The 60,948-nt window shown below is 39.9% G+C and overlaps 1 protein-coding gene across 5 annotated transcripts; it reads left to right on the top strand.

The window, feature by feature from the left end:
* Positions 1-229: 229 nt before the first annotated feature.
* Positions 230-32,251, top strand: HDAC11 (histone deacetylase 11). Of its 5 annotated transcripts, none has more exons than XM_064454308.1 (10): positions 234-432; positions 2,063-2,211; positions 5,299-5,399; positions 12,994-13,110; positions 18,170-18,212; positions 19,627-19,703; positions 21,416-21,478; positions 23,598-23,694; positions 26,737-26,915; positions 30,253-32,251. In XM_064454308.1, coding segments are annotated over exons 1-10 (1,071 nt in total). In that variant the 5' UTR covers positions 234-430; the 3' UTR covers positions 30,496-32,251. The 5 variants fall into 5 exon arrangements, with proteins under 5 accessions (XP_064310374.1, XP_064310377.1, XP_064310378.1 ...); XM_064454305.1 differs by lacking the exon at positions 234-432 and adding an exon at positions 497-640; XM_064454306.1 differs by lacking the exon at positions 234-432 and adding an exon at positions 837-1,003.
* Positions 32,252-60,948: the final 28,697 nt, after the last annotated feature.

Below are 60,948 nucleotides of genomic sequence, written 5' to 3'. Positions count from 1 at the left end.
ATGTAAAAATCTGAATACTGGGGCTGAGTTTTTCTAAATCCCGCAACATCAGACCAGCTGCTTTTTCTGTGACCTTTATCAAACGCCTTCTACATTTGATCTCCTACCACCCTGTCGCGTCAGGAGGCTCAGGTGGATTCCCACACTTAAGATGGCGTTAAGAACATCTTCCCTGAAGCCGTGACGGCGTTACCCTGATTCTTTTACCCGTCACGTGTCGCCTGCCTTGGAGCACCACGGCCCGGCCAGCCCCAGGCGCGGCCGCACCGACCCCGCTGGCCCACAGCTGGCAGCGGCTCTCCCCAGGCTGGGCCCGTCCGGCCCTTCCGTCTCTCCGCCCCGCGGCGAGGCGGGGCTGTCGGTGCCGGGCCCGGGTACGCCCCGGACCCTGCCTGGCCTGGCCTGCCCGGCGCGCCGGGGAGGAAGGGGGATGTGAGTACCGGGGCGGGAGGGGGGCTTTGGGGGCGGTGGGAGGGCCCGCCCGGCGCCTGGGGCCCTTCCGGCTTCGGGGGGCCGCGGGCCGTCCCTGCCCGGGATGCAGCGAGGGGCGGCAGCCCGGGGTTGCGGCAGCCTCGTTCGCCTCCCCAGGCCCACCGGCCCCTCTGCCCGTCCCCACCACCTGAAACGGGGGCCTAGAGCCGTAAGCAGGGCGCTGGGTGGCGGGGAGGCCCCGGCCAAACGCCCCCTTCTCTCAACCCCCGCGGTAGCGAGGCCGGGGGGGTGGCCAGGAATGGATCGGCGGCCGGGGATGGCACGTTCCCTTTCACAAAAGCTGTCTTTTATTGCGGGGTGGGACGAGGGGAGGATCCAGGGAGCCTTGGCTCTGTTCGTGGGTGGTGTGGGGGGATCGGCACTGCAGGCTGGTGAAAAACCGCCATTGTCTTAGTTTTTGTTTTCTTTTTAGCTTGATTTTAAAAGGGTATTTTTGAGCATATTTAGGCTGCAAATAAGGGGCTTTCTGTTTGTATTGTTCACCTGACAAAAGACCCTTCTGTCTTGCTCAGTAAGTTGCGAAGCCTTCTGCAAACTTCAGCTACATTTCGGGGGACCAAGAGAGGTCTCGGTAACTCGGTAACACAGGGTTTGGGGCAGAGAAGGGAGGCCGCAGCTGGTGGAATAGAGTGAATGCTAGTTCGTGAATAGTGCGAAGGAGGAATAGCTGAGCGTGAACACAGGATCACCTCTCGGGTTTGGCCTGCCTGTCGACCCGTATGTGCATGCAAGTGTCCTCCGAATACTCAGTGTGTGCGTTTGTAAATGCAGAGCACGGCATTGCTCGCCCGTTCTGGGAACGGGTTATGAAGGAGGGCTCAGAGCTGGCTGTGCTTTCTCTCCTTCTGTTTAGAGAATACAAGAATTTGGGGAGGGTGGATAAGGGAAACTGTTGGTTAAGGGTTACTGGCATGAGGTCTAGAGTTGAGACTTTGTCCTGTTGTTATAGGCTATGCAGATATAAAACCAAACCTCTTTACTTTTGCTGAGCTGGTCACAAAATAATCTGTTGCTCTTAGGAAAGGATCCTAGAAACCTTGTCAACTTTGTGTTGTTAGAAGCATCCTGCGCAGGAGCAGTGTGGTTTATTTTTTTCAATTGTGTTTTGATACAGACTCTAAAATGTGAGTCTAGTCATGTATTTTTTGAAGGGTATGTCGTCTGTAAAACCAGATGCACCTTCTAAGATAGAGGTGCTTCTTAATGAATTTGGAGGGATGAGGGGAGAGAAGCAAATGTTTCCAGTAATTAATGTCTGCAATGATCTTCATATGCATAATTCATTAACATACATTCAGTCTTAAGTTCTTTCTTTCCCCGGTACTGGTTGGTTCAAGAGTTTAACTGTACTGGTTGGAAGTGAGGGATGTTACTCTCCCATACCATATGCTGACGAACAACCAGGTGTTTCCTTCAGCAGCCATGGGAAATAGTATCTTCAGGAATCATGCCTAATGTAAAGTTGTTATTAACAGAGACTCTAATCTGTAATTTGGAAATTTAGTGAAAAACTTTTAACTTTGTAAATAGTTGCTAAAAATAATGACTAGTTTGTGTTTTGCTTTTCAAGGCCTCACAGAACTGAGTTGTATGAGGATGCTCCATCAGCATGCTGGCCTATCATATATTCTCCAGACTACAACATCACATTCATGGGACTTGAGAAACTGCATCCATTTGATGCAGGGAAATGGGGAAAAGTAATAAATTTCTTGAAAGGTAAAATAACAGAAGGTACTTCTTAGACCAACAACTGCACAAAAGCTACTAGAAATTAGGTAGTTAGGTAGGTAGATTTATGTTGCTAATTGCCAATATAATAGTGACTGTACATCATCATTGCTCATTGTGTAGATTTAAGCTATGCTCTTTAATCATATTTGGAGTACTTTAATATTCTTTTATATTTGCAGACTTAAATCTTAGCAAGTTAAATTGATTGTAGGATTTCTGAGGTGAGTTGGATGTCACATGTTAAACGTTGTTGAAGATCTTGCCTATGAAATATTTCAAAGATGAAATTGTAATGTTAGAGCAAGCCTTCTACACTAAGGCTGGCTTTTTAATACAAAGGTTCGTTTCACAGTCCTTGGAAAATGTATGTTCTAGCCTGCTCCACTAAATAAACCCACAGTTTTGGTTTTGGCTTGGTCATGGTGTCTGTACAGAGTGAGACTCGTGAAATGTGGTTGAAAATTCAAGCTGATTCAAGATTATTTCCTCTTCCCAGAGACATAAATAATACTAGTCGGAGTAACTAGTTTGGTTCATTTCAGCCTGGCCCAGAGCATTACAAGACTGTGAGTAAAAAGGAGTAAGGAGAAACATGAGCATAAGCAATGTCTTAGACCATCTTAAATTATTTCTGGTCTTTGGAATTTGGATGAAAACATGAAGTGAGCAGCATTTTGTTGCTTGGTCTTTACAACAAACGTTCATGTGGGGTATTTGAGAACTTTCTACCACTGAAGTGAGCACCAGAATCTTGACTTTCAGCCTAGCCCTAGTTAGTTGCAGAATGCTGGAGCTGTGTGGGCGTAGCTCAGCGTGACGTGTTTTGATACTCAACAGATTTTTAATGGTTCAAACACTTTCTTTCAGTTTTAGATTAATATATGAAAACCAGATTTCCTTTAAGTTTCCCCTTGATAGGTGCTGTTTGTAGTTCCAGTTTCTTCTTTCTTTTGAGGACCAAGCCTGGATCTAAAACAGAACACTGACTTCAGTTTTGTAGCAATGAGTGGGAAATCCTTCTTTTGTTAACTGCAAGCTTGCAGACAGTTTGGCTTGCAAGACCTGAATTGCAGTTTGGGAGTAATGTGCACCTAACTTCCTATACCCTTGTGCTTCCATTGCTTTACACCTGGTCTAACAAGAATGGGACATTCCTTGTGCCTTGTGAAACTATGGGTGTTAATGACCAGCTTGCTGCCGGGTGTAACTTAGTTATTCAACTTAGATTGCGGACAGTCTACTGGCAAATGGCACTTCTCAGGGTGAAAAATAAGTGCAACTTGTATAAATCCATTCTTTATCAACCTCACGATATTCTGATAATGTTTGGGAGGAGCTTTGAGTTGCCTGTGGTGACAGGCAGAACTTTTTATGATGGTACTCATTGCTTTTAAACAAATTGGAAGAAATACATTAAGGAAAAACAAATGTAAGAACCAAGGTTAGGATCAGGGCCTATAAAATCTTGGCATCTTTTCATCTAAAGTTTAAGCTCGCTCATCAAGTTGGTGGTTTTTTTGTTGTTTTTTTTTTTTAAAAGGCTCTTTCCCTTGCCAAGACAAAGGTTGTCTGAGAGCCAGGCCTCTTCCATTTATGTGGTCCTAATGACCCCTTCAACTGATGATCTTTTACATCTTTAGGCTGCCTTGTATTCATTTAACTGAGGTTAAATTCTAACACTCCATTTAGTAGCTGAGTCTTGGATCTTACCCCTAACAACCTTAAAAAATAAAGTCTTGGGTTCCACGACTGTTTTCTTGACTTAATTCTGTTCCTTCTCTAAAGTGTAAAGTCTTTTCCTTAGCTCTTTGCTGTGTTAGTGTCCACTCTTTACTCTGTCTTCCACAGAAAATTAGTTTTCCTGATCATTTTACTCTCCTCGCTTTGTAAAGCAGAAAGAAGCCACAGGATACTCCAGGGCTCTGTAGCAACTCCTAGCACAGCTGATCTACACTGTTCCCTATTGTCTTCTAGAAAATCACCGGTGAACATCTTTCTACATTCACCTTCTCCTTCCTCAAGAATGAAACTAACTGTTAGCAGTTTGGCTTTCTGTCTGACCCAATGAATGAATGAAATGATTCTCAAGCCTCAGTCAGGAGAAATGTAAGCTCGCCAAAACAAGTATTCTTGCAGGTGCTGTTCCTGTATTACACTTCAGAACAAAATGTCTCACATTCATGAGTTGTTTTTTTCCTCCTCCGAGCATAAAATTGGAGAAAAGGTACGGTCTTAGAAGACTGCAGTCTTAGAAGACTCAGAAGTCTGAGAAGATTGGCAGGGTGCCTGATACTTGTTGTTTGTAGTGATCATATGCAAAGCAACATTTGTTTTAGTCCACCCTAACTTGAACTTTCTGGCAAGTATATCCAGATGTATACGTTCAAACATATAATCTTTGATCACATTCTTAAATCTTGGAGTGATATTTTATAACTTGCTCTTATAAAACTAGGTTTTAAAATAAACTATATTTTGGTCTCTAAGGGGAGGAATTAATAGGTGGTCATTGGTATTTTTGAAATTTAGTGGAGTAGGGATGTGACAGAAATATCCTAATTAAGTGTAAGCATTCGCTTACATGAACATCCAAGCAATTATTTAGTTTAGAATTTTGGGTTTTTTTCTTTTAATTCTCTGATTTAGGGTATTAAGTACTAGTATCAAGTATGGAATTTCTTAAAGCATGTTAAAGAGTAGTGAATGTTTGATGGTATGAGCACCAAGACTTCCCCAGTGTACCAAGCCCTAGACTGTAAGAATTCTTTTCTGTCTGTCCATCCTTTGTCACTATATGTGTTTTCTTTGAGTTAAACAAGAATTTACCATGATTACACACTGAAAACTTTCTGTAAACAATATTTATAATACACACACTAACATAACAGCTTACACACATAGGGGGTATGTATTTGGAAAATCTGTAAACACTGAGTAAATAAAAGTTGTTTCAAAGATTTACATTACAGATGAAGTTATTACATCAAGGTCAAAGTAGCTTCTTTGCAGGGTGGAATATGGGAAGTTAAATGATGGTATACAATGCCAATTGTTATTTCTCTCCTGTTTCAGAAGAAAAGCTAATTGCAGATGACTTGATTGTACAGGCACGGGAAGCTACTGATGAAGATCTCTTGGTTGTTCACACAAGGCGCTACCTTAATAAATTAAAGGTGCTGTACTTAATGCCTTTTTCAAGCAAACTGTCTACAATTAGTGTCAAGGGCAACAGATATCCTACTAGATCTGTTATAGAGTAAAATTTTACAGATTATAGAACGGTATATCTTTTCTCAATTACAATGTTGAATTATACTGAAGGAAAAACATAGAAATAGTAGGCAATTCACACTAGAGGGGTGGAGTGGAAAGAGGGTCTACTATGTTGTATAGGTGACCTGAAATGATGTTTCAGTAAAGTTCAATGAATATAAGGAAGATTTTAATGTTTGAGATACAAATTATATTCTCTCTAGTACCAGGGTTTGAGTCTTCAAAAGTTTAAGTTTTGATTTACTCTAGTAAAATATTGTTCTGAAATTGAAAATACATTGGAGGACACTAAAATAGAGTACGTTATTGGATGTTTTTTAATGCAAGGATTGCTTTATGAGCGCAGGTGACATTGCTTTTATTTTGCAACTCTACTAGAAGGGCAGAGAAGGGATTTGTGTTAGAATAAGTCTTCCATTTCATAATTCAAAAGAAGTTATTTTGAGTCATCTTTGCCCTTCCACAGTGGAAGAGTCCTTGTATTGCTATTTCTGGAATGTTTTATTTTCCTTTGTAAGGGATCTGTTATTTGTGTGAACTTTTTTCACTCTTACTCCTTTTTTCTGAGTTCTCTTACACATCTTCATTCTGTGCTATAAAGTTACATGCAATTTCTTACATCTTTAGATTTGATCTTATTGCAGCTATTCTAGATATTGAACTTCTAATTCCATAGAACCACCCACCTCTTTTTACTGAATCACTTCTTTGAAGCAGGGTTTAATGTGCATATCTCAGTTTGGAATACCATAATAATATTTTTAGTACCTACAGGATGGCTTCACAGGGAATTATCTGTAACTTGTGTCTTGGTGTTCAAAACCAGTAATGTCATGTTAATTCAGATCTAATTAACTCTGTATCTCTCATTCCCCTTTTCTTGAGAGAATATTTCCTGCAAGTGTAGAAACTGGAAGATGTTGTATCGGTCATGCCAGCAAATCCTGCCAAGCAGTGAAGATAGAAGTGCTTAGTTGCAAATGAAAAATAATGTGGCTGGACTTGAAAAGGCCCTGGGTATCCACTGTATTGCCTTATCCAAAGTCTGTTGTGCTGTGTTTTTGTGGTGTGGTTTTTTTTTTTTTTTTTAATCCGGACAATTTAAATCCAGATCTACCGATAAATGGCACAGATATTAAATCAGCTCTGAAGACTACAAAGGTGCTTGCATTTCTGGGAATGCCTAGGTCTCTTAAAATAATGGATCACTTGAATATTGTTAATTTACAATTCAGGCATGAATTTTGTAGGAAATTCCATACACTTTCAAGAAGAGTTGGTGGTTGGTATCTTAGCAGCAGCTGAAGAAGCTGGCTGGAGTTTGGTTGAAAAGAAACAAAATGTTATGCACAAAGTAGATCGGAAGTACTGGAAAGCAGTTCTGTTTTGGAAGGAAGTGTCTCCCTGTTTCCCTGCTTTAGGTCCTTACAACAAAATTTGGCCTTTAGAATTGAGGTGAGTGCCCTGTTATTCCTTTGAAGAATTTAGGTCTCTAAGGTAATGACTGGACTTTGGATAATTTGCTTGCAGTACTTTTCCACGTACTGTCTTTTTCTAGTGTTAGGTAAAATAATGAATTACCTGCATATCAGCATTCTGAAATTTTGGAAGGAGATGGGCAATGAGGGTAGAGCTAGTTTCAGGCTGTGTAAGTCTTTCACTTGAACCATTTTTATCTAGGAGAGGTTCTATGATAACGTGAGTGAATACTGAAATGCAAATGATGAGGATAATGCTTCTTGCATTAGTGGAATGCAAGATTTGCTTTTCTGAAAGTGATCTGAAACAGGTGGTCTATCAATTGAACTTATAAATTTTAATCTGTTTTATATATTTGCAAATGATGTAGGTTTAAAAAGAAAAAGTTAATTATTTTATTAGAAATGTAAATTTTTATGCCTAGTGAAAAGTGGATTGATTTGATTATAGGGAGTGTTTTCAGGCGCTCAGGTGCTTCTGTTCTTTGACTCTTGCCCCGCCATGTGAGTGCATCTGACAAGAGACCAGAGGTACCCGTCTCCTTGTTGCATGGTGGTATTGGCATTGTGCCAGGGGAATGAGGTAGGGCTCTCGAGTGAAAGCAGCAGAAACAGGCTCATAAAATAATTGGTTCAGCCTGTGATAGTTCTGGCTGTTTGCAATGAACAGCACAGAGTACATCCTGGGCTGTGTGCATTGTGTTAGTGATCATTCAGCTTGGCAGCTGAAAATGTCTGGGATTGGTCTGTATAAAACTGGCACCTTCAGAAGTGCTTAAAATTCCCTGGTCTCTCTTTGCTTTGGCTGGTTGGTGTTCCTGGCAGTAGCATCTGGTTATCACTGGTTTCTCCCAGTGCAGTATCTTATTCCTAATGATAAGTGTGTTTATGCCTTGACCTAGAAACTTCTGTGAAAATTACAAGCTTTACTCTCCTTTATGATTTTTGTCTTATGTTAATTCAAGCTAAAAACATACTTTCTGTATCTAGACCCAAATAGCTTTGTCCCAGGCAAGCTTCCAAATATAAAATCATGTTAGTTGCTTGGTGTTGGATTTTTAAGTCTGTGAATTTTCCCCTGAAGCTGGGACTAGCTCCAGGAACATATCAAAGATTTAAACACACCTCAATTTTAGATATTAAAGAACAAAATAGCTTTTTTTTTTCAAATTTGACGTGTTGTTGGCTATTTTAAAATGCTGAAATGTGATGAATCTATAACTTAAAAGGAGGTACAGCAGAAGTTGGTTTTGATCATTGCTGTCCTGTTTGTATTAATCTAGGATGTATCAGCATAAAAGCAACTACTTTAGCTTTATCTTCCTAATACTAGTTTTTCAGTTCAACTTTTAGTCCTTGAACACTAATAATTTGAAATAATTTGTAAAGTCATTTAACCTTACTAAGAAGAGTTTTTATAGTTAAGGAATTAAAGTTAATAGTAATAATATTTTAAAAGTAAAGTCCTGCAAGAATATAGTCATTAAATGTATATGGTATTATAGAGTTTGGGCTTAAGCATGAAAATTTAAGACCTCTTTAAGTTGTTTTTGTTGGGGTTTTTTTTGTTTGTGGCATTTTGGTTTTGGGGTTGCTTTAGATGTAACATTCTGGTATAGTGTTACACTTAGCCACGTTTAATGATATTGCCTAGGAGTAAATTTGGTAGGAGGCAAGGAAAATGTACATGGTTAAGGGTTAACCTGACTTGACTCCTTTTAAGAGAACAGGGAGTGAAATTTTTTAAAAATTAAAACTTTCATACATTGAATTATTTATCCAAAACACAGGAAGGTAAATAATTTTTAAATGATACTAGCAATAGAAATAAAGGAAGAGCTAAATGGAGTTGGTAACTAAAAAAAATAAGTGAAGGCACGTTGTTGAATAGTGTTTATACATGATTCTTACTCTTCCCTGAATCCAGACCAAGTTTTACTTTCTGTTAAGTTGCATAATTACATATCTACAAGACTTTACTAGAGAATCAGTAATTTGGTGATGGCTGAGTGAGAGCAAGTATCTACCAAAAGAAACTGATATATGCAATTTGAATGCAAAAAATAGTGATTAAAAAACAAACAAAAAAACCCAAACAACAAAACCCAAAAACTCCACAAACCACCCCCCACCCCCCTTCAAAATTTGAAGGGTTTGTCCTCTATCAAAGGAAAAGATTAGGAAGGCAAAGGCCCAGCTGGAACTTAAACTGGCCGCCACCGTTAAAGATAACAGAAAATGTTTTTAGAAATACATCAGTGACAACAGGAGGGCCAGGGAGAATCTCCCTCCTTTGTTGGATGCAGAAGGTAACCTTGCCAGGAAAGATGAGGAGAAGGCTGAGGTACTTAATGCTTTCTTTGCCTCAGTCTTTAATAGTCAGACTGGTCATCCTCGGGGTTGTTGGGCCCCTGTGCTGGGAAATGGAGCTGGTATGCAGAATGAAGTCCCGGTTGTTGAAGAGATGGCAGTCACCGACCTGCTCCTTCACCTGGATGTGCACAAGTCCATGGGGCTGGATGGGATCTATCCAAGGATACTGAGGGAGCTGGCAGAGGAGCTCGCCAAGTCACTCTCCATCATTTATCAGCAGTCCTCGTCAACCGGGGAGGTCCCATATGACTGCAAACTAGTGAATGTGACGCCCCTCTACAAGAAGTGTCAGAAGGAGAATCTGGGGAACTACAGGCCTGTCAGCCTGACCTTGGTGCCGGGAAAGGTCATGGAGCAGATCATCTTGAATGCCATTATGCAGCACATGCTGGACAACCAGGGGATCAAGCTCAGCCAGCATGGTTTTATGAAAGGGAGGTCGTGCCTCACTAACCTGGTCTCCTATGATAAGATGACCCGCTTAGTGGATGAGGGGAAGGCTGTGGACGTTGTCTACTTGGACTATAGTAAGGCCTTTGACACTGTCCCCCGCAGCATTCTCCTGGAGAAGCTGGTTGCTCACGGCTTGGACAAGTGCATTCTGCGCTGGGTTAAAAACTGGCTGGACGGCCAAGCCCAGAGAGTGGTTGTGAATGGAGTCAAATCCAGTTGGTGGCCAGTCATGAGTGGTGTTCCTCAGAGCTCAGTGTTGGGGCTGGTCCTGTTCAATATCTTAACTGATGATCTGGATGAGGGGATTGAGTGCACCCTCAGTAAGTTTGCAGATGACATCAAGCTGGGTGGAAGTGTCGCTCTGCTGGAGGGCAGGAAGGCTCAACCTACAGAGGGACCTGGACAGGCTGGATCGATGGGCCGGAGCCAATGGTATGAGATTCAACAAGGCTAAGTGCCGGGTCCTGCACTTGAGTCACAACAATCCCATGCAATGCTACAGGCTCAGGGAGGAGTGGCTGGAGAGCTGCCTGGAGGAAAAGGACCCTGGGGGTGTTGGTTGACAGACAGCTGAACATGAGCCAGCAGTGTGCTCAGGTGGCCAAGAAGGCCAACAGCATCCTGGCTTGTATCAGGAATAGCGTGGTGAGCAGGAGCAGGGAGGTGATAGTGCCCCTGTACTCGGCACTGGTGAGGCTGCGCCTCAAGTACTGTGTTCAGTTTTGGGCCCCTCACTACAAGAAGGACATTGAGGTGCTGAGGTGTGTCCAGAGAAGGGCAACAAAGTTGGTGAAGGATCTAGAGAACAAGTCTTATGAGGAGCAGCTGAGGGAACTGGGGTTGTTTAGTCTGGAGAAGAGGAGGCTGAGGGGGGACCTTATGGCCCTCTACAACTACCTGAAAGGAGGTTGTAGCGAGGCGGGCGTCGGTCTCTTCCCCCTAGTAAAAAGTGATAGGATAAGAGGAAATGGCCTCAAGCTGCGCTAGGGGAAGTTTAGGTTGGATATTAGGAAAAATGTCTTCACCGAAGGGGTTGTCAAACATTGGAACAGGCTGCGCAGGGAGGTGGTTGAGTCTCCATCCCTGGAGGTATTTAAAAGAAGGGTAGATGTGGTGCTTGAGGATATGGTTTAGTGGTGGACTTGGCAGTGATAGGTTAGCGATTGGACTCGATGATCTTAAGGGACTATTCCAACCTTAATGATTCTATGGTTCTATGAAACTAATATGTGTGGAGACTTGGGTTATGGAAGCCAACCGACAGCCTAGAAAATGTAATCAATGTAGTCTTCATCCATTCAAAATATTTTTTTGATTTTGCAACATGGAAAGTTATACAATTGTTTAAAACCAGTTCCTTTTTTGAGTATTTGATTGATTGATTTTTGAGTGTTTGCATACCTGTTCTGAGAATTTATTGCAGGAAATTTTGCAAAACAAAATTACAACATTGAAGAAAAAAAGCACAAAACTGTCCACAGTTTGAGGCAATGTATTTATTATTGTAGTGGTGGTTTTTGAGAAGCATTTTCATTAGTCTGTAGCTGCATTCTTGAACCGCAAGACTTTCCTCACAGTCAAATGACATTTCCCCTGTATGTTAGGAATTACATAACCGCAGTGAACGACTGAGTCTGAAGCAGTGGATATCTTTGGGCTTGGCACTGTTCTGTGAATGTCCTCAGCTGCAAATAGGAAGCTTTGCTTACTCTTTACTTGTACTATGTCTGGATTACTTGCATTCACTTAAAAACTTGCAGCAGCGTCTGTGTTGATTTGCATCTTTATTGCTCCCATTTTTTCCTGTTGAGATGAAAATTTTTTTTAAACTGTGTGAAAACTTTCTGAATTTTTGATCATCATTCCCACCTGAGATAAAAACTTATTTTATCCAAATGTGACCTCTTCAATTCCGTTTTAGAACAAGATTGAATCTAGTTTTTTATATTATGCTTGTTTAACAGCTAAAATAGCTTGCAGAAGGACTTTATCAAGATTGACTGCATTACAAAAACAATTAAAGCACTTTAATGATGGAGAGCGGATAGTATGGTAACAAAATAATGTCTTACAAGACTAAAAGTAGTATGAGCTTAAAATGAGCTGTTGACAAAATACAGTTAGTACTTAAGAACTTTATGAGTAATGCCACCCCTCCACCCCATGCTATAGTACTTCGTAGGCGAAACATTGATCACTGGGAAGCCAAAGTAACTTAAGTTTTATTTGAGTATCAGAGGACCCTGAAGTTGGCATAGGATTATCTTTGATTGAAATTGACCACTTGTACATCCTATCATTTGTAAACAGACAGCTAACAGTACTGAATCTAATTAAACTTTGTAATGCTGAAGAAAATAGGATCTATTCAGAATCTTTGTACACGGTGTCAAATTCGTAATTCTTGGTACCTGAATGTTTCAGCATTGGATGAAGGGGTATATTATTGCTTGTGACTTACACTTTGAAATGTATTTAGAAGTCGTATCACTGGTAGCAATGTTAGTAGAATTTCTTCTATATATGTTTGCAAAAAACGTATGTGTGTTTGCAAAAAAAGCATTTACATATTGCAAATATATTGTGTTCTAACCTTCAAGTCAATATTCTTGATGATACGACTTTTTAACAAAATGTTTCCTTGAAACATTTTCCAGAAGTGTTTAATATGCTAAATATATTTTAATCAGTTATCCACGCTGAAATTTGCACTCTGTGTTCACTTAAGTATTTGAACTTCTTAGTTGAGTTGTCTGTTTTTCCTTTCTGCTTGATATATTCTTTTGACTTGACATGGGAAAAGATATTTTAGGTTTGAACAACGTATCAAGCATAGCTTGCTGTTAATACTGCTGAGGGACATTTTACAATTCTTCCTCCCAATCCCAGGGATATTAAATTTTCTGAAATACTAGCTTGCTGAAAAACAGCTGATTTATTACAATTTGATATTAAAATCTGAAAAACCTAGGGATGGTGATTGAAAGTGATGATTCTCATAGTTAACAACTTAAGGACAAGCCTATTTGGAGGTTACTAATGAGGACTGTGTGGTCACCTCCATCTAAAAATATTAAAATTGTGCTAAGGACCTGTGAGCTCCTTTTCAGTAAATAGCAACTGATGAGAGATCTAAATGTCATCATTAAGACAGGCTACATTAATTGGAACCTTTTCCCCCCCCTTCTAGTGGTCATTTGTTGTGGCTACAATCACAGAAATTCCACCAGTTGCCTTTCTTCCTAACTTTGTTGTTCAGAGAAAAGTTTTGAAACCTCTACGAACCCAGACAGGAGGAACAATAATGGTAAGGTGCTCTTGATTCACTTTTATCATATTTAAACTTGTTGATCATAACACTATAAACCTGTCATCTGTGATTTTTGTATAACTTAAAGGCTTGGGCCCTGGAGGCCTGTAGAGGGAAGTGATTTAGTGTACAGTCCTAAACATGAGCTAAGTTTGCTGCTTGTTAGCAGTTACTGAGGTGAAGGACCTACCTGATTTTATGGTCTGTAATTTGCAGAAGCAGAAAAGGCTTACCAGGGCAGCCTGGGCAAGCAACAATAGATCTGGCAGGACTTAATGGCAAATGCAGAAACTGAATTAGTTTTGAACAGTGTTCAAATACAGGCAAATTCTAGGAAGGGAGGTTTCAAACTGATAATACAGAAGCTATTTTTAAAGCACATATTTACAGGCCTTGGTACTGTATGGGAGGAGACGCATTGTTTGGTTGCTTTTGAGACTAGGTAAGTGTTTAAATTTAAAAATCATATCACCTTGCTCATTTTAATGACTACTGTTAGTTTGTCTACTTTTTCTATTATAAATACTACATAAACAGCTCAACTGAGGTCACTCAAGTGAGATGTAGCCTGTTTCACCTTAACAGAATTGTTCTCTAATTAGCTAAATGACTGCTCTGGTCAGAAGAGCTGTGTAAGTGTCACGAGACGTTTAATTTTGCCTGAGAATTGCCATTAGAGATGTTGAGGAAGTAGGAGGAAAGAAAGCAGTTAATAGCTGGAGCCAAGAATGAGTTATTTAAACCAGATATTGAGGAAAAGTTGCCTTCATAATTGTGAACTGGAAACTAATGGAACCTTTTCTGCCCTTTTTATTCTTCTTCGTCATATTAGAGCTAGGGTTCAGGAACTATACAGCATGGTGCTGGGAGAAGATGGTAATAGTCCTGTTCTCTCTTTGCCGGCACTGAACTCTTAACAGTTACATAAATGGAAGACAAATAGTCCTGTCTGAAATCATTAATATTATGGTACAAATAAACCTTTGCTGCCTTTTAGGTGCTCTTCCTGGAGGTAGCTGTTACGGTGGGTGCATGTGGAAAGGATAGTAGCCCATATTGCTTTTTCCATATCTATTTGAAGCCAGTTATTGAAGAACACTACTGTGTGGGTTGGCAAACCTTTCAAAGTATGTCTATGTTAGATATGAGTATACAACTACTAGATACTAGTAGTGATTGAGACTGGGAAGCCTTAAATGAATGATGAAGTAATAGCATTCTTTTCAGAAATAGGCTAACAGGTAGCTTCCCATTTCTGTCAAGAGAAATGTAGGTACTTAGTAATCTGCACTGGAATCAAAGTTTCTCTCTTTTTTTAATGCTAGCCGTGAATGTATCAGGAAGTCATTAAAGACATAAATAATACAAAGAGCTCTTGTATGACTAGTGCATAAAAGGCAGTGCAGTGCGGTTTTCAGAAACAATGAAAAAGGTTGAATCTGTTTGTGAGTCTGACCTGTGAGAATGATGTGAGTGAGCCCAGATGTTTGGTGAAGCAGTTCTCCAAGTTTTTTCTTAATTTCATGGGGCTGATGTGAGATTAACTATTGCTTCTATCATTTGTATGTATAAGTGGATCTGGGCACTATTAAGTTTCAGCCCTCTTGGGTTTTTACTATGTGTAATGAAAGTAGAGAGCCAGTTTTTTTCAGATTTTAAGGCAAGATGAACTATCCTGCTTTTCTGTTGTATTTACGTTTTTAATGATACAACTATTCAACACCTGATTCCTTAACAGGAAGAAAAAAAGGCAGTTTCTTTCAGTATTTTAGTACTCTCTTACATCTGTGTCCCATCCAACTGCTGAATTTGCAAGTGTGTATGTAAAAATAACTCTCTGCCAGTTGTTGTTTTTTGTTACCAAGAGGTAGTGGAGAAAGGAATAGAATGGACTGGGCAACTTGCGACTGGGTTTAAATATCTACTGTTAAGATTCAGAAACATCTTCTTACAGTATAACTTAATTGTTTTAAGCATGTCATCTTAACTCCCTTTGTAATACCCAAAACATTGCTCATAGATATTTAAAAATCTGGGGCGCTTCAAAAAGCTTGAGTGTATCATCATGTTTGAGCTGTGTTGCAAACTGGTGCATTTTATTATTTATTATGGGGATTGTAGTGTTTATGCGGCGTAGCTCTTCATGATACTGTGAAGTATTCAGAGTACTTGAGAAATATATTGACATACATATACATGTGTTCAGAAAAATTTTGTTTATGATTGGAGGAAAAGGTGAGAGTTGTAATCATAGCAGAGAAAAGGCAAAGGAAGATCTCCACTAAGTTTTTGAACTTTGGGATAGTAGAGGGAAAGATTAAAAGTCACCTCCTTGGTGCTGAAATTGTCAGTGTGAAGTGAGTTAACAGCTGCTTATTGCTCTGAGCTGTTAAATAAAAATAGCCAGTGGCTTCTTCCTAAACCATTAGGACAGTAGCGAGTCTTGTGACATTTATCATGTTTAAGTATCCTTCCAGGTTGCTGCGTCTGGTTTTAATTCAGGCTTGTGAGTGGATTTCTTGAAGTTGTATGTATCTTGCCCACCTTGGACTCTGTTTCTCCAACTACTGTTGTTCTCAGATCTTAAATACCATTTCCTAATTCTACTTTATTCTCTTGTGTTGCTCTTGTCTTCTTGGATGTACATGTTACTTAAAGTCAAAGAATAGTGATGTAAGGAAATATGTGAAAGTGTTTGTACGGTGTAGCAATGTCTGATGCTTTTGTTGAAGCCTAAAAGTCTGCATAAGCATGAGAAAAACAGATAAACCACCAAAAATGTTAAACTGACCTTTAAGAACAAGTTAAGTGTATGAGTTTGGAAAGAACATGCTAGTTTCTGGATGAGTCTTTAGACTTATTAGATTATAGTAATAGGCTAGATAACAAAAAGTGCTACCACCTTGAGTAGGTGTTAACTGGCAAAAACCAGAGATAATAGAAGTGTAACTAGAAGTGTAACACAGTGCATCTCCCTAATGCAAACCTGTGCAAACCACCTGGAACACTTTCTCTTGGTAATTTACCAGCAGGAGCTGGAGATAGCGTCAAACTGGGTTTGCTGATACCTCTGTAGCCATCTTGCTTTCAGTGTCCTGCTGGGAAGTTTGGGGGTAGTTTGCCTTTTTTTTTTTTTTTTTTAATTATTAAACCCTGATGTTATAGAGTGGGTAGTAGAGAGAAGGAATTCTGGTTTCATGTGATTCATATAGTTCAAGGTGCTTTAAAAATTTTTGGTTGTCACTCAAGACAAAGTAGCAGCTCCATTCTGTCTCCATTTAGTCCTTCAGCATCACCTCAGACTCCCGGTCAGTTCTCTCTTCTGTGCCTATTTCTGACTGCTGTCAGTAGTGGTTATTGAGATGGGGGTTTTTTGGTCTGCAGAGTCACGTCTGAATAGGAACGTGCAAAGTCTTCTCTTATTAGAGCCATACTGTCTTTCTGTGCAGTAGTTGTGAGGAATGAAGGAGATGGTAGAAGAGAAAAATAATTGGGAAGAGTCTAGAGTTTCCTAATAGTCTACCTTTGATATTTCTTGAGCATCTTGACAATATGCGTGTGTGAAATCTATTGCAACTTGGTTCTAACTAGCCAATGCTTTTATATAGTTTTGTGATGTTTTTCTTTATGCTTGTGTTTATCTTTAATTCATAAATGTGTGTTCACTAGTTATAAATGTGGTCAGGTAGAAGAGATAACAACTAGTTGTCTGTTATGTCTTTGTATCATGCCTCCTGAAAGACGGATGACATCACTGGTCACTTCTGGATTGATCTTGATGCGATATACTGCTGTTTTTACCTTTTTTATATTTCATTTTGGTGAAATAGGTATGTGCTTCAAAAGCAGTTTCAATTCATCAGACAATAACTGTTGTACAATACAAGTCAGAAGTACAATCTTCTGCTATTCCTGATGGTCCTGTTTGTCATGAAAATTCCTGTTGAGTTTCTGTACTTTTTAATGATTTTTTTTTTTCTTAAAAATATGGGAAGATTGTTTTTTTTGGTGAGGAACCCCTAGAAGTATGCTCAATCACAGATTATGTGCTTTCCCTGTGACTTAATGGGGTTTATAGTTCAGAAACTACAATCTTTTCTCAAGATCTAATTTGTGTAAGTGAGCACGATCATAACAGGATGATGTTTACCTTCCCAGTGGTTTTCTTAATACTAAATTAGAACTGTTCAAATATAAATACTGGTGACGAAGAATTCTCAGCTGTCCAAACGTCCTTTCATATATGATGTGTAATATGTTCCATGATCATGGAAAAGAGTAATCTGTTTTTACCTCTTTTCCTGTCCTTTTTTTTTTTCTTTTTTAGTTATAGCTGGTAATGTCTTTTTTTTTTTTTAACATGACACTTAAGGAATACTGCAGTTAAACACTTGCTTGACTCTTCCTGGCCAAAATAAGTCAGGTTTTTAAATTAAAATGTCATCATTTAACCCTTATGCATCTTTTCTCTGTCAATACATTCCCTTCCCTGAATGTTATTTGAGTTTAAAGAGAGATACAAGCATAGTTTTTCTGTGTTGGAGGGAAGAGGTTGGTAACGTAGAACTCATGTTACATCATTTAAAAAATAGTCACAGGACATTTCATACTCTAACATTTTTCTGTCCCCATCCGCAGCTGAAGCTATGATAATCTGTATTTTCAGGATATTGAGTTTACGTTCCTCCTATTTTTACAAGAACGGGAAGCATATTGGGAGATTCTTGCCCATTATTCACTCTTACCAGCACTTGTACTTTTCCTTCTTCATTTGTCTGCTAGGGGTTGGTGTTCGTCTCTGCAAAGTGCAGTTAGTTTTAGATCTGTTCACCTGCTAGAGAATGAACTACAGATGAGATATCAAATATGTTTTTTTTCAACTAATTATGCTGAGGATAGTGTTGTATGGTTCGTATTCAGAATGATCTGCAGTGGTAAAACATCTGAAAATTCACTGGGCATGTCCAAATGCCAGGAGTTGCATTTGGTGTGGAAGCAGACAGTATTAAATGGTTGCCTCGTTCATTCATGAAGTTCTCACTGTAATTTTCTTAAGGCAGGAAAGCTTGCTGTTGATAGAGGCTGGGCAATCAATGTGGGTAAGTACAAATGTAGTGCATTAAATGATACTTGAAATAGTGTGTTTAAAATAATATTACTTTCATTTAGCATAGTGTGTATTCTGTTTATAATAACAGAAAGTGACTGGATTTTGTTTAACTAAAAGCAACTCTAAAGGGAAAAAATGGAAAAAATACTAGATTTGTTTCCTCATCCACAATCACCTGTACTGCAGTTTTATAATTAAATACTTTTTGGAAGAAAAAAAAAGGTAACTGGGTAAAGTTATATCACATATAAGGAAAAGTATTTGGATTGGAATAGTGCAAAAAAAAATAAGGAAAAATGTTTGGAGTAAATGTAAATATTTCAATAAAATCTTTGTTTTCATTAAATTATAAAATAATTTTCATAGATCTTATCATCAGCTAGTTCATATATTATACTAGATCATGGGATTGTTTGATGTGCTGGAGAGCGGGGCTGTACTAGTTAGTGTCTATTTTTGGCTGTGCAGTTTTTCCTGAAAAAGACTTGACCAAACAAATTATGAGGAATGTAGTAAATTTAAATCTGCTCTCCTGCTCATAGCAAATAGCAATGCAAAACCAGCAAACTTTTGAAGCAATATTTTGTGTCATGTAAGACCTAGCTTGATGTTTTCACAGAGGTCATAAATTCTGGGATTTTTCCATTATTTCTTACGCACATCATCTAAAAAGTGAATATCCAATATTAGAAATTAAAAAGACATGAAAAACAAAGCCAAAAGGCTGTCATATTTACTGATATAAAGTGATCTTGTTAAGTTTCTTGCTTAGGTATTTGTAGTGCATTTCTCACCAAAAAGTTCTGATTTATTATATAAAAAATATGTTTTGGGAATGGGAGGTCTAAGTACCTTTTTCATGTAAAGAGCATGTGTGTGTTTTAAAGAGTAGTTCTTTGAAGTTTCTTCTAGTCTGAGTATTTGCAAAAGACAGTGGCATGTGCAAATAATGATAACACCACAGTTCTTAGTTTGGTAATTTTTTTTGACCCAGTGCTCAGCACAGACAAGAACTTTCCACATGTCCTTTCTGCCTGCCCCATAATGTTAATTATGCAACCCCAATGGGTTGGGGGAGCTGAACTTCCAAAGCAATGTGCTTTGTTATGGAGGCACCATGTGTTACATATGTGCATTTCTCACTCCATAGGGTGGTTGCAGATGAAAGCGGCAATTCCCTTTAATCTGAGATCCTTTGCCTGATGGCCTCTTAGGCCACACATAAGATATGTACAGAACCCCTGTGAGGTATTTTGTGTTGCTAGGTAAGGATTTAACAGCTCTAGGTGTGCTATTTGCTAAAGAAAAAAAAAGCACCTGATGTGTAAGTGATCTCTGTCTCTTTGCAAAGACTATGTTCCTTAGGATGCAACTTTGCACACCTTCAACTTTTTTATGTTTAGGGGGTGGTTTTCATCACTGTTCAAGTGACAAAGGTGGAGGATTTTGTGCATACGCTGATATCACACTGTCTATAAAGGTAAGAAGCACTCTTTAACCAGTATTTTCTGCTGTTTGTGCAAATGGAAAAAAATTAATGTAAATTTATGAGAACTAATTTACATCTTAATAGGAGAAAATTAAGCCATCTATAGATGAGTAGGAATAGGGAAATGGTGTGGTACTTCATGCTCCAGAACATAACATGTATGCAGTATTGTTAAGTGGAAGGGAAGAGTTGCAGGGGTCAGAATTATGAATGTAAATATGAACCACTACAATTGCATTAATAACGTCTTCTTGCAAAAAAACCCACTCAAAATCAAACCAGATTGACTTTTAATATCCTCAGTGATAATTATCCTAGCCTTGCAGGTGAACCTGAAAATTCTACATTAGCTTCAGTGATTATGATCAAGACGAATGCAGACAGAAACCCTCTCTCTGAATCAAGCTGCCCTATACAGTACTCAGAGTGGTTCAAATTCATGAATAGAAATGTGAACGTCTCCAAAATAATCACTGAATGAGAATGAATACATTTGGTATTTAGCTGTTGAAAGGCTGAAGCAAGAGCCTTCTGCAATTAAGGCTGATATTTATAAAATGTACTATGGTATATTTGTATACTAGAATATTCATAAAGTATCAGTAATAAACATAAAAAAGCTCTAATGATTGCAGCACACTAGATGACATAACATCCTAATTTCTGTACACGGTGATTTGCAGAAAATTACTCCACGGCGTTCTATTTTCCCTATCATGAAAATACAGATTGAGAAATTATAGCGGGTGACAGTTAGTACAAAATCTTTCGGTTTTACCATGTCTGTATTTAAGATTGTAACTTGTCCATTAAAAAATTTTTTTTTCTTCACAGATGTGGAATAAGAAATGAATTCTTTTACTAGAAGTGGCTTTAATGTGTACAGTCCCTATAGCAGCTTTTCCTAAATGGTGGATTTAATACTTATACAGTTGGATGCCATTACAATGGACTCTTTCATTTGTGCCTCATGAAGTTAGGTCCCCGATGTTTTGGGGCCTGCGCAGCAATTGCTTCGCCCTGTCCCATCCCACAGTTGTTGCTGTTGCTTTCTCTGTGCTGTTGCTGGTTCCACTCCAGCCTCTGACAGCACCATTGCCACAATCAGCTTTATGATCCGTTGTTAGGCCTGTCCTTTTCTCTCTGCTGGTGTGGGATGCAGAGATGTACCAGCTACACATCTGTAGAGCCAGTATTACTACAACAGGGTTTATTGCCCTGGGCACCGTTGAGTTATTCAGCAGTAATGGGCTTATGTCTCATTTGTGGAGTCTGCTTTACAGGATAGTGCAGGATGCTGTAGAAGGGCGTCCTTGATTCTGTGTTGTGTCTGGTACTTTGTGGGAGAAAGAGGAGATGAGCAGAAATCTCTTTGTTCCCTCCCTCCACCAACCTTCTATATAGGTAGGCAGATACCTGCAGAGATGACTGTGAAATGGATGTTTCATACATTCCATCTGGTACAATTCTATAGGGTTTTTTATTGTATAACCACAAAAAATATCTTTTAATATGAAATGACTAGAGCTTTTGTAATAAAGTATATTAGAATCATTTAGCCATTTATTTGGTTAATGAAATGAATAGACATGTACTACATTCAAATCAGAACAGTAATACACTGTGCAAACTTCAAGCCTCCAGTTTAATATGCCACCTAACTTCATAACTTTCTCCATCTTTTTCTTTGCTTATATATCCAGTTCTTATTTGAAAGAGTACAAGGGGTGTCCAAAGCCACAATTATTGATCTGGATGCTCATCAGGTGAGTGGCTTACCTGTATTCAGTGCTGCAGAAATTTTGCTCAAAATGCGTGTGATAAACACCACCTTTTCCTAATAGTAGTATAAACTGTCAACTCACAGAATACGAAGTTAAGCATAGAGGATGGAAACTGTGAACATTTTAGTAGTTTAATTATTTTATGGCTCAAAAGGCTGTTAAGCCAGTTTAATAAAATTAACCTGAGTTGTAGCTCCATCATGTGGCTAGATGTAAAAATATTTTTGAGTTGCATACTGATCCGAGTCGTAACAATCTCCAGAGTAGAGCAGTAATATCCCAGAAGAAAGGATAAACTCTTAAAACAGAATTACAGTTAGTTCAGCATGTGTGATCATTGCAGCAACCTTTGCAGGGGGGTGAGTTTGACCTTCAGTATTTTAATGGAAAGCCTAGCTTCAGGCAAATGAAGTAAAAATACATCACTCTTTACCTAGTAAAGTGATTTACTGTGGGTACTGAGAACAAATCTCATCTTTGGTAGCTTTTCCAAAATAAGTCCTGAAAGGAGGGAAATAGTATTTTTAAAAAGCAGTTAATGCACCAAAATTATGTCCAATCTGAAGCATTGAGCATGATTTATTATGTGTAAATAAAACAGTTTTAAGTAGCTCCATGGCAGTGAGGAAGCCTAATGACTGCAAGTTTTCCATCTTCTATCATTTCTCTTATCTGCAAGTTAAGGCATCCTAAAAGTACCATGAAATAAGGACACAGATTATGCAATAGAAAGATGTTTTGTGTTCATGATTCCCTTCAGCTATCTCTGTTAGGGTGTGGGATTTTTTGTTTGTTTGTTTGTTTTTTTTTTTTTTTTAATTTCTTGGAATGTGTTTTGATTTTCAGATATGGTAATCTCTGTTCACTAAATCAGCCCTTTGTTTCATTTCTTTGGGGAATGAGAGTCATGTGAAGTAGTATCTCAGCAGATCCTTTTTAAGTATGCAGATATTTTCGTCCTTTTCATCCAATTCTTGGTGCATTGGCGAGTTTCACCTTTCATAAGAAAATGGTTCACCCGGAGGTTCTCACATTCCTAGATTTCTGTTCATGAATTGTTTATTTGTGGAACAAAAGTGCTGAAGAAATAAGTAGGAATTGCCATTTTTTAGCATAAAGAAATGCAATTCTGGTTCTTCCAATTCCCTTTTTCACACACATTGACTGGCTTTATCCCAGTGATTCGTTTTTTGGTGGCTTTTTTTGTTTGTTTCCAGGAGGGGAAACAAAAACAGAAATGGCAGAAATATAGCTTAACTGTCCAGGGACACAAATTATGTAACTGAATTACAAAAGATATATCTGTGGAAACATCTGTTTCTATAGTTTAAATGAAATTCTGTTGGGAGTAGGGGCTGGGTCCTGTGTGACTGACTTCAATAAAATTATCTTAGTGATTGCTGTGAAAAAATGATTTTTATACTAGTGGAAAAAAGTCTAAATGAGAGCCAAAAGAGCACTATTTAAATTCAGAAACGAGGGAGGGGGAAATACTCAGAATCTAAGTTTTCTCTTGAGTGTCTGTCTTTACACCCAATACAACCACCTTCTAGGGAATTCCTAGTGTTAAACAATATGTTAAACTGTTGGGTCTTTAGTGTTTGTAATTTTTCCAGGGATTACTTATCTCACCAAGGCTTGAATTATCAGAGGAGCTGTAGTCTGCTTTATTTATTTATTAGTCATTGTATAAGAATATGAGTATCCCTGCAGTAGTTGAAAGTGCCTTTTTTCTTCTCCCCCCTCCCCCCAATTGGAAGATGAGAGATCTGTTGGGTGGTCACAGTTGTTTCTGTGATACTGCTGAAGACAGTTAGCTTCTAATTTTTGTTTATCTTTGTTATATATGCAATGAGATCTATGATAATTACCTTCACAGAGATATAAGGATGTTGAATTTGATGATACCTTCAGTCTTCAGACTGATACTGTCAAAGCCCCCAGAACTCTATGCCTCAAAATAACCTTCAAGACTATAAATAAAAGAATGACTCAGGAGTTTTAAATATTAGGTTTTGTTAGTCTTAATTACTCTAGAATTTGCAGATTATTTGATTCTGTGTTAGTATGCTAGGAATAGCTAACTGTAAATTTTCTTCAGGGAAATGGCCATGAGAGGGACTTCATGGATGATCATCGGGTATATATTATGGATGTGTACAATAGATATATTTATCCAGGGGATGGATTTGCTAAACGTAAGTATAATTGGAATTCATATTCCAAAATGTAAAAGACCTATTGTGTTTTTAAATTACTTCTTCATTTACTAATAAGCTTCCTTGCAACAATGTTAACTAGATTATTTTTTAAAAAAATTTCATATTGAATGTATGATTTTCAGTGATCACTGTGATGCATCACAATAGTTTTCCCTCACTTCTGGAATGAATTTCTGGAATGCAAGATGTGGGTATTAGGTGGACTTTGTTAGCAGTCTATTCAAAAGCTCATGCCATGTTTAGAGCAGTGAGTTAAAGAATCCTTTTGATTTGAAGGTAATTGTTAGAACTTTATCTTCCCCTTACACTAAATCTATGAAAGAATTCACTGAAGATTAGCTAATACTGTGTGAAACCATGAAAAATGTTTCATGTTCTTTTGAAAGTTATAAATCATAACATATTAGGTGCTGTCTTTCCAGTAGACCTTGTTTTAAAGCATCTAGAAAACAAGATGTATCTGAATGTGAAGCAAAAGGAAGTCGTACAAATGTTAAGAGCTGGTGCTTGATTTTTGTTGTTGTTGTTTGTTTATCCCTACTGTGATGTGCCAATTGTGTCTGACCTGTCACAATTAATTAGTGGGGTTTTCATAATGGTTAAATCAGAATGCAAAAGCCCAAAGTTTGGTCTTTGATTCTGGTACACTGTCATTTATTACAGGCTTAACTTGTTAACTGAATCATCATTTATTAGAGGAGATGTTGTTTTGCTGTTTAATTTCTTCAATGACACTGTAATTCTGAAAAGCCTACGTAATTTGGATTCTTGCAAGAATTAGGTGCAGTGCATTGTACTTCTGGTTTTTAACTAGTAAAGATTTTGAAAATTGTAGTAGATGTATTTAAAGATTTTAAACTAAAGAACAACAATTTAAAGCACATCATGTCTGTAAACAGACAAATTGCAAGGAAATCAAAGTTATTTTTTTCTGAGACAAACATCCCATTATTCATATATGAAATGGCAACATTTTGAACAGATGGATTAAGACCAAAACAGAATAAGCCCTTGTTAGCAAATCTGATATACTAAACTGACCCCTCTCCTGTGAAGCTGGGAATACTAGCATTCCCTTTCTATAGGTGAAGCATGAGGTGCAGAACGCTGTGGCCGAAGGCATGTGAATATGTAGTTTCTTGTAGTTTGCATAAGGGTGCCTAAATTAGGAGTTCAGTGGCTAAATCCTTTAAACTCTGTCCTGCCAGGTGACCAGACAAAAATGAGAACAGAGAGGGCATCTTTTTGAAGGGAGGTAGAGGCTTGACCTTGAGTTTGAATCCTTAGGGTAAACTCTAACTGATTCCTGTCTCCCTGGACTTCCTACTCATTTTCTCCATGTTTTATTATGGGAGTGTTTTCTGTACATTTTTCTTGTCCCATGTAGTTCATCAGGGGGAAAAAAAAAACCAAACTAGAAGAGATTAGCTAACACTGCCTAATGCTTAGGCCATAAGCATATTGAGTCCTTAAGGGGAAGTAACTTGGAATTACACAGAAGTTTAGGAAGAGAAAGGAGAAGATGGATGGGGAAAAGGACTAGTTCACTGAAGGGTGAGCATAAAAAGTTGTCAGCTGAAACTCAAAAGTTCAGGCATTAAAAAAGTGTTGCTGTTGGTCTGAGTGTCATTTTACAGCTTTGAAGCTGTAGAAGTACATTAATTAATTAGCAAGAGAGGGACAAAAGGCTATCAAGTGAAAAAGCTGTGTTCATTCTAACCTACTGTGGCCATCAGTAGTCCCTCTTCTGGGTAATAACTAAACTGTAATTCTGTGTTTTTGTGGTGGAGATGAAGACAGGAGACCTGCAGAGGCATGGAATCTTATTCAGGATTGTCTCATCTTAGTGGTTTCATCAGAACAATACTTGTTGCCCATGCTAATGTGTTACCTCCTCCACTAAAGCTCTATCCTGCTAGTGGATTCTTTACCCTGAAGAGGCTCTAAGTGCTGTTCAGAAGAGCACAGCTGTGCAGACTTAAATGAACATTTATATAACAATAAGGATTCAGGAAAAATATCATAAACAAAAATCTGTGAAACTAATGTTGATGTACTAAAATAAAGAAAAAGAATGCTTCGCTAATGTTGAACAAGGATGGAAAGCAGAAAAAAGCTACACAGCAATCATGAGAATATGATTCAGTGTTGAACGCACACTTGGTGGGTGCTGAATCAACACTTAAGATTTAAGACTCCAAGTCATTTAATACAAGGCATAGGGTATGGTGAGGTGGAAGGTATACCTTGAAACACCCCTGACAGATTTGATTAATTCAGATTTGGAGTTACGCATAACTCCATAAAAGCACCCAAAGCTAGGCTGCATAACCTTGGGTTTCTTTCCTCTACCTTCTCAACCCTTCTCTTCGACATCTAATGCTTTATTAGAAGCCTTAGAAATAATTTGGTTTAAATTAAGAATAGATACTTGCTCTTCTGGTAGGTTTACAGAGTAAGAACATTAAATTGAAAATGCTTGGGGCAAAGCTGGATCTTGTTCATAACACAGTTCACATATAATCATGATCCCTTGCTGTTAAGTTTTGAGCATTGTGATAAAAATAAAACAGCTTCATAATTTCTCAGTGATATTTATCTTGTGTTTTCCCCCAACTGTCTCCTGTGCAATAGCAATTCAGTGTTTTCTTTCCCTTATGCTTTATTTAGGTTATTTTTAAGTTAATATTTTTCTTTATGGGGATTTCTTTGGGGATTGGTAAGTGGGCATGTAGATCAGCTGCTTTTCAATAACATTTTCTACTTCTGTCTCAGAGATATTTTTATTTTCTCTGCATTTAATTTTCTCTCTTCAGTGGAATTTTTTCGAGGTCATTTTGCTTACATTTGCTGGGAAAACAAGTAGTTGAATAATTTGCTTTAATTTGAGGTTTTGTGAAAATGCAGTGTATTTACAAAATTTCCAGAAATGTTATCTTTTTCTCTTGCTTACCTAAGTCTTGCATTTTCTTTCAAAGCATGCTTGTTTATTGAGTAACATTGAAACTTTTTTTATAGGTGCCATAAAACGCAAAGTGGAATTAGAGTGGGGTACAGAGGACACAGAATATCTTCAGAAGGTACATACTCACGTGGAAGGAGCATTAAATGAATTAAAACCTGACATCATTGTTTATAATGCTGGGACTGATATTCTGGATGGCGATCCATTGGGAGGACTTGCTATCTCGCCTCAGGTTTGTATAATACTAAAATACCTACAGACTTTCACTCCTCACTAGATACTGAAGGCAGTCCTGAGAGTGAATTGTGGCTGTTTGTTAGCTGAAGGTAAGGTGCATACTTTATACTAAACCAGAACGTTTTCCTGTTAGAGATGCATCTTCCTTGCTCTTTCACCACGTTTCTTGTTGTCTTTTCCTGCCTAAATATTTCTTTCTTTGTTTCTTTTACCCTCACATAACCTGTTTTGCTATGTATTTCTTTTGTCACCTGCCCCCAGTATGTATCTTCCTTTTGCACAAAGCTTTAGTTCCTTGCTGGGTTTTATTGGCTTCCTTATGTATTACCTCATTCTCATAGTCTCTGTGACTGAGCAGCTACTTCATTGCTTTCTGACTTCCTGCAAAGTCCTCAACGGACCCAAGGTGGAACGACTTGGGAGCCACTCTGAATCTCCAGGTTTTGTTTCCATGGTTGCATGAAAGTCTCTAAGGAAGAGCCGAGAGGCTTGCATTTGTTTGGTTTTGACCTTGAAGAGAGTATGACCTGAGGTGCAAGATCTCATTTGGTGGAGCAGAGCTTTTTGGAAAGCAGTGGCCACCAAGAGACACGGAAGCTAGTGACAGACAGAGAATACTTTAAGATGTACCTTTTTCAAATTTTTTTCTGCCATTTGAGGAGGAGCAGTGTTAGTTGCCAAGAAAAATTAGTTGCTGTACTTTGCTGGGTGCTGTGTAGGGAAAGAGACAAAACATAGGGACGGGGAAAGAAAGGTGAAATGATTCTTCTGGTCACAAGTAGAGACAACAGGCAGAATGCCATTTTACTGCACAACCAGTGGCTCAGGTACCTGATGGAGAAAACGTTTCTGTAGCTCAAGCCTTTGTTTTCTGAATTGGGGGCAGGGTTTCTTGTCTCCCTGATCATGTTGGCTTAGGTGTGAATAGCACGTTTCACCAAGCTTGAAATGCTGAAACTGAAGGCACTGAATCTGGATAAGTCATCTGTTCAAGGTTCATTAGTCCAGTCTTCAGTCCTACAGCTGTGGATGTGGTTCATAATTTAAAATCTTGCTACAGTGTTAATTCTACTCAAAATTATGCCTCCTCAGAGTGCCATGAGTCATAGTTTCTGAGTGCTTGAGGCTATAGCCAGAAAACTTGTGGTGTAGCAGTTAAGTCCCTCATTGTAAGTGGGAATTGTATCAGGCTGTCATTTTCATTTGATGTATTTTCTTTCTTTCTAACACGCAAATGCTAGAATAAGCCTATGCATTTTCCCCTCCGTTCTTCCATGCTCAGCCACTAGAGATGCTGGAGCAAGGATGAGGCAGTTAGGCTCCCATGAATAGTGACTGCTTCCAGTTCCTGTGTGCTATAATGTTTGCCGCATCTAGCAGTGGTTTCCAAGGGACATACAGCTCATTCTATAATTCTGTTACTTCCTTTAAGGATCTGTTCCTAATATAATTCTTCGGTTTCCTTTGACTTATTTTTCAGTTATTATTCTTTACTCCCATTATTCTTTTACAGGGCCATGTCAAACTATAAAAAAAACCTTACTGTCATACAGTTTTACAAAATACTTTTTCAGCTACATTTGAATTTTATTCTTTCCCTTTACCATTTGTTTGTGGTCTAATGTTTGTTTGTGTGGGGGCTTTTTTGTTAGTTTATTTTGGTTTTTGTTTGTTAATGGCAGGGTAATATTTCTTTGTGTATTTACAGTCTTCCTCTAACCAGTCTGTGTCGTGCATATTCATTTTGTTGTAACACTTTTGCTGCTGCTTCCTTAATTTTTTGTATTTGATTGCATTTTAATCCCTTCCCCTTCTTCAGCTTCTGCAGTTATATAAATTTTGAGCTGTCCATTGTAAGCTGTTATCTATTATGTTGTTAGTCCTTTTTTTGGTAGGAACTGTAATGGATTATTTATGCCTCCTATGTATCTCTGGAACTCTCTGCTTTTACTTCTTCCACAAAAGTAAATTTTAATTCTGTTCTCACTTATTTCTGAATTCTCTCTTTTTCCCCATGTGTACTTATTTGAAACCCAGGAGACTCGAAGTCTTCTATTGTATGGGTTCAATGACAGTACAGTACCTCTTGGTCAGCAGTCTTTGCTATTTTTTAGTTCCATACCCTTCTCTATTAGTAAGATGTTATTTAGAGTTTATTTTCTTTTCTACAAATTTACCATTACTTACATTCTGCAACTCCCTCTTAAGCCTTAGATTCTTTCTGTATTAGCTTTTATTAAAGAAACTGTAAGCTAATAATTCATGTAGTGATTGTGAATGTGTAAAACCTGATTTGAATTTTTGGTGGTTCTGTAGGTTTGTGAAATCTTGATGAAGTTGCTAAACTTCTGTCAGAGGGTGCTATGCAAGTTGAGCACAAACTAAAGCACTTAAGACAATCTTAGTTGCAATTCCTCACTGTCATGGTTTTAGCTGGGATAGAGTTAATTTTCTTCACTGCACCTGGCATAGTGCTGTGCTTTGGACTTAGCATGAAAACAGTGTTGATAACACACATGTTTTGGTTGTTGCTGGGTAGTGCTTGTACTAGTCAAGGACATTTCTAGCTTCCCATGCTCTGCTGGATGCACAAGAAGCCAGGAGGGGAGGGGGCACAGCTAAGAGAGCAGATTCAAACCGACCAAAGGGATATTCCATATCATGTAACGTCATGCCCAGTATGTTAACTGGGAGGAGCTGGCCGGGGGAGGGAAGCAGCAATCACGGCTCAGGGACGAACAGTGTCAGTCAGCGGGTGGTGAGCAGTTGTATTGTTTGTGTTTCTGTTTTTTCCCTTTTTCCCTTTTCCCTTTATTATAGTAATAACAATAATGATAATAAATCATTATTGTCTTATTTTAATTATTAAACTGTTCTTATCTCAACCCACAAGTTTTTTTTCCTTTTGCTTTTGCTCTCCCGATTCTCTTCCCCATTCCACAGGGGTGGGGGGAGTGGGTGAGCGGCTGCGTGGTGTTTAGTTGCTGACTGAGGCTGAACCACAATACTCACCTGTAAAATAGGGTGAACATTTCTAAATTTTGTAGCCAGTTTAGACTTTATGGCCTTTGAGCAGGAATTCTTCTCGGAATTTCTACTGAAGAATTCTAGAGGGCACAGTGAATAAAATTTTTGATTTGCTGTTTTTCCTTTTTATTTTTTAATGATTATGCATGTAAACCTGCTAACAGGACTTTTAAATAAATTTTTAATTCATATTGTAAAATGCGGGGCTTATACTATAAATCTGTAAGTCATAGGCTACTACTAAAATGTCATGTTTGTATAAGTTTTGTTTTTTTTTTTTGTGTGTAACTATTGTAAACTTGCAGGGAATTGTGAAGAGAGATGAAATTGTGTTCAAGGCTGCCAGAAGCCGCAGAATCCCAATCCTGATGGTGACGTCTGGAGGCTACCAGAAGAGGACAGCACAGATTATTGCCGATTCCATCCTCAATTTGCACAGCCTGGGGCTTATTGACAAGGAGCTAGCAAGCAGTGGAGCTGAAAATCCCAAGGTAGAAAACATGATTAGAGACACTACTAAAGACTTAACCAACTTGTCACTGCAATGACAAGCTACTAAATTTTAGGGAACAACTTCCTGGTTTAGGAGCAGGAAGTCTCCACATCATTGTGAGGGATCAGGGTTAATATAACAAATAAAAAAAATACTCAACTTGCCTGTAAAATAACACAGTAGGATAATATGTAGTCACAGAATAACTCTGTCTAACTCCTGAAGCTATCTTGAGCAAAGGCAACAAATCCATTTAAGCTAATTGAGACATATACATATGGGTACTGTCTTTCAGTTTATAATATTACTGTAGAAAGCTTTAATTGCTTCTCTTATTGTTATGGGTAGTCTTATGTTGAAAGAACTATGCAGCTGGTGTCCAAAAACTGTCCCAGACCTATTCCAGGTGATGCAGTTCAGACTGGTAGGAGAAATATGGACTAAACCTACTGCATTTTTTTTTTTAATATTGCATTTTATTTATTGCTTTTTTATTGAAATGTTATTATAAAAAGAGTTCTGTGCAGGCTTCAGCTGTCAGTTTAATACTAAAGTTAAGTGCAATAGTATAAAAATCAGTTCCGTTGGTAGGCTTTTAAGCCATAGCCTATTAGAATGAAAGTTCATTAATTTATATTTTACTCCTGTTGTTGATACTGACTGAAATCCTACTTACAAACACCTTGAGGAATAAAATATGAAATGCCTTTGTTTCCATATGCAAATGAGCCATAAGGCTTCAGCATTAACACTATGGTTTTTGCCTCCCTTAATGAGACCTGCATATAAAAGGCAATATTTGCTATGCATCGTAAATACAGAGTAAAGAAACTACAATAAAACGAAAACTAACTTTAGAGTTTTGAGAGTTCTTGCAGAAAATATTATCTAGAAATGTAGGGTATCTTTTATTATTGCCAGCTTGTCATGTATAAAACAGTGAAAGTAAACTTAGATATTTTTTCCCTCCCTCCCCAACTAGTGCTGTATTTTTCCCTTGGTCAGAGAGTACTGTACTCATAGTTGCAGTCATAGTTGGTAACCAAATTGTTCATATTTACAGATAAAAATACAGTGCAACTTCTACATTAAGTTAAAGTGCTAACTTTATATGGGAGCTTCTAGGAGGATTTGGGAACAAAATAGTAAATTCAAAAGTAAATTCAGTACACTAACTGTAAAGTTTGGTTTTATTAAGTTGGTATATTTTGCATTAGGTACTGTTTGTAGCATTGGTTCGTAAACATACTAAACTGTATATTTTTCAAGAGCTTTTTTATCCTCCAAGTATTCACTGATTTGTAGTACAAGTTTCATGTTATGTTTAGGTTTGAGCCTTTATATGAAGGAAAACCAGTATTTTCCTTGTAGTAAAATTGGTGTTTAAGCTATTTAAGGAATGTTTAATTCTAATTAGAATACTTACCTCACTTAGTGTTAATTTTTAGATTGATGGGGTTTGTTAATTGCAAGGACTTGCACAATTGCTATAAATATCTGCTTTAAAACAGGCTTGACATATTGCACTAATCTCGAGTTGCAACACTGTTATTAAAAAGCACTTTTAAATCTCTTACTAGAAGGACCATCAGAGTACAACTAATGTTGAGATTTATTTTTTTTATACTGTCTGATGTTACTGAAAGATGTTGTTATTCTTTTCATATAATTTTTATAAAATTATAAATTACATTTCTATAAACTAAAACCCTGTCATAGTATCATATAGTTTTTTCCAAAATGCTTTCTCTTTGTGTTAACGTGTTTATATAATTTTCCCTCTGTGGAGATTAAAATGATGCTGAACAATGCTGATTGACTTTTCTTTTCACTTCACATGTATCTTGGCTATCAGAAACTTTGAATGGAAGAGTTTATTGAAAAGACAAGAAGATGTGGTTTTCAGACTTAAAATGTAACTGAAACTGCAGTGAGTCATAAGGGTGAATATTATAACGTTCGTCAACAGCAGATGACTTCGCTGAGAGTTAACGTGTTGACCTCTTAAAGAGAGCTTGGAAGTTTTGTATCCAAATACTTTTTAAGATGTAGTCAGGAGTTAGTCACTTTCCAATTCCACGTTATGTTCCATTACCTATATCGTAGCTCCTGTTTTAAGTATTTTATTGTTACAAGCTAAGCTTCTGTTAAGGCTGCATCAGTTTGTTAGAGGTCTTTTATAAACTAATATCTCTTCAAAGAGAACTAAATTTCTGATTGTTAAGCAACGGACATATTGATTGCATTTTCAGTGTTAATTTATAACATTGGAATTGGTAAACAGAGAACTCCTTCATATTTTTCAAGAATTTTTATTTAGAGTAACGTTTGACTTGGTTGTTAAAACCAAAAAGATTAATTTCTACACATTAAGAAAGTGGTGCAAGATAAATTGTACTGTTTTTCAAAAAGAAGTTGTGAAACTGTTTCTAAGTTGAATTTAGACCACAGATATGATTCATACTTAATACACTGTAATCATTAGGCAAGTTCACTGAAAATTTCATCATGGAAACCTTACCTTGATCTACCACCATCAAAATTTTTAGCTTTGGCAAAAAGTTTTGTGGAATGCAAAGACCTGTGTAAGTCTGCTAGGAGAATACCATGTAGTCACAAATTTTATGGGGAAAAAAGTGTGCAGTGTTGTTTGTTTGTTTTGTCTGGTTTTTTTTTTTCCAGTTCTAAGTATAGAATACTCCTGTAATAGGAAGGAGCATTTCAGAACTGATGCCCTAACTTACAACCAAAGTACTGTCTTGAAGAAAGACCTAGCAGGTGTTGTCTTTCATAATAAGACATTAGATTTGACTCAAGTTACTTAAGAAGGAAATAGTGAGGATTGTTCAGTAGATTATAATTAGTGTATGAACATTCATTTCTTGCTAGCCATCTATGTGTGAAATTTATTAAAAATTAAACTGAGGAGTTGGTATTTTCACCTATTTGATTTGACAGTTGTTGTGTTGAGCTCCAGCCCCCCTTAACTCTCTGTCAGTTGACATACAGTATAGAACTTGGAATTAAAAACACTGGGTGTTCTGGTCATAGTCTTAGACTGACTAAATTTTTGCTTTAGGTGTAATATCAATCTCTTTCACACTGAAGGTATGACTGTGTTTGTTTGTTTGACTTTGATGTTTTTTTTAACACCATGCATTGTCAAGTCCCAGACTTGTATCATGAGTACAAGGAAGAATTTGAAAAATGCTGTAGTCAGACAGCCATGATTAAAAAAAAATTTTAAATTAAAAAAAATGACAAAAATTAATTGGTAGACAGCTTATTGGGGCAGGTAGTGCTTCTATTTGGTGAATAATGAATGTCCATGCTCACGGGTTCCCTACTCTTTGCTGCTCCTCACAGCTTGAGGAACCTAATGACCCTGAAACCGTTCCCTGGTACCTTCTGGTCCTGCTACCAGAGTAAGTTAAGTTGTTCAGCAGTGTTTCTGCCTCCTCTTGCACATACAACAAGTCACACAATTCTTTTCAGTGCTGGCTGCATATGTTTTTTTGTGGTCTCTGAAGTGACACTTAAGAATCTCTTGTACTTCACAAATTGTACTATACGTACTGTACGTGCAACATAGCTGCTTTGGGGAGAACAGTGTCTGACAAATCCAGAAGTTATGAAGTTAGTAATCTTGGATCTAGACTTTGCTCACACTGTGCTGCCAGGAGCTGAAGGAGCTTGTGAAGTTCAGAAAGCTGCAGGGTCTAGACTCTTGTGTTATGCCAGTTTTTGAATAATTGAAAACATTCTTCTTTCAAGAAAACTGCCATCCCTTGGCAAAGGAGAAAATTCACTTGCTGTCTTTGCCCAGTGGTAGATGATCTTCCTCATTACCCCCTGGTTGATTCTGAAATGCAGAGCATATCAGAAACAATAATAAAGGACCTAATCCCAAGTGATGCTGTGTCCTGAACTTGCCTTTGATTTAGCACGGGTTCTGTATTCCCCAGCTGTTCTAGAGGTGAGCCTGCAAATTGTTCAGTATGTGCCAGCCTTTAGGTTAGACTTTAGATAGGTGTGACTTCCAGATTGTTAGTCTTTCCTTGATCCTGATGCTTTTCATAATCTCTTAGATTTAGCATCCAGTGCTTGTTCAATTTTCCCTTCTTTATCTTATCCTTTATGCTGGCTGTTTTGCTACAGCCAGTCACTTTTTACCACTGGTCAAAAGAATTAACTTCTCCTAAAAAGAGATGATATTTCAGTAAGCTGTATGAAGGACTAATTTGTAGTATTAGGCCTGATTCTCTCCTAGGCTTACCGTGGAGTGAGAACAGGAGCTTTGTTTTGCTCAGTGCCTGACTCAATACAAGTACAGTACCAACCTGTAGATCCTTAGGACAAAGCAAAGAACTCCAGCCGTGCTTTCCTACAGCCTTTTTAGTGTGCAGGAATGCTATGTGCTGCACATCGCACTGACTTCCTGACAATAAAGTTAGAATATTGTGGTAAGACAAAAATGCTGTTTTGATTGAAAAGATTGACTAGGCATAGGAAATTATTGTGGTGGGGCTGTGGTTCTGAGTTACCAGCCTGGCGTAGTTCTGACCTCCCTCCCTACAGTTTACCTGAGATTAAACTTCTGGTTGGAGATGAATTAAGTATAAAAATTATAAAAAGACTGCCAGTAATGTTAGGCACATCTTCTGTTACCAGTTCTGCAATATTACATCCTGCCAGTGCAGTGATTTGTGGAGCCATGGCACACTTCCATAAATCATTTCTTCCTTCAAAAGTAACATTACAGATAATTAGGTAAACAATTTGTTGTCAGATATAAGGCTAGTTATATATTTCACTAATAAGTTCTAAACCCTTGTCTTATTTTGCAGTTGAGAGTAGTCATCCTTTGACCTTGGCTGGAACTGATTATCTTTATTCTGGAAATGCATGTTTGATTTGTGTGTTTAAAAAAAAAAGAGAAAAAGGAAAAAAGTATATATATTCAAGGCCAACCTAAAATAATGCATCTTTTTTTACAGTGTCTTAAATTTAGTCCTTAGTAGAGTTACAACAGATTGCAGTGTTTTTAAGAGCAGAGAGGTGTCTCCTTTCTTTCACTTTTGACACCTAAGAAAGATTGTAATTAATCCTGTTAGCCAAAAGCTTGTAATTTGTTCTGTGACTTTTTGCCGTTGTATTTGCTACAGGTACAGAAGAAGGCAAAATAGACTTAAGGTCTATTCAGGTCTATAGCAGAGATTAGGCAAGGAGACTGAAAATTTCCAAAACAAAAAGCTGCAGCCTGCTCTCTACTTCCCTTGCATGTGACGTTGGAGCTGCAGCCAGCAAAAGCCTCTTTGCTTTCTGTATGAATCAAGTAGAATCTTTCCTGGTGTATGTAGGTATCAGCATATTGCTTCTTCCATATATTGTATGCTAACTTCTGTCTCTTTTCATTCTTTGCTACTTTGAGAGGGAAATTTTTCACAGTGAGAACCATCAACCATTGGAATAATCTCCCCAGGGAAGTGGTTGACTTGGCCACATTGGACACTTTTAAGATTCAGCTGGACAGGGTGCTGGGCCATCTTGTCTAGACTCTTCCTAGAAAAGTTGGACTAGGTGATCCCTGAGGTCCCTTCCAACCTGTGATTCTGTGATTCTGTTCCCTGCAACAACCATCCACCAAAACTGTCACCAAGAACATCTGCGTTTTTGTGCAGGTGACCAGGACTTTCTCTGTGCGGGCGTTGTTCTTCAGCTGCGGTATAGCTTCCCGCTGATTTTTACTTTACAGAGGCCTCCAGCTACTTAGAAATGGTCAGCATAAGGACTTAATGGAATTTGTGCTTACTTGTTTTGGTCTGTGGCTACATTAGAGTTTGGATCTTGTTTAGCGGATGAGATTTTTAGAAATGAATGTGTCGAGGCAGATCCTGCATGTGTACCTGAGGATCTAAGTGAGTGGCAGGTATACACAGCACCTTCTGCTGGCATTTTGTTTCAGGATAAGCAGCTCAGTAAGGTTCCAGATCAGAAAGAGATGTTTGATTGCTGCCTGAGTAAAAGTAAATCATAATAGCTTGTTCAAGGATGGAAAGAGAATCAGGTTTTAGTTTGATTCCTTTACAAATCAAAACAAGTTGACAAATATCAGAAGTTGTTTGGGTTGGGTTGGGTTTTTTTCTGGGGGGTGGGGGGCTGGGTTTTTGGTTTTGTGTATGGGATGTCCAAAAATATGATAATTGTCTTGGAGTGTTATTGTAAGTTAGATAAGTTACTCTTTGCCAAGACTATACATCCTGTGATAATCACAGAAGTACAGATTAATGGAAAGCAGAGAGGGAAAAAGGCATAGCTGCAGGTGGTGTGGTGCAATTGCTGTAATCATTCTCAGTTTCACAGTAGCACTGTTTTAGCTTAGCAGAGGAAGATGCAGCCCTCCTTGCTGCTCGGTGGTCATAAGCAAGAGGGTGAAGTTCTGAAGCAGGTAAGTGGTTCTAAAGATTCTAATTCCTATTTATTTACTTTTTCCAGAACAATTAAGATGTAATTATTTGAACATTGTGAGATTTGAGTGCTCTTTAAAAAAAAAACAACAACAAGTGTTGATTCATACAGATTCTATAAGAAGAGTTTTAAAAATGGCCTCATAAGCAATGGCAACAGCTCACCTACAGTCTAATGGAGAGCTTGAGCACAGGCTATAGCTCAGGCATGCCAAGGAGTGTTGCAAATGGTGCCTGGCTGCCAGGCGCAGCTCCAGCGGCAGTCTGTAAGAAAGGCTGTTTGATAACACCTCTGAACACCAGGCATCCAGTTCTGATCTCAGTAATATCTTGTGTCCATTTTCAGGTGGCCCTGTGAGATTGCACAATATTTTGCTTATTGCCATCCATATCTTTTAATTGAATTTATAAGAATTTCCTAAAATACTATTAGAGGAAGTGCTTAGACTGTTGGAAGTTGCAAACAGAAATATTGATGAAATTAGCCTTTTCTGGATTAGTTTCAGCTTCATGGTAAGCTGTCTCCGAAATTGATTCTGAGCTTAATTGTCTTTATCTTGGCTACTGTTTCTCAAAGTTGCCTTTTGTTAATTAAACAAAACAAACCCAAACCCCCAAACTTCTTGGCAATTTTATATGAACAGTGCTACACGTCACAGAAACTATGAGAAAATCCTTCAAAGTTTTTTAATTAGGCATGCAATTAAATAACACGCTTAAAGCTATTGATACCATGTTAAGATCAGAGAACAAAATTCCACACACAGATATTAGATGTACTCACAGCTCAAAGAAATATCCTGTGATGAGATTATAAAGCCAGACGAGAGCTAGGTGTCATGCTATTGAACAGAATTGTCAGCCAATAAGTACTGAAAATCAAAGAACTATTTTAGATGGTAGAAACAGGTGAGACTGTATAAGAACAAAGAAGCCTGAGATGGAGAAAAACCAGACTTGGGGCTTTCGTTCTTTCTAGTGTGCAATATCAGCAGCTCTGTAAATTATGCTAATCTTTTGTCTCTTTCTGTTAGTTTCTAGGTGTAAACATGGTGTCACAAAGATGCAGTTTTGGATGGAAGCCATAGTAAGACAGCCATGTTTTGATTTCTGGAGGGAAAATCACCCCATATTTACTTCCCAGCTGATTCCCTCCAGTTTCTCCGTGTCTTATATATATACACTGACTTAAACACATCAAGTTGTAAGACAGCAAAGTAAGACTTCACTGTAACTCAAATAAATGATATACAAACCAACCAAAGTATCTCAAGCCAACTACCTTGTGATTTCTTCTATTTCCTGTTGATAGTGTTAGAAAGCTTTAAGAGTTCCCAGTTATGTTTTTAATGCTATTAGCACTTTGGAAACACCTGGCGTGTTTCAGACTTAACTCTTTCACTGATCTGTAGAATAGATGCATGTTTTACTTAATCCTTAATTAAGCAAAAGTTTTACAAATAACACAGTAAAACTGTATTATGACAGAAAAGCAAGTCAATGTGCAGTGGCTACATTAAAAGGCAAGAGAGGTATTTTGTATTTTCTCTAGCTTGCATTCACGTACTCTTTAGGGAGTAGGATATTGAAACAAAACTGGTGAGTCATAGAGCTGTAGAGGTCCCATGGTCCATCAAGATTTTACACTGTTAGTTGGGGTTAGATACAAGACCATATGCTGTTAAATTATTTTGAAAACTGTATCTAACTGTTACTATGAACACAACTCCATATAACTCCTAATGCTTCATCAGCTATATCTGCTGCTAGGGATAATTTTCTCTATGTTATGATAAAAATCCAGAAAGTTACTAAATACTCTGTAGTCTGGTTTCATTTAGTTAATAAAAATATGAAAGGTATTTCTATGCTGGTTAGCTAGTTCAAAGAAACATATGCTGTGGGGAAAAAAAAAAGCTGTGTAAAGAAAGATTACATTTTTCTGAATGTATAGTTTGCTAAGCCATAAGACACGAATGAAGAGCAAAGCTTGATTTAATGCTATTTTAAAATTCTTTCCAGAATTCTTGCCTTCTCACAGAAGCTGTGTGTCAGTAGCAATTATAGCATGCTATATGTATATGTGTTGAGGATCTGTGCATGGCTATACAAAAAGGACTTGATCATTGATGAAGTTATAGTACATCTCCTAAAGTGCTACAGCAGGAGACCAACTTCTACTAAATTTTGCATGGCAAGCAGTGCAAGGGCCACCTCTCCACTCCGTATGCAAAGAATCTTTGTGACTTAGTCACAAAAGCAGGCTATTTTACATAGATCAGTTTTTTCCTATATCCATTTGTGCCCATGTTATGCCACCCATGGAATTTGAGTTCTGTGTTATCTTAAATAATGGTCAGAATGGATCAGCAGCCGTAAAGATGAGTCTCCTACTGTATTGATACATCAGACCACCTCACTGGTTATTTTGTGAATTAATCTGGTATTTATACAGTATTTCTAGACAGACATTTTCTTACAGACCAGCAAGCAGCGTAGCAATCACTCGGAATGCTACAGCTCATTGAATAACATTGAGTGTAGTGAATGTACTCTAAAGTTGTAATCTCATATGTTAGTGTAAATCAAAAATTGAGTACACTGCAATATGGAAATAATGATGGTTAACAACTGTTCAGTAACAGTACTTTAAGAAATAGTGAACTGTCTGAAGTAGCAATTAAGATGTTTTACTGGATTTTCAAAAAGAAAGGCTAGGTAGCCTCATTTTATTAGAAATTCTTGGTTTATAGAGGAAGAGGTAGCACAAATAACCATTAGCCTTTTCATTTCGATGCTGCTTGTTTTCTTCATTCCATCTGCTCATGAAAATGTTTGCACAGACCGAGAGCATATGCAAAGCAGGAGTGTGGAAGGTGAGAGTTGCAGTATAAATGTGTAGCTTTCCATACCAGCACACCAATTGAATTAACGGGTTTCATGAAGTGTTGCAGCAGCAGTGCTGATGAACTGCAGACGTGTTTTTTCAAAGCTGACTGCATTTGCTTGAGAACAATATTAAGAATTCAAAAGTTACCTATTTTGACCTCAGAAAAGTAAATAAGTATGTCTGAAAGTTAACAAGCTATAATAGGTATTTGTTCTTCACAGTGTAGTTGCAGTAATTCTATCTTATTTTTAAATACCTGAGGCTCTTGATGTAATGGGTCTACACAGCTTGAATATTAAAGCTGTGTCACCAAATGAAGAATACAATAAACTGCATTCAAAACAATTGCCATCTTTTTTTTTTTTTTACATTCCTCCTTATTAAAACTGGCAAGCTGTTTTTTCACAAATGCTGCAATTAAAACCAAGGGTTCCTGTGTTGTAGCATGACCATCTTCATGTTGTTTACAGCTAGAGAATTATACATGGTGTCACCCTTTCACACTCTTAAGCAAATAATTTGAGGAAATTTAAATGACACATTCTCAGGGTACAGATAAAACCAAAGACTAACCTTTTATTTTTGCATAGAGATGACCAATCCTTACTTAGGCCCCACCTAATGTAGTCTAAAACAAGTACATTTGGTGCACTGCTACCTGAATGGTTTGTTATTAAGGTCAGTTTTATCAAAAAAGAGAAAAAAAGATTGGGGGAGAGGGGTGCAGGAGATGGTGGTGGTTGTTAAGAAATGCAGTTTGTAAGCTTTAGTTCACATACAAGTCCTTTCCCAGCTAAGGACAAGGAATATTTCAGCTTAGATGTGGACAATATAAACCTATAAAGAACTGTCAAGTCAGTGCAATGACGTTGGGCCTGACTAATTGGGCATTTCTACAACAAAGACATTTTAGAAGGTTGGATTTTGTTTAGTTTCCACCACCGAGGTATTGCTAGGGAAAAAACCCTACAACTCAACCAATTACCGTGTTGTGGTGAAGTCAATAATGGTCACAACAGAGATGTGCTACTTGTTTCTTTTTTTCTTGAGGCACATTCAAAGACCTTGAAATTTTACAGAGTGTGGGAAATTTAGTCTTTTAAGCATGTCTCAGTAAAATGTTGTATTTGAGATGCAGACTTTTTCCACACTGGGGTGATGTTACCATCCCTACAAAATGCTTTCTCCTTAGGCTGGGCTCGCAGCATGTGAGAGGAGTAGCCTACGGCATTTGGGAAGTGGATGGCATCCTGTTGGGGACGTGCAATACAGCTCATTGGAGGACATTTGGAAATGTGGAAGTAGGCTTCCTTTTATAATGCTCAGCAGTGTTTTAAATGAGCGTACAGGAAATCATGGGGTCATTTTAGTCAACAGGAGCAGTTCAAGGTTTGAAGCAGGAGTAATATCCAGACAGATACGTTTTGATGGTAGTTCACCTCTGGGGGAAGAATAATACTGTTGCTCACCTTTGACCTGTGACTGCTAATAAATACTGTGTAGAGGTGGGAAGTCAATAGTCCTCCACAGAGGGAAGACCCAGAGACTGGCAGCTAGGGAAGCTTATTTTAGAGTTGAAGTTGGTTGTTCAAATGCTTAGAAATGTTCTAAATTTTTTGTTTGTTTTTAATCTTTCCCTTCTGTTGGTGGCAGTATCTCAAGTTTATCAAACTGGATTCCTGGTGTATCTAACACTTAGGGCTCTGGTTGTATTTCATCTCTTTCTTCCTCTGCTGTAGCTGTTTTGCAGTTCATCTACTTAAAAGGGGGTGGAAAAGATTTTGCAAATCAAAGGGCTGGCTCAGTTCTTCCTTTGACTATTTGGAAGAATTCCATTGAAGATAAAATTGTAGATCTGAAAAAGTGTGCTGCTTTCATAATGATACTTCCCCTGCTTCTGTGGAAGTGGTTTGCTTTTCTTTTGCACTCTATATGGGCGGCATTGAAGCTGTTCTTCAGTGGAAGATGGGAGGATGCAACCTCTGTGTCATCAACCAGAAGTCAGGTCATTTTTGATGACTTAATACATAAATGGGAGAATACTATATGTGGAAGTTTCTCTTTGGAAGTTCCTGTGTGTTACTAGACGTGGTACTCTGCTCTGCTTTAACTGGGTTCTTCTGCACATAATCTGTATGTTATATGAATAAATCAGCACACAATTCTTGCAGAAGATATAATTATTAATCTTTAACTGTTTATAAATTGAGTGAAAATATAACTAGTAATATTGATTATTGCAAAAATGATAGACGAAGATATTGACGTTGCAGGGGCTGTGGAGTTTGAATCTGACAGCTGGCAAGGTTTTGTCAATGAATAACTCATCGAGGGAGAGTGAGGCCACAAATTCTAGAAATTAATTTTTTTCTCCAGAGTCTTTCAGAGGAAGATTGGTCTGACCTATATAAATAAATAATGCACAAATTTCAACAAACCATTTTAGTGTTAAAAGATATTTCATCTTTTTACACTTACTTTTGAATATTTTCTCATTAAGTGGAGAGCTGTGTAGCAGATTACCAAGATGCACAAGACTTTTTCAGCATTTCTTTACAAATGGAAGCAGAGGTAGCAAGACTCTAGTTAAAATTTGACTGCATGGAAGTTAAAGAGGAAACTGTCATTGCGTACAAATATTTATTTTGCACTGCATGATGACTGTTTAACAGGTTTCTGCTGCCACCAAGGATTGTGTAACTCCTCCTCCTTTGCAAAGAGAGGCTGACTAGGAAGCTCTTTTTGTCACCAAGATAACCTCCTGCACAGCAATCCCAGGGCTAGTTTATGGCCATAAGTTATTAACATGTAAGCAAACCACTGAATTTAGAGAAGAATATAGGCTTTTTTCTTCTCCAGACTTCAAGAGCTTGCCTTGTTTTTTGCCATTTCAAAGACCTGTGGTGGAAAACAATAGCCATTATTGTCATAAAAATAAAATCTCTGAGAGAATGTGTCTGATAGGAGTAGGGCTCCTAATTAAGCGTGTGATGGTTGAGTTGCAGGCTAATTATCTTTTCCATCTGTTACCTAATAGAATTTTGTAACACTGAGATTTAAGGTTTGTCAATTTTTCTTACCTTTCATTCTAAACCTGCACATCTCTGCCAAGGCCAACAATGAAATGAGCACATTAAGATGATAAATCTCCAGTGAACAGACCAAGTTATTTATTTTGGATGAACAAGGCTACACATAAAACTGGTGTGTCTTGGTTTGACTGGTTACTGGAGGTGGGAGTACTTTAAGAGTTGAATGCTTTTATAATAAGCTTTATTTGTGGGAACATTTGAACCTGAAATGTGAAAGAATGCAGAGCTTTAAAAATATGGTGTATGAGAAAAATGTATGATTTAGTGTTTCCGTTTCCATAGAGGAAATAGCAATGCTTTGCTTAAAAAAAAAATGATAAATTTCCTTTAAACTTAGTCATATGATGATCAGGGAAATAAATTCCCTCTCAACTTTTGTCAAAGCAGTTGAGGGAAAAGTTAGGAGTCCTAAAGTAACCTGCTATCTACAAGGGCATGTTTACATTAGTTAATGAGCAGAGGATCACATTTTTCCTCTTTTTAATGATGTTTTATAACAGTCCTAGAAAAATTAATAGAAGTGTTCATCAGAATCTGAATTGGGTTTGTGGTCACTGTGTCAGACTTATAAACAATTACTTATTCTTGGACAAAAACACACTTGTTCCTTCTAGTAATAGAGATAATTGGGGAGTGGTGCTTTATCGTCAGTGTTTCTGCATTTGAGCTTTTTGACAGCGTATGATTTTTGAAATATATGTTCTAAATGTCAGTAATGATTATTGCTACCTTTATATCTCTTGTCATTTTTACTACTTAAGCCTGAGAAAAAAAACCAAGATCTTTTGGTGCTGCATGAGGTGTTAAAAATTGTGGGGGTGGGGGTGTGAGGGGTGTTGCTAAATGAATTTGTAGGCCACTAAACCATTCAGTCTTGGGAGATTGCTGGGTCTCGGTGTACCGCTCAGGAGTGGCATCTACAGCACTGGCATCCTCTTATGATGGAAACAGCTAGTTCTTTGAGTGTGCAAGCAAGATGCATGCTTACAGTGACTCTGCCAGGAGTTAACATGGCTGGCTTTAGGCAGGTTTCCCTCCTGGCATTGTACAAGGGAAAGTTCAGTCCAGTTTGATTTTGAGTTTGGGAGACTTAGTTACATCACGTTGAAGCAAATGTACTATTTCCAGCGACTCACTTAAAACCCACTCTGCAGAAAGTGTTCCTTGTTCCTCAGGTCAGTGAGATGATCTGTGCATCGAGAGTCAAAAATGTCTTTGTATGTGTTATGGCTGGAGCAGTCAGAAGTTTATAGGATGGAGCCTGTCAGAAGCATGCTGTCTTTGATTAGCATCACTTCATAACAGATACATTGCAGGTCTATTGAATAAGTAGAATAACATGAGAGGCATATTATTCAAATTAAGTTATTTAAACTTTTAGTGCATTTACAACAAATCACATGCTCTGCAATTAAAAACCCAAAATGTTCAGTTTAACAAACGTTGAGCTGATGTGTAAATCTTGTCATGAGCCATTTCTTGGTCCATGTCATTATGTAATGTAATTGCAAAAAAGCCAGCCTAGCTTTCTTCCAGTAAATCGTCTCTCTGGCCCTGTGGCAATCTCACCACCATCTCTCCACAGGGAAGAGTCTGAAAAAACATGGTAATGGGAAAAATGACCACTGTTTACAATAAGCTAATGGGAAACCCAGCTGTTTTGATATGTTGCATAATCTTGGAGAGGAAAATCCAGTGCCTTGAAGAGAAGGCAATACCAATTATCCTCTTTATGGTAACAGTATTAGAAGATGTGTTTTCATCTGTGTGCATGATCCTATTTAAACCCTCCAATCTGTCTTTAGTTCTAAGTTACCTGCTTATTGCAGAAGGGCTTAACAGTTTTATATTTTAACTGGAGGAAATATCTCTTGGAAGTGTGTTGAATTTGGAAGTCTGATTTGGCTCAATTAAAATGCGATTAGGTTTTCTGTCTCCATTGTAGAGGCTGGAGAAACATTTAATGTTGAAGGCTGGCCTGCTGGTTTTGGCTGAAATGTAGACAGAAATATGCAATACTCTGAGAAATTCCAGAACTCCCACTAGGCCAAAAATTTTCTCTCAACTATAGCATTTCATCAAGTTCCCTAGTAACACGTTTCCATGTATCACAATCATTATTGCTTGGAAATCCACCAAGTTTGCAATGAGCTGAAAATATTTATTATATTCGCTGGATGCCATTTTCCTAGCAGAGGGGTTTGATTAAAATAATTTATATCCCTTCTGTTTTCAGACTGTGTTTGTGTTACATGCTATTGTTTTAGTGTGTTACAAGCTTTGAATGAGATTAATTTGGTTACGTATTTATCGAGTCTATTAATTACAATATTTTTAATCAACCTAATCTGGTGTAATGTGTTCAGGATCCAGTCACTTAAGTCCGGGCTAAAGCAGAAATTAGCTATACTTTCAGAAGTGTACTTGGCATAATTCAAAACATTATATACAGGAGGTCTTAAAAATCCCTGAGCTACTCACCTTGTTGTAACCAAACTAATTTGGAACTCTCTGATAATGGCTTACTTCAGTATATTTGATCTTTAAATCTTCGTAAGAACTATATCTAGCTGGTCTTTTTATGGAATATCACTTTTCTGGGTGAAAATACAGAAAGCCTCACTTAATCAAACTTAAACAAATCTTTTGTAATGCACCTGCTCTGTGGTGTAAAACTGTCTGGCAGCATAACTCAAATCTCACAACAGACCTTCCTTGGCTTTGGGACGGTGTTTTCAAGCAAGTTTAAAAGGTAGTCTAACAAATTATTTCATGAACCATTTTCAACTGAAGGAACAGCATGATTTGCATACGGAACCAAAAAACTCTTCCTTTATTACCACTCCAGTCTAAAGATGTTGATAATACAGTAAGTTTATAGTAAAAGGAGGCACTAAAGTTCCATGGAGCCTGTGTATTCAATATTTTTGATCCTATGATGTGCTGGATCCCCTAGACCCCCATATTCCAGGATGTGCGTGTATCAAGCTGACTTCATGAGTCTTCACAGTGAGTGACTTGATGTAATTTTTTTAAATGAAAAATTTGAGAAGCAAAGCTAGCGTATTCTGCATTGTGGGCCTCAGCAGCTTTTCCATGTGGCCCCATGTGGTCAAGGGTTGTTCATGCCCTTTTCAATATCTTGCCTGTACTGTCCTTGTGGCAGTGCTTTGCTAGTGTTGGGAGGCATCTCTGTGTCTTCATGACTTCTTAAAGGAAAAAAAAAGGTCCTAAAAAGTCCTAAACATTGCAAGTAGGGCAGCAGTAAGTGTTGGCTGGGACCCGTTTCTGTAAATATTTGGGCACCCTGGGCTCATTTAGTTCCTAATTCCCTTTGAGTAAAGGCACTTTGGTCACCTCAGTGGTTTTATGGAACTCATCTGATGTGAGCTGCCAAGGGCTACACAGAACTTATCTGCAGAGTGAAGTGTGAACTGCTGGGATCATAACTCCATGTCCAGTGCTTTAACCACTAGAGGACTGTCATGATCCACTGTTGGGTTGCACAATTTGGCAGAAGTTGAGCCCCCTTGCTTTCTAACAAACCTCAGATAATCCTGGGTGGCTAGGGGCAGCTGGGCTTAACTTCTGAGTGATGTTCAATTGGATACGTTATCATGACCAGGTTTGTTGTATTCTCGGGAACAGAATTAAGACTCAGAACGGAGTCAAGTGCGAAGTCACTTTATTTGGCCGCCAACAGGTATGCAGGAGAAAAGGAGAGAAAGAGGAAAAAAGGAGAAAGAGAGAGCTGCAATAGCTACCACCACGGATCTGCCGTGTCCCATCAGTCCGATGTATCTTCAGTCCGGTAGGGGAACGTTCCAACTGGTCCCTGCTGGTTCCGCCTTTTCTAGCATTGTCCCGCTGCACAGTCAATGAGCTGTTTTACATAGCCACATCTCCCACTCAGCAGTGGGGCGCATGTGCAGTATCGTCACTAGAGGGTGCTCAACGGTTCCAGAGGGTTCCAGGGGGTCCAAGCCGCCCTCCCATATGTTGTAAGATGACCCTGGGGCCAGGTGCATGTGCAGAGGACTGGGCCTACATGCTCCGAGACAAGAAGATATAGATATATATGTTCCTGTTGGGTAGAACTTCTTCAGTTGCCGTCGTGGTGAAGCCTTGGTAGTCAAGCCATTCTGCCGACAATGTTGAGACAAGTTTCTAGTCCCTTACAAGGACACTGCCCCATTATGATTATTATTATTAATTGTTATTATTGAAAGTAATAATTGCACATTTAAAATGCCAAATCACAGGGGTTGTCTTTCTCTTTGCTTAGCTTAATATCAGGTAAGAATTATTTTTTTTATTTTACACTGTAAAATAAAAATAAAAAACTACAGTGCTGCCATATACTCTAATTCTACTGCGAGCTGAGTGGGTGCCCAAAGAAAGATGGCTATGCTGTCCTTCCCCAGGTGAAAGCAAATACCTGATCTTAGTGCTCAGTGCCTCGAAGAAAGCAGACCAACATTAGAAAACCCTGCAATATTAAGAGCCATGCATTGGTTGGGCAAGCTCATCTGTGAGCTTATTGTTACGGTCTCTTTTAGGCTTGGTAAGCTTTGGCCTTTGCTCTGAAGCACACTAAGGACTGTTCGAGAAGGTAAATCCCACACCTATCTTGTGAGCAGCTCCACAGAAAGTCAGTGGGCAGCTGGCTGAGAAGGAGCCTGAAAGACATGTGCCTGTCTCCCTGGACGGGGTTTTCCCCAAAGGCCAGACTGCTGATGGCAGAGTTGGTGTGATGATCTCATGCTTTACCAGTCTGTGATGTTCTCATGCTCTGGCTGTGGCAGAAGCACGAGGCCACAAAGTGAATGGTGCTCTGGACATGGGTGCAGGTCTGGCATGTGAAGGCGTCGGGGCGAGAGCTTAACTTCCTCTGGAAAGGAAAGGAAGAAGGTGCAATTCTTTCCATCTTCATCTTGGAAGAGCTTCAAAAGTAGGCTGTCCATCAAAAAGCATTTTTTCCCCTGTATTTGAATCCAAACAAGAGAATATAGAGATGCTTCAGGGTAAATCGATAGAATTTGCTGCTGCTTTTGCCGATCACAGTATTTAATTGTAACCTAGCCCATGGTGGTAGCAGGAACATACCTACATTTTTAAGTATTGTGGTTACATTCACAGAGCTGCTATAACCATGAGGAATGCCTGATATATAGTAATAGATATTCTTGTGTTAAACCCCACAGCTCACTTCCATTATGTCGTGAACTTACTGAGTTGGGAAGTTGTCCCTCATGAATCAGATAAATGCATCTCCTCCAAGAGCTGCTTATTTTCTTGTACATCGTGCATCATATACCCTGCAGATTGGAAAGAGGTAATTTACCGGGTGAAGTTAAAAAACTGGCTCTGTTAATTTGCTGAGAATCACTGAGGTGTCTGAGAGTGAATACACCTTTGATAAAGTGGTGTTATAATTGTGAGGAGAGAGGATAGTCGAAGTATTCATCCATCAGTTCCTATGCAGGGTCAGTATGGGTGTACCCATGTGTGTTTTATAAGAACTGCTTTTATCTGCAACGCATCTGGCTGGTTTTCTACAGCTCCCTCCATGATGAATATTCATTCTAGTGTCTGCTCCCCATAAAAACAAGCTATCCCAAATACCCCTTTTCTGTGCAAAATCTAGTATTGTTATATTAATAATGGAGATGCAAAGAACCTCATGGAGCTTAAAAAAGAAAAGAAATAGTAGAATTTTCTAAAGGTAGTCCAGATGTATGAACCCCAGTAAACACACCCGCAGGGTCTGGATCTGGAAGGTAAACTGGCACATTTTTCACTTCCTAGGAAGAATTTCTATGCTTTAGTCAGAAAGTATCTATGGAGATTTTCTTGCTGAATGCTGCCAGCAAGCACTATTTCACTTGCATGATAGCTTTATTAATTTCCATTGTTATGATTGCGGTGAATTCTTGTCTTGTATGCTAAACAGCTTTTTTCTTGTTTGGAATCATTTTAGTGCAAAGGTCTCTTGAGGCTTGAGGTTGACTGAAAGACAGCCAGATGGGAAATGTATTTTTGACTGGCAGATGCCTGAGATTTGTAGCCCTAAAGCTTCTGGTAAAAACGGGGAGCTCAGAACACAATGCCACTTGCGAAAAGGGAATGTCAAGAATAGGTAGCTAATAATTGTCTGTGTATGGAAATACATACAGCTTGATCACTTTTTATACAGCTAGAGGCCCAAATCAATTACAGAAGTAATGATAAATGTAAACTGTTTTGTGTTCATTTGATTAGGAGAGCATTTGGTTTTGTCTTTAGAACTTTCTGTAGGACTGCTTCAAATTCTCTTCTGTGTCAAACCAGATAATAGGTGATTTTTGCTGAGGCTAGCATTTGCTGCAGGCTTACCTCTAGTTATACGTCTTGGGCCTGTCTGCACACGCAAACAGTTATTTGTGGTTTTGAACTTGAGCTGGCTTCTCTCTCTGGGGATGTTGCTTACAGCCTGAGCTAGCGCAGCTCCCCAGCTGCTAATAAAATCTCTGCACTTTGAATAATATTTAGTGCTCTATCTGCTCTCACTTAAGTGCAGCTAATGCAAGGGGAATTAACTTGAGTGCAGCAAACTCGAGTTAAACCTGTGATGAAAACAGCCTTAAATGGGTACATTCAATAGGTTCTGCATATGTTCACAAAATTAAAAGGAAAACAATAAAATCAACCCACAAACACAAATGGGCAAGATGCCCAGATCAACACAATTTAATGGATGAGCTGTAAAACAGTGACATGCCACCCTTGGAGCAGAGTAAAATATACAGGGGATGCCCTTGGCTGTGCCATGGTGCAGCAGCTGGGCTGCTTGGGGAGCTCCAGTTGCTGGCCAGCCCCGAATCTGAGGTCCACAGAGCTGAAGGGAGCCTCCTGGCATGGGATCCAGCAGCACAGCCCCCAGGGGGTCCCAGGGAGGGCCAGTTGCACGGTTTAAGAGGCTCCTGCCCTTTATCTGGTCTGTCAAAGTGGGTTTATTTCCTTATGTTGAAGTATTTTCTGTGTAACCAAAAGTGGTGTTGGTCGTTGAGTCAAGGAAATGTGTAATTCTTTTAACCACGCTCCTGGTTTATGTATTTTGCCTTTTGTTGAGGAGTGCCTGCCTGCTGCAGGTGATCAAACCGGCGGATGCAGCATGTGAATGAAAGCCACCTATGCCATGTAGGACAAAAATTTATAAAGCAAATTTAATAATCTTCTTGTTTACAAGCAGCATTTTTTATAAATGTGTTCACTACTGAAGTTGTGGAATGTTTTCTGAAGTGTAATGCTATTATAAAGTGGTTTAATGGGTTGATATATGAGTATTATGGTTCACCTAAGTCTTAAATCATATGTTTCTGTTCTTTAAACAGACACCATTACTGAGTCACTGGTTAATGGCCTAAGTGCTGTAATGTTTGCTGTCTTCTAATCAAGATCTGTTCTCATCAATGTTAACAGAAATGGTTATAGGAATGTCAAGGTTCAGCTGTGGGGTTTTTTTAGCACAGAAATACCCACTAGTTGGGCTGCTATGCTTGGGATGCCAAAAAAGGGAATCTTGGTCACATCTCAAGACCTGAGGGACCCCTGTGTACAAGAGCCAAATTGAGGAGGGTCTTCAGAGCTTTGGGCTATCCAGTTCTTCCTGGACATTCCACCAGCATCGCTGTGGTGAGGGATGGCTGAGCAGTGTCGGGGTCAAGGTGTCTGGCAGAAAACCCCATGACAGCAGCAGTGTTCCTTGGAAAGCAGGAGATACACCATGTGCGCTCTTTCACCCCTGAACAGTCAGGTTTTGTCTTGGATTCAAAAAAGGTCAAATTCTTCTCTCGTTAGTGGCTGTAAACAGGGTTCTTCTCCATTACTGCTTCATTTGCACTGCCATGAATTAGATGCAATTGATAGGAACTTAGGCAACCTTCAGCAGTTCGTCTGTTGTTGGTATTTTCAGACATTGTTTAGCAGAGGTCAGCTTTCTGCCTCCTCTCAGGTCCCTTTCCTTTGGAGATCAGCAGTGGTAGGACTGCAAGTTGGAAATGTTTGGAGTTGAATGGCAACCCATAGACAGTGGGCGTAGGGATCCCACCACCTGAAGGTATTTAAGAATGGAGGTGGGGAGCAGGGTGGACAGACCAGGAGGAGGACTTGCAAGCTGGGTCTCTTGGCAAGAGCTGTCAGAGAAAATTTGTTCTGGACAACTTCATACCCGGAGCTAAATTTTAGCAGTGGTGTAACCTTTGATGCCAAGAATTTTTGTCCTGTCTGGTTGGAAGTATTGGAGTAGTTCAAGGTAGGTGGAGATAGAGAGAGAAAAGAGCCTAGATGAGTTTTAAAATGTTTTTCAGTGAAATTCTGCAGTGTTTATTGTTATTTGTGTTGTCGTCTTTGAATTTTACCCTGTTGCAGAGTCAGATTGTCTAGAGGAATAATAAGTAAGCATATTGGGATCCTTCAGCACTAGATCACAGTGATGTTATATTAGACCCTGAAAAGACAGTCCAAAAATTACTGACTTAGTAATCTTTTAGAAATTATTTTAGGTGCCTGCCTTTTAATGTCTTCTGACATGTACTTTTTAAGTGATTTATCCATGCATTTATAAATTTCTCTTTTGCTTGGAATACAGCAGAAATGGGTCTTTGATATTTAGATCCTCATAATTGTTCCTGGAATTTTTCTTTGGCTAAACATTTTGGCATGGATGATACTTTGTGAAACAGTCCTGTGTCTGGATCTCATTCATCACAGATCTTGAAAAGAAATATTTCTTGGCTTTCAGATAGGGCTATGGAATTTTTCAAAGGATGAATTTGAACTATAAAGTGTATGTACATTTAAGTATAGGTTCCTTAAATATGCAGAGCTTACTTAAGGATCAGACTTGTATGCATTCTGTTAATGGTAAGCGTAAGTTTTAAATGTATTATAGGCAATGAAATATGGACCTTTATATTAAGCTGGATTTAAATATGATGGCATTTGCCAAATAAATTTATTTCCTTGAATTAATTCTCTTCTGATCAGGCATCATGAATGGAAACGTAAGTTATTCCTGTATATTCAGCTCTTTGTCAGCTTGCATGTGCTATTTCTCCTTATAGCATTTTGCCCTGGGGTGTTCAGCAGCTCCCTGCAGAAATCATTGAGCAGACCCCATCAGGAGCTGGGATCCGGTATTTGGGTGAAGTGTTGGGCAAAGGAAAAGCACAAAGACAGTCTGTGCCAGCTCACAAAGCACCAAAGGGCATAAAAAAAAAAGTAGGATAGGGGGAGAGCAGAGAGGGGTCCTGGACTACATGATGTAATAGGTTTTCTCTGTCTCTGATCTCAATGCCTCTAGTTCTGAAAAGGTGTTTATGGGCTGGGCTCTGTCCCACTGCACTTCAGCAGAACTACTTCTAGTGTGTAAAATTAAGCTCATACATCTATCATATCAGCTTCAGGGCTTATCACTTTAACTGGAGTGTGGTTATTGGAGCCAATATTTGCTTTAGATGGGTCACTGGAATTATAAAGTAGGGCGTTGGGTTGTATTAAAGCAACTGAGCTCATATTAGCAAAGCCTGGCAGTTCTGACGTGGAGCCTTTAGATTTACATAGTCTTTTGTCTTGGGCCTGACCTAAATACCAGCATTTAGGGCCAAGAAATTAATTAAGTCTTGTCTCTGTACTGACTAAATCCATGGCCTCTGCTGAGCGTACCACTAATGGAGCCAGCAGTGGTCCTGTCTTGCCTTGAGACTATGCAATTGCATTTATTAATGGCAGATTATATAAATTTCAGCCAAGTCTTTATCAGCACTTGGGCCAGACACCAGATAAACAGTTGGTCACAGTTCTGGCCTCTAATAAAATCGTACATTAAACTTGAACTCAGTTTTGCAGTTTAAATACTTTAAAAAATGAGCTGGTTTCTCAGCAGTGTAAATTGGCAATGCTGCCTGAAGCCAAAGCAATTCCACTGTGATAGATCTGATGAGGATCCAGCCCTTTTCTCTTGGTGGCAGAGTCCTGGCTCCTGCCCTGGCCCCCACTGTGCTTGCAGAGGAGGGAGGACAAGGATGAGCACTGCCCATGCACAGGGCTGGCAGCATGGCTGGGAGGGCACCCGTCCCTGGAGCATGATGTGCATCCCTGCTATGCATCTCCTGGACTTGGCTGCGCCTCACACTTTATTCTTTGAGGCAAGCTTCCCTTCACGTCTGACTTGCAAATTTCCCCTCTGTGCTGCCAGTTGCACTAAGGGAAATTTCTTGCTGCCGGGAAGAGATTCCCTACTTGTGACACACCTGTGCAGTGGAAGTGGTGGATGAGCACTGACCATGCATACCGGAGCTCCCAGGGACTGTGCTTTCAAATTAGCAAAGTGACAACACATGTAGGATAAAGGTTTGTAAGGGAGACTAGAGAAGCTCCAGCAAAGTTAGCGAGTGTAGCCTTTGTGCTATTTTTCTAAGGGTTTTTTTTTTCAAGTGTTTGAAATACTTTTTGACATCTGCTCTTCATTACACGACAATATAGCTGTCTTTTTAAGAAAAGAGACATTTTTTCATTATTCATTTCGAAGTTAGCAAACACATTTTAAACTGCCCACAATAACTGCAAGGGATTTGCTTTCAGGTGATTTGGCCATACAGCTGAGTCCAACTGCAACACTGTTTCCTGTTCCATGTCTACATTTACCTTGGTCACAACTAAAACCAGGCTTTTATCAGAGTTCCTGGGTTTGTTTTTTATTAAGGAAATATTTTGACTACGTTTGGATGGGTGACATGAAATTCTGGCAGGAAATCTGAACCTTGTGGTACTTCATATATCGAGTTCATCGGCAAAAGGATTTTGTTCTTTGCAGGGACAACATGGTTGTGTTGGGGCTTTTCCCTTTCCCATCAAATGTATTACATGTAGTTCTCTTCTTTTACACCCAAGTGGAGAAATATGTAAACTTTGAACGGTTTTCAGCAAAAGTAATATGGAAGAATTTTAAGACAGAGGTATGCAGTAGCGAAAAGCTGACCTGTTTCCCCTTTCATTCCACACCGGGGCTGAGTGTAGGACTTGGGCTGCTTTCAGAAAGTAAGGATGCTTTGGAGGAGAGGCCAAGGGTGCAGTGTCTGTAAGGGTGAGAGAGCATACATACCTTGACTCTTATCTTCAGTAATTACTGCTGTGCCACCTGAATTTTCACATTGGGAAAAGCATTACAGACACCTGGGTTTTTTACTGACTTGCCCAGGAACCCTGGTCCATTGGGAGTTGGAGATGCGAAGCAGAGAGAGATCATGGGGTGGGGATGCTCTAGAGGATGAAGAAGAGGGGTCTCTGAACTCGACAGGTCCCACTTCTGTAAGAGAAGGTTGGGGGTTTTGGTTTGGTTTTGTGTGTTTTAGGAAAAGTCATTAAGCTTTTAGTAAACAAGGAAGGGGAAACATTTTCTACAGAAAACACTTGTCATCTTGGCATTATGGTTGTTTCTTGATATTTACAATTCACAGAATCACAGACTTATGGAATGGCAGGGGTTGGAAGGGACCTCTGGAGATCATCTTGTCCAACCCCCCGCTTGAGCAGGCACACCCAGAGCAGGGGGCTCAGGAACACGTCCAGGCGGGTTTTGAATGTCTCCAGGGAAGGAGACTCCACAACTTCTCTGGGCAGCCTGTTCCACTGCTCTGTTACCCTCACAGGAAAGAAGTTTTTTCTCATGTTTAGGTGAAACTTCCTGTGTTCCAACTTGTTCCAGTTGCCCCTTGTCCTGTCGTTGGACACCACTGAAAAGAGCCTAGTCCCATCGTCCTGACACCCTCCCTTTAGATATGTATATAGGTATTGATGTAATTCCCCCTCAGTCTTCTCTTCTCCAGGCTGAACAAGCCCAAGTCTCTCAGCCTTTCCTCATAAGGGAGATGCTGCAGCCCCCTGATCATCTTGGTAGCTCTCCGCTCTTCGCTTTTAGTTTTGTACATGAGGGGGAGTTTTTCTGACCTCTGGGACAGTCAGACAAGATTGTAGCTTTTAATATACGAATTCCTGTGAGACCTGTTGAGTGCAGAGACCCCTCTTATCCTTCACAGCATCCTCCACCCCATGATCTCTCTCTGCTTCACATCTCTGACTCCCAATAGACCTAGGGTCCCTTGGTGAGTTGGTGAGGGTACAGCTGAGATTTTTCTGTAAACCTGATGACTTCTGCAAATGTGATCCTAGGGCTTCTGACCTGTATTGCTCCGTCTTTTCAGAAGAGAAAAATAAAACAAAGGACGAAGACTGAAAAGACTAAGATTCATCTGTAAAAAATATATGGAGGGCCATCTGAAGCTAACCAAAACTTTGCAAGCTGCAAAGATGTGGATAGCAGCATGTCTCTTATATTTGCAGTAGGCATCTTCATTTTCAGTCATTTTCAGAGCCCATGCTTTATTCCGTATTCTCAACCCAAGAGCACAAATTGCATGTTTGTATCCATAATGTTTGTTCTGTTTCTCATTCTGGATAGCAGCTGGGTAAAGTGTTGGAGCAGGAGCTGGGGACATGCTGCTGACTCTTTAAATTCTGCAATACAGGGAAAAGGCTGAGGTGAGTTTTCTAAAAACTGTTGTTAATTAGAGACACAGCAGCTGGCTCAGCTCAGTTACTGAAGACGCATAATAAATTTGATGCCTCTTATCTTTTCCAGGGTAAAGCAAATGTTGGAAAAAACCATAGAGAAAGCTCCTGTCCTCACAGGGCAGAGGAGCTTTAGCTATAAAGACTGTGGCTTCCTCGTACCTCTCCAAAGCATTTTCATAAAAGGAGAGACAGTGTGTCCCTGGACTTTTATTTCCCTCCTCAGGGCTGCAAGTCTGTACTCTCAAAATATCCAAAGGTTATCTTCTAGGTGTGGGTCTCTTTTTGGAGCTGGCTGTCTGCTCACACTGATTTACCTGAGAGTTTCGGTATCACGACCTTAACACATACAACAGAAAGTAAGAGCAGTTTACTCTAAATTTAGAGCACAGCAGGGTGCAGCTGGGGTTAAGCAGGACAGTGACTAGAGCAGCAAGGCTACAAGCTAACTCAGTTTGAGACTTGTTCCCAAGAGTTGAACAGTATTTGCTTTATTTTACTGTGGTGACTGCTGCAGGTTCGGAAGAAAGCTTGAGCTCTGGACTCATTCAAACCCTGAGCGGCTCCAAGTGTGGTGGGCTTGGAAGAGATCTGATCTGGGCAGCCCTTCTGGGTTGACTCTGTTTCAGCTGCGTCCTGACCTGCCTGCCAGGGGACTCCAGGGTCTTTTGTTACCTTGTTTTCCTTTTCCAGATATTATTTCCACCCAAGCACAGTCCTAATGCAGGATGATAGTGTACGTCCTGAGAGCGGTGCGTTACCTGCAGCCAAAGTCCCCCTCCAGTCAGCACTTTTGGTGCAGTTTGCTCCAGATGCAAGACAGACATCAGTATCAGTTTAGACCTAATCACTAAAGCTTTTATATTGCTGTGGTTGACTCCAGAGTTATGTCTACAGGCTGTAGCATTGTATCAAACTGCTTTTAAAGATCATAGCATTTCTACATTTTCAAGGGATGATATAGCCAGTTTCATAACCATTTACAGAAATCCTTTAGATAGTGTTGCAATCCAAGGAAATAACTCCACAGTCTGAGTTAATGTATTTTTTATTAAGCAGCTCATTCTGATGATGATGGGAATACACAATATATTTACTTTTTTTTCCAGAACAAAAATGAGCAGTTTAGTTTCTGGGGAAAAGAACTATGTTAAAAATGCTGCTCATGGGCGATGGAGGGAGAAAGATTTGCTGTGGACTAATTTAAGGCATGCTCTAATCAGCTCCAACATTTAAACAAGCTCTTTTCATACATATATTGGGCCATTTTCAGTACTAAATGGCTCCATTAAATGGTTTTCCAGGTCTTATGCTGGCCAAACAGCTATTAAAGTCAACAGGAGTTTAGCCTCCATAAGAAACAGAGCATCAGTTCTTCTGCCAGGTGAAATATATCATTCAAGAAAAGCTAAGCTCTTGTTCAGAGAATCCAACAAGCTAATGTAAACACAGATACAAAGCTTCTCAAATGCTGCTGAGCTGTTTTTGCAGAGGTAATGTCTTTTACAGCACTAAATCAGTTCCGTGGAAAAACGGGCTGGGAACTGCATGGGCACTGCATCTCCAGCCAGAGGAGCAGGGACCACTCAACAGGGACAGCCTTGAAATGCAACAGAGCAGCAGAAAGCTGAAAGCGATTCCCCGTTTTAGAAGAGAGAGTGAGTTCTTCGAGAAGCAAATGAAGATCATGTCTTCAGGAGCTTCCTGGAGCCTGCTGTGCTAAAGGCCATCTCTAGAGACTAACAGGTTACCTTGTCAGAAATGCCCTACACCTGAAGTACTTTTGCAAACACACAGAAGAACAAAAATCCTCAAAAATATCTTTGAAAAGGAGTGGATTTGCCAAGGTTGTGGGTTATCAGGTTGTGATTAGGCACAAATCTCTAGTTGGAAAAGAGCCTCTCCAGCAGGTTGGTTCTCACTAGTGTACCTTAGTGCTTCCTTGAGTAAAGATTAAGAGTTAAATATAATGTATTTTTCCCTACAGAAATGTCAGAATATTTTTGTTTTCCCAGAATTGTGAAAATAGTTTGACAATTAAACACTGAATTGGTGGGGAAAATGGGGACAACCATTTGGATTTCTTTACTATGAAAAATATTTTTGATGTTGTCATTTCTTTGAAAAATGAAGATAAATGCATTTAGCTACTATTTAAAAGATTGTTTTTTCCATGGGTAGTTTCATTTTTCAAAAAAAACCCCAACAACCCAGGAATATGTATCTTAAGATGTAAATGATCTGCAAATGAGTTACTGTTACTGACACACACACAGAGATACAAAATCAATAATTTGATAAAAAGCTACTGAGTTGCAATAGTGATGCCCTGAAAATAGCTGTGCAGCCTGTGAGGGGCCTGGCTCTCTCCAGGGCATGTAAGTGTGAAAGGGAGAGCAAATTCCAGTCTTGGTGAGTGACACACAGAATGTAAATGGAAGGTAACAGCCCACATCTAGGGAAACACCAGCTGGCACTCACTGGTGCTCTCACCAGGTTGTTTGTCATTTTCTCTGTCAACACAGATGTAAAATTAAATAAAATATATATCAAAAGATAATTTTTTCTTACTACTTTGTGGAAGAGAAAGGTGCGAGGCTGTTCTGCTCTCCGATGCCACATGTGTTGAGAATGGATTCCCTTGATTTCTTCTTTTCTGTTGGTAAAGGAAAATTTTAATACTTGCTAGGGTATGTAGGAAGAGCTGTAGGTCAGCTGCAAGGTTTGACAGTGAGAGAGATCCCTTTGCAGCTGAAGCTCACTCAGAGGCAGCTCATTATACCTTTTCACCTTGCTACAGCCCATGTTGCTGTTCTGCTTCTCTAAAGCTCAACAGCAACCTGTAAATCTAAGGCCTTTTAGTAGGGCCTGTTGCAATAAGGCCCTACTAATCAGAGCAAGGCAGAAAGACTGCTGAGTCAGCATCTCTGACGGACCTCCAGCACTAGAAAAGGGCAAGCAGCACTGCTTGGGACCTCGCCCCCGCTGGGAACTGGCCCAGCAGGTGGCAGTAGCTCAGGTGTCTAAAGTTAGGGCACCTTCATGCTATCAATGAGCCTGTGACAAATGGCGGGAACGAAAGACCGCAGTCCTGCTGTTCTCTCAACAGGAGGGAGGCATCAAACCCGAAGCTGGCCTAGCCTAGGGTCCCTTGCCAGTGGGCAAAGCCCAGGGTGGCACGTTGGAGGAAGGCCAGCACGTGATACTTCCCCTGTGTGCTCTCCCGTGCCCCTGTGACCTACAGCACCAATTTGGTGAGCAGCGGAGGAGCCTGGTGACCTCTTGGCTGGCTCCTGGCAGCTCTCCAGACACTCTTTCCAGGCCATGTGGAACAGCCGTCGAGGAGCGGGTGGACCAACGTACGGCCCCTCAGGGCTTGCTGACCCGGAGAGCTCGCACGCACAGAGGGGGAGCCCGCGCTGAAGCACTGGAGGGCAAAACCATCATCCAGGCTTCTGGAGGAGAAGCGTTAAACCCCTTTCCCCCTCAACACTTTTACACCTTGATGGCAATAATAACTGCGATCTAAGCCAAGGCCTCAGAACTAAGAGCGGGCCCAGCCTCCCTTTAGTCTAAAAAGCCACGTGCTTACTCTTGTACCTTGCCCAAAGTGCCTGATCTGCACCAGCGAAGGGCCTTGGTTGTCAGTGTGTGGTTTGCTTTGGTGTCCTGTGAACAGTGGCCGCAGCCTGAGCAGCACAGCTGAACTCTTACGAATGCCTCAGGCAGCCTTTCAATGCGCTGTTCAAGCAGTGGGGTGGTCACCACTTTCTTACTGCCGAGGCAGTAAAGGCCTGGCTCAGGGAGCTGCTTAACAGCAGGCTCAGCAGCCAGGTGTGGAGACACTTTGCAGCACCCCCAATTGGTGATGGCCCATCAATTAGGGCCCATCAAAGGCCCATCAATTAATGAGGACCTTTGTTTTGCCTCCAGTACATTTGCTTGTCAGGCTTGTGCCCCTGGAGGTGCTCTTGATGGCTCCCCCCTTTCCTGGGTATGCCATCTGAGGAGGTCCGCTGTGGCCAGATGATCCCGCTGCAACAGTCGTTTACTGAGCCCACAGACCCTCACCAGGCTGTGTAACTGGCCAGGTTGGGCCGCCGTCACTGCCTCCTGTAGCACGTGTGGGTCAGGTTGGTGTTGCTGGCCATGGCCGTGGGCTGCCCCAGCCCCTCGGGGCCCCGCCGCTGGCCGGAGGAGCCCCGTGCCTGGCTCCTGCCTGCCGACACAGTGGGCATCCATGGCTGCGCCCAGCTGCGGAGCTCAGCCGGTGCTGGTGCCTTGCGGGGTTTGCTGTTTGTACCACTGGAGACTTGTGTGCCAGCTCTGTCCCTCTTTATTTGGAGAGAAACGGCTGATCCCCAAAGCTGTTGGTGGGGGTTCTGTCAGCGCACCCCCAAGCCCTCCCCTGGCGGGGCTGCCTTCAGCCCCTGCTGGGGGGTCGGACCATCGGTCTTGGGGGGCGGGGGGGCCGTTTAGGCTGGGGCTGGTGCTGGAGGGTGCTGGGCCGGTCCCGCTGCAAGTCTGCTGGGGTCAGGCTGGGGGGGCGGGGGGGCCGTGGGGAGGGCGGGCGTGCCGGTTTCCCATGCACAAGTGGCGGCCGCTGGCGTTGGGTCCAGCTTTCAGGGGTGCTGGGCCGGCGGGTCCGGCTCTGCGGGCGCGAGGGGTAGCTGCTGGTTTCCCGGCGGGCTTCTGAAGCTGCAGAGGCATGCCTGTGGAGAGAGGAGGCTGCTGAGGCCCTCAGCTCCAGATGGGACACAGGGACTCTCCAATCCACAGCACGGCCCTGAGCTGGCAAGGCTCCCCAGCACCGGCTGAGCTGCCGGCACACCTTGGCCCAGGTGGACACCTGCACCTCATGGCCCCAGCGAGAAGGGGCATTCCTCGGGGCAGCTTTGCTGGTCAGGAGTGGGCGCTAGCACATGTCTCGCTTTCTAGGGCAATCTCACCCCTGCTATTTCTCATCCCTGACCTTGCTTTGCCAATGCCTGGCGCTCCTGGGGCTGCTCTTGTCCAGGCAGGGTCAGTTTGAGCTGACACTGGCTCCAGTGAGAGCGGGCTCTCGAGACAAAGGCCCGGGAGTCAAGACGCCAATTAAAGCATCTGACAGCAGCAGAAACCTCAGCAGAGTTTTTTGGCCAAGCCCTAACTAACCAACCACTCCACAGCAGCCTGACTAGGAATGCTTCGTGGCTACAATGAGCAGCCATGGAAGGAAGCAGTCGGGGGCGGAAATCAACTACTCACTATTAGAAGTGCTTCCACAACCGGATCATGAAATAGCACAACGCTATCTCAAGTGGCACGGAAAGGGCGACTCCCGCTGTGACTATCATACAGGCTCTTCGCACATGTTGGGGACAGTAAAAACTTGCAGTGTTCTGGGGGTTGGAAACACTTGGGGTTGTCTCGCCGACCACATCTGGAGGAGCAATTTGGAACGTTAGTCC

This window comes from Phalacrocorax carbo, chromosome 6 (genome assembly GCF_963921805.1).
Source record: "Phalacrocorax carbo chromosome 6, bPhaCar2.1, whole genome shotgun sequence".
Classification (NCBI taxonomy): Eukaryota; Metazoa; Chordata; class Aves; order Suliformes; family Phalacrocoracidae; genus Phalacrocorax; species Phalacrocorax carbo.
The sequence above is the reverse complement of the archived record's forward strand: the minus strand, read 5'-3'. Positions and strand labels throughout refer to the sequence as shown.

What these genes read in the sequence shown, in the direction of transcription:
- HDAC11 (XM_064454308.1), top strand. An exon ending in AGGCTGGGCAATCAATGTGG is followed by an intron (nt 18,213 to 19,626) that starts GTAAGTACAAAT and finishes TTTTATGTTTAG; the next exon opens with GGGGTGGTTTTCATCACTGT. An exon ending in GACTTGCTATCTCGCCTCAG is followed by an intron (nt 26,916 to 30,252) that starts GTTTGTATAATA and finishes GTAAACTTGCAG; the next exon opens with GGAATTGTGAAGAGAGATGA.